The sequence below is a fragment of the Lygodium microphyllum genome, chromosome 10 (assembly GCF_053477565.2).
Source record: "Lygodium microphyllum isolate KBCC chromosome 10, Lygodium_microphyllum_v1.1.10, whole genome shotgun sequence".
Classification (NCBI taxonomy): Eukaryota; Viridiplantae; Streptophyta; class Polypodiopsida; order Schizaeales; family Lygodiaceae; genus Lygodium; species Lygodium microphyllum.
This window is the reverse complement of record NC_141144.1, coordinates 106,839,333-106,911,421: the sequence shown is the minus strand read 5'-3', so window position 1 is coordinate 106,911,421 and position 72,089 is coordinate 106,839,333.

Here is a 72,089-nt window from a genome sequence, read left to right as displayed (position 1 = left end):
GATCCAATATCTATCATTGGTAGAGTTTGCCCGTTAATGCTTCCTCTACTAGCAAAGCATTCAAATGACACCTTTTCAAGCATTGTATGGGCATGATTTTTGTACTCCATTGAACTTTTCAAATCCTACCTTAAGGGTAGAAGCTTCCAAGAAAATGCTTGAGGAAATGGATGAGCAAGTCAAGGCCATCAGACAAGACATTAGATCTACCAAGGATAGGTAGAAAGCCTATGCAGATCTAAATAGACAAGAGCGACTCTTCAAAGAAGGAGATATGGTTTTTATTTGGGTACAACCCAAGAATAGTTCCTTATCATTGGGAGAATTTAAGAAACTAAGTCCAAGATATTGCGGACCCTACATGATCCTCAAGTGCCTAGGGCCCAATGCCTACAAACTCCAACTTCCTGAGAACGTAAAGGTTCACAATGTATTTCATGTTAGCCTACTAAAGAAATATATATCCAATCCTAGCCATGTACTCAATGATCAACAAGTTGTAATGCTAAGCCAATGAGTCCTTGAGATTTGATCAGATAGAATCCTAGACATTTGGGAAAAAAGATTGCATAGTAGAAATCTCAGAGAGTACCTCACCCAGTGGAAGGACTATCCAGAAGAAAATGCCACATGGATTGACGAGGATATGCTCTCAACCAACAATACCCCCAATTCCTTTCGAGATGAGGACATCTTGATTCCTTTAGGGGGGGAAGGATGTAATAACCCATAAGACACCCCTCTAAAATCATAAAAATTAATCAAAAAAAATTTTACTCCCCCCTGTCGATGCTATCAGCTGGTGAAGGGAGTGGGACATGAAGTATGAGTCGACGGGGAGCTGGAGGCGATGGCAGCGAGGATGATGATAATGATAAAAAAGTCCATCAAGCTGAGGACAATGACAATAAGGACAATGGGGAGGAGGGGCACATGTGTGCCACCTCCAAACCCCCCCCCCCCAAGTATCTCTCTTTTCTCCCCTAGAAGTCCTAATTGCATGGCGGGGGGGCCATTTTGGCCACCTAGGTGGAGGCAAATGGACAGGGCTTGTGTCACTCCCCCAATAATACCCTTCTCCCCCCTATAAAAACCCCCTCCTTAAGCAAGGGAGCGTGTTAATTTTCTCTCCCCTGCTCTGCTAGCGGCCTGTAAAGGAGAGAGAGAGAGGGAGGGAGAGAAAGAAAGAGAGAGAGAGAGAGGAAGAGAAAATCTCAGAACGAGAGAGAGAGAGAGAGAGAGAGAGAGAGAGAGAGAGAGAGAGAGAGAGAGAGAGAGAGAGAGAGAGAGAGAGAGAGAGAGAGGGGAAGGCTCAAGAAGTCCCTTCCCTCCTCCTCTTGGGAAGGGGTCACAAACACCTTCCTTCCCTCGCTATTTCCACAAGAAGTGCATGTACACAAGTGGCATCTAGGAAACTCCTGCAAAAGAGAGTACATTGAGAAAAGAGAAGGCCGCATTCCAAGCTCCGAAATGGCTCCAAAGTGCAAACTCTCCTAAGTAGCTAGAAAGGCCACAACCGCGGAGGGAGGATCGGGCAAAGACACAACCACTAATATGAATAGGCTATCGAGTATAAATACCAACTTGTCACTCGTAAATCAGGTACCACTACCACATCTTAGCCTATGAGTGGAACAGTAGAACGTAATTACCATGGAAGAGAATCATGTTTTTGCATCATATAGTGTAATATTTCCACACAATAAAAGTTAGTTGGTTAGTTCAAAAGTTAGTTAGTTAATTAATAAGTTAGTAAGATTACTAACTAAAGACTAACTAAGGTAAAAACTAACTAACATTAATTATTAATAATTTTTATTTAATTTAAAATATTTTATTTAGAAAAATCAAGAGTCGTAAATTCGATATTTTTTTCGAATTGGCAAGGACCGTCGCCATCCTTCACATAAATTACAACGTGAACGAAACTTATGAGTTATATTAATCACTAGGATAATGTGTATAGTTTGGATGGTCTAAAAATATTAGACCTTTGGACAAGACTAGAATATTTTAGATATTTTTGGGATTATCTTAATTCAAAAAAAAAAAAGAGATATGGAGATTTCTAGAACTAGATATCATTTAAAAGAAAAAAAACAAGTGATGTGTTAGTTTGAAGATTTTATAAAAAGAAAAATAAAGAAAAGTGACTGGCGAAATCGCGCGCGCCGCGATCGCAGTTTACAGGCAGTAGACAGCACTTCGAACAGAGAAAAGAAGAAGGAGTAAACTGAGAGCTTTCTAAGCAAGTGTCTTGGAGTTTTACCCCCCTTTCGGAGCCAATGGAACCATCAGATTTATGATCTGAGCATCAGATCACTGATCTTTCCAAGATCCCCCTCCACAAAGAGCTCCACTTCTCAACCACAAGCCCTCTTCCCCAATTCACTATAAATATGAGGCATGGGAGAGGCATAAGGGACATAAGGAGACCCCGAGAGGCTGCAAGAGAGAAGAAGAGAGAAGGAAGAATACTCCTTCAAGAGGCTGTGAGAAGCTAGAGAGAGAGAGAGAGAGAGAGAGAGAGAGAGAGAAGAGAGAGAGAGAGAGAGAGAAAGAGAAAGAGGAAGAGAGTTAGCTCAAATCCCTTGTCTCGATCTTTAACTAAGCCATATTCTCTACCCTCTCTCATCTAAAATCTATCCCACCTTCCGTATCTCTCAAACTCCTCGTGGACGATGGCTCCAAAGTGACAAAGTGGAAAAACCATGGAAATCAACGCAATCGATCAAGCAACGGGTATTGCCAATGATACGGGAGTGCCTGAGGTTGCGGGAATTGCCACCACAATTGGAACATCGAGTGTGGCTAATGCAAGCGCGAGTAAAGATGAAGTTCCGAATGTCGTCATGCCGCCAAACCAGGTTATTCATTACTAGATTATCAATTTTACAATATAAGATAAATTACATAGGATATTAGCTTTCATATTCTTCGCTTACACATTAAACTGATAACTCATCCAGAAAGACATATTAGTTCAAGCATAAAACGATTAATCACTATGATTTCTAATTAGAATAGTTGGGATACTAAGGCATTGAATCATGATAGAATTAATTGCCAAGGTTATTGTACATATGTCTTTATGCGTATTCAATATAGTTATGATCAAATGCGACAAGGTTAAGAACTGATTAGTGAAGGTTATAGAAACTGGTTATCTATTTAGGAATCCTAAAGATCATCTCGTTGAGTTTATTGACACAATATATTTCCTTAAGGGATTTTGCTTATGTTAGATAAGTGAATCCAAATGGAAAACTCATGCCCTGCTTAACATGTTTTAAGAGGTGTACTCAACACTTCTTTATGGGGAGAAGAATCCTCATTAGAATCAAAGGTTACCTTAGGATAAGGTCTACCTTGGCTATGTGAAACTGTGATTTACATGTTGGGATGATTGTCATTGCACTATTTGATACATATTTGAAAGGACTGTTTGTGTTTGCTAGAATCTAGATTTTTGATTGAAATTATTGCCAACAGAATAAAAGGAAGGATCGCGCTAGGCTACCCCCAAGCTAGCGGCGAGACCCTACTCCAAGGGGGTCATGATTATCGCTACGAGAGGCTTGGACCGGCTCCGTAGGCGAAAGGTCTGTCAGTAGGGATAGTCTCGGGCAGTAGGAATTGTAGGTGCCAGAGGGGGCTCTGGCTATAAATCCTGCATTGTTCCAAGAATCTGACGAGCCCCTTCGTGACCCAGGATAGGATCCTGGAACCCTAAATACTAGTTATGAGGGTGAAATCTTGGTGGACAGAATGTCCTTATGGAATTCTGTGTATCTTCCGCTGGGACGGAATGATGGAAATTGTAATAAGACTTCCAATATAATAAAGAAGTTTGCTTTACTATTCGAATTGTATGCGTGTTAGTGAGATAAATTATGTGAAGGAACGTGTGACTAAACGGACTAATTAAGGAAGCTGATTGTATATATTCCAATAAATGTGTTGTAGGTAATTAAAAAACTAAAGATGACCCATCATCAAAGGAAAGCGGGTGGGCGTAACCCCCGACGGGTCCGTCCAATGGTAGGGTGGTCCCGGTTAGCTGGGAGCTTTTCTACATCGGATATAGAAATAGGAAGACGATAAATTGACCAAGTAGTCATTAGGTAGAACCCACTTGCATTGTTTTAGGGGGCCGGAATGGGATTTTGCCTTATGGGCAAGAGGGTTGACGTACCGCACTCCCCTCCGTCTCCCATTCTCTTTGAACCAAGTGCAATGACAAGTCCGCTTCAGATCGAGTAATCCTCTAAAAAGTGAAACTCGAAATTACTGACGCTAGCTGGCTGCTAGGAGACCCATCCGATTTTAGGAACCGAAGTCTTCAAGTCGATCCTAGTGTGTTCGGCCAGAACTCTCCCGTTGCAAAGTAGACTCGGTAGGGCCTAAGTGACAATCCCGTGATGTTCCAAGGGAGCACCGGGCGACATCATTTATGGAAAAACCTACTGATGGACTACTAAAAGGTGTGCCGTGGATTGGGACTAGCGGACACCTCACAGTTGGTATCAGAGCGCACGTTAGTATAGATTACGACGTAAGCTTAAGAAAAATATTATTTTTTCTAAGCATAGCCTAGGACATGTTTTCTTCTCTTTATTAATGTATATTTTTTGAATTATGGCAGAGTAATGAATCTTGGAAGCCATTCTTGATCTTTCAAGTAATGTTTATATCAGCTATGCATTCATCCAGTTTTTCTTGGAGAATTCAGATGATGCGAGTACTAGATCAGTTGTACAACCCGTCGCCTCTACATCGTGAAAGACGGTGGATGATTAGTGGAGGATATTGCTATATTGATGCAAGCCGTCTAGCTTATCTTCAAAAATAATCTGAAAAGGGTAAAATGGATGGAAGATCTTAAAGTTGTTAAGATCTATCTATTTCATGAGGCCACTGTAAACTCAACCCTGTATACTAGAGGCAAGAAGATCAAACTAAACCAATATATCTATGGGGAAGTTACGAAGATCCTTCCGGCTGACAGAATAAAAGTCATAGGTCGCTCTAGCCGCCACAACTACAAAAAAGAGGGATTTCCTGAACTCCCTCAAAAATATAGATTCCTAGATATTTACTCTCCGAATCCAAGTTACTTCATAAAGGATGTATCAGAGTGTCATACTTAGATTGTAGTAGGGAATCCTTTCCTAAGAGAAAATAAGATGAGCCTGCGAGCCATCTGAATAATGTATTTCCTTCCATCTGATTACCTTGTACATCCATTGTAATAAAAGATTGATTGATACTTTATCAATCAAAGAAATAATGTAATCCTATTTTATTATTTTTGTCTTGAAACCTCTAAAATTGCAATTTAATTTTATGGGAAGAAAGTTGATTTGAGAGTTGTTTCAATAAACTAAGCGAGAGATATTTTGAGTACTGAACTCTATTATTGACGCTACATAGAGTTGTAAAATTTAACTTACGAATTGCTAAAAATTTCCCAGAATCTCGCACCCACAACAATTCCCAACGAAGCTCAAGAGAAAAGGAATCTTTTGAAGCAAGTCAAACCTCCGGAGTTTAATGGGAAAGGCGAAAATGTGGAAGCTGATGCAGAAATTTGGATCGAATCGATGGAAGATTATTTTACTGCTGCTGGAACTATCCCAGCCAACCAAGCCATGATAGCTAAGCTAAAATTAATTGGCGAATCTCGACTTTGGTGGAAGCAGTGGTGCCGAGATCAAGGTGTCCCTGAAAATACCATTACTTGGGACTTGCTGAAAGAAGCTGTAAGAGGAAGGTATTTACCTCCAGCTTATCGCACCCAAAAGATGAACGAGTTCTTCAATTTGAAGCAAATGGGACTGACTTTGGAAGCATACTACTCCAAGTTTGTTTCTCTTCTTAAATATGCACCCCCCATGGATACTGTTCAACGTATCCAAGTCTTGCAATGGGCTAAATTTTCCTCTGAACACTCATTTAGAATCAATGCGCCCCATAGACCTCCAGGATGCTTTGATTCGAGCTGCTCCTATTGTGCGAGAAGTACAATCAAAGCCTAATAACAATAAGTTCTAGAGCTACAATAACCAGAACAAAGGAGGATTCAAAGGTCAAGCAAAAAGAACCCAAGGACAAAAGAAGAAGGCAAAATCCAATGCAGTTGGAAATTTTATTCCTACCCAAGGAAACAGGGATGGTCTTAGGTGCTTCCACTGTAATGAGACAGGACATTTCAGGAGAGATTGTTCAAAGCTTGGTAGAAACCATCACCAAGGCCAATTTTGAGGTCAAGGCAGAGCTGCCCAAGGTCGTGGTTATGTAGCTATGGCAAGAGGAAGAACGTCAAATATTACCCTAAAAGAGACTAATAAGGAGGAAGACCCTACTATGGAAGAAGATATTGAAAGAGCAACTGTTCATGCTGCATTCCACAGGAAAGGACCAAATCGTCAATATTCAGTAATACAGACACCGGCTAGTCACCAAGGTAAATCATTTAAAGTTTTGATTGACTGTGGAAGTACACACTCATTTATTTCACCCAAGTGTGCTAAGAAGATAGGTATAGATACTGTAAATGCATCAAAGCTGCTTGTGGAATTAGCAAATGGAAAGGAAGTACTTTCTACACAGCAAACTGCCAAGGTAGAGTTTAACCTAGGGGAAAACCTTTCAAGTATGAGGTTCAGGGTAATGAACCTAGGAGCCTATGAATGTTTACTAGGAATGGATTGGCTGATTCCCAATGATGCTCATATCCATTGTGGAAAAGGTCAAGTCACATTTCAGGATTTGAACGGTGAAATAGCAACTACACAAGGTGAAACAGGGAAACCTAAAGTTCAATTGGCAAAAGCTTCTCGAATTGTGAAAGGCTTGAAGAAAGGATTACCTGTTTACTTGATCAAGCTTAACAAGACAAATCAAGATGATCATGCAGAAGAAGAACCATCCTGGTTAAAAGAGTATGCTGACATATTTCCTGAAGAGCTAAGTGAGTTACCTCCGGAAAGAGAAGTTGATCATGAGATTAAACTTGTTCCAGGAGCCGCTCCAGTGGCAAAAAGACCTTACAAAATGTCTATTCCTGAAGCCATCGAACTAAAAGAGCAACTCAAGCAACTGCTAGAACAAGGGTATATCCGGCCAAGTAGTTCACCATGGGGAGCCCCAGTATTATTCCAAAAGAAGAAAGATGGAACTCTCTGTCTTTGTATCGACTACCGAGGGCTAAACCAAGTGACAGTAAAGAATAAGTACCCAATCCCAAGGATTGATGAGCTTCTTGATCGTCTACAAGGAGCAAAGATCTTTTCTAAGATTGATCTTCGGTGAGGATATTACCAGATTAGAGTCAAGAATGAAGATATTCCAAAGACCGCCTTCAACACAAGATACGGCCATTTCGAATTCATTGTGATGTCATTTGGATTGACAAATGCTCCAGCTACCTTCAACAGGTTAATGCAGGACATTTTTAGACCCCATCTTGATGACTTTATCCTTGTATTCTTTGATGATGTCCTAACTTATTCTAAGGAGGAAGAGGATCATGAACCACATCTTCTCATTGTCCTAGAGACAATGAGAACACACAAGTTGTATGCCAAGAAGAAGAAGTGTGCATTCTTCAAAAGAAAGATTGAATACTTGGGATTCATAGTGTCTATTGAGGGCATATCAGTAGATCCTGCCAAGGTCAAGGATGTTCAAGATTGGCCACCCCCAACCACTATCAAGGAAGTGAGAAGTTTCCTTGGCCTAACAGGATGGTATAGGGTATTCATCAGAAACTATGCTCAAATTGCAGCACCTCTTACAAATTTACTTAAGAAGCAAGTTGCCATTAATTGGACGCCAATCGAACAGTCTAGCTTTGAGCAACTAAAGCATAGTTTGGTAACTGCTCCTATCTTAAGACTACCTGACTTAAGCAAGGAATTTGAAGTTGTCACAGATGCCAGCTCTCTTGCATTGGGATGTGTACTAATGCAGGAAGGACATCCTATAGCTTACTCTTCAAGAAAATTGAAAATCCATGAGCAGAAATATGCTACTCATGACCGGGAGTTATTAGCTGTGATTCATGCTCTCAAATTATGGAGACATTACTTGCTTGGAAATAAGTTTTCTTTAGTCACAGATCATAAAAGTCTTAAGTGGATTTTTACTCAGCCTGATCTTAATATGAGGCAACGACGTTGGATCGAGGTTCTACAAGAATATGACTTTGAAATTAAGTTCAGACCCGGTAAAGAAAATGTAGTAGCAGATGCCCTTAGCCGTAAAGCCTTCCTTAATGCTCTTATCACTGAAGAACCATCTAGGTCAGAAACTCTGGCTACAATGGTATCGAAGCCGACTAATCCTACCATCGAGTCGACCAAGGATGAAGCAAATAAGGACCCAGACTATCAACAATTGTTTTGGAAAGTTCAGAATAAGGAACAAGATCCCAAATTCAAAACTAAGTATCAGGAATTCTCTATAGATGAAGATAAAGGACTTGTTTATTTCAGAATGAGACTATGCATTCCTTCAAGTCAAACTCTCAAGAGAAGGATACTTTGGGAAGCACATGATTCTCCTTTTTCAGGACACCCAGGATATGCAAAAACTCTTAATGCTGTCAGGAAAAGTTATTACTAGCAAAAACTCAAGGGTGATGTACTTAAGTATGTCACTGAATGTCTAAATTGCCAAAGGGTAAAATCTGAACGTGTCAAGTTACCAGGAAAACTCCAGCCACTTGACATTCCCCAGATGAAATGGGAATTTATTAGCATGGACTTTGTAGTTGGGTTACCTTCTATACAAGGAGGATATAACTCAATAATGGTAATAGTAGACATGCTAACAAAGGTCGCTCATCTTCTCCCAACAAAAACCAATTACAAGGCTTCAGATATTGCTAGAATTTTTGTAAAAGAGATTTTTAGGTTACATGGGTTACCTAAAAGGATCATCAGTGATCGTGATTCTCTTTTCACATCACACTTCTGGAAGAGTTTATTTGAAGCCATTGGAACCCAACTTTGTTTCAGTACTGCTTATCATCCACAAACTGATGGGCAGACAGAACGAGTTAATCAAGTAATTGAGGATATTCTGCGTGTATATTGCAGCAAGGAACCTAAAAAGTGGATTCAGTATCTATCCTTAGTGGAATTTGCCTATAATGCCTCCTATCATCGAAGTATTCAGATGACTCCATTTCAGGCACTATATGGTCAAGATTGTCGTATGCCACTTAATTTTTCCAATCCTACTCTAAGGGTAGAAGCCTCGAGAAAAATGTTAGAAGAAATGGATGATCAAATCAAGATCATCAGTCAGGATATTCAAGCTGCCAAGGATCGACAAAAGGCGTATGCTGATCTAAAAAGGCAAGAACGAATCTTCAAAGAGGGAGACATGGTCTTCATCCGTGTCCATCCAAAGAAGAGTTCTTTGTCTTTAGGTGAGTTTAAGAAGCTAAGTCCAAGATATTGTGGACCCTATATGATTCTCAAGTGCCTAGGACCAAGCGCTTACAAGATACAACTCCCTGAGAATATAAAAATCCACAATGTATTTCATGTTAGCTTATTGAAAGCATACGTAGCTAACCCTAACCATATCCTTGATGATGAACAAGTTGTAATACCTAGCCAAGGAGTCCTTGAGCTACAACCTGACAGAGTAATTGATGTAAGGGAGAGAAAATTGAGGAGTAGAACCCTTAGAGAATACCTTGTCCAATGGAAGGATTACCCTGAAGAAGATGCTTCATGGGTAGATGAGGATGCTCTTCATCAACAATACCCACAGTTTCTCTCGAGATGAGGACATCTCGATTTCTCTAAGGGGAGAAGGATGTAATATTTCCACACAATAAAAGTTAGTTGGTTAGTTCAAAAGTTAGTTAGTTAATTAATAAGTTAGTAAGATTACTAACTAAAGACTAACTAAGGTAAAAACTAACTAACATTAATTATTAATAATTTTTATTTAATTTAAAATATTTTATTTAGAAAAATCAAGAGTCGTAAATTTGATATTTTTTTCGAATTGGCAAGGACCGTGGCCATCCTTCACGTAAATTACAACGTGAACGAAACTTATGAGTTATATTAATCATTAGGATAATGTGTATAGTTTGGATGGTCTAAAAATATTAGACTTTTGGACAAGACTAGAATATTTTAGATATTTTTGGGATTATCTTAATTTTTTTATAAAAAAAAGAGATATGGAGATTTCTAGAACTAGATGTCATTTAAAAGAAAAAAAAACAAGTGATGTGTTAGTTTGAAGATTTTATAAAAAGAAAAATAAAGAAAAGTGACTGGCGAAATCGCGCGCGCCGCGATCGCAGTTTACAGGCAGTAGACAGCACTTCGAACAGAGAAAAGAAGAAGGAGTGAAGTGAGAGCTTTCTAAGCAAGTGTCTTGGGGTTTTACCCCCCTTTCGGAGCCAATGGAACCATCAGATTTATGATCTGAGCATCAGATCACTGATCTTTCCAAGATCCCCCTCCACAAAGAGCTCCACTTCTCAACCACAAGCCCTCTTCCCCAATTCACTATAAATATGAGGCATGGGAGAGGCATAAGGGACATAAGGAGACCCCGAGAAGCTGCGAGAGAGAAGAAGAGAGAAGGAAGAATACTCCTTCAAGAGGCTGTGAGAAGCTAGAGAGAGAGAGAGAGAGAGAGAGAGAGAAAGAGAGAGAGAGAAAGAGAGAAAGAGAAAGAGGAAGAGAGTTAGCTCAAATCCCTTGTCTCGATCTTTAACTAAGCCATATTCTCTACCCTCTCTCATCTAAAATCTATCCCACCTTCCGTATCTCTCAAACTCCTCGTGGACGATGGCTCCAAAGTGACGAAGTGGAAAAACCATGGAAATCAACGCAATCGATCAAGCAACGGGTATTGCCAATCATACGGGAGTGCCCGAGGTTGCGGGAATTGCCACCACAGTTGGAACATCGGGTGTGGCTAATGCAAGCGCGAGTAAAGATGAAGTTCCGAATGTCGTCATGCCGCCAAACCAGGTTATTCATTACTAGATTATCAATTTTACAATATAAGATAAATTACATAGGATATTAGCTTTCATATTCTTCGCTTACACATTAAACTGATAACTCATCCAGAAAGACATATTAGTTCAGGCATAAAACGATTAATCACTATGATTTCTAATTAGAATAGTTGGGATACTAAGGCATTGAATCATGATAGAATTAATTGCCAAGGCTATTGTACATATGTCTTTATGCGTATTCAATATAGTTATGATCAAATGCGACAAGGTTAAGAACTGATTAGTGAAGGTTATAGAAACTGGTTATCTATTTAGGAATCCTAAAGATCATCTCGTTGAGTTTATTGACACAATATATTTCCTTAAGGGATTTTGCTTATGTTAGATAAGTGAATCCAAATGGAAAACTCATGCCCTGCTTAACATGTTTTAAGAGGTGTACTCAACACTTCTTTATGGGGAGAAGAACCCTCATTAGAATGAAAGGTTACCTTAGGATAAGGTCTACCTTGGCTATGTGAAACTGTGATTTACATGTTGGGATGATTGTCATTGCACTATTTGATACATATTTGAAAGGACTGTTTGTGTTTGCTAGAATCTAGATTTTTGATTGAAATTATTGCCAACAGAATAAAAGGAAGGATCGCGCTAGGCTACCCCCAAGCTAGCGGCGAGACCCTACTCCAAGGGGGTCATGATTATCGCTACGAGAGGCTTGGACCGGCTCCGTAGGCGAAAGGTCTGTCAGTAGGGATAGTCTCGGGCAGTAGGAATTGTAGGTGCCAGAGGGGGCTCTGGCTGTAAATCCTGCATTGTTCCAAGAATCTGACGAGCCCCTTCGTGACCCAGGATAGGATCCTGGAACCCTAAATACTAGTTATGAGGGTGAAATCTTGGTGGACAGAATGTCCTTATGGAATTCTGTGTATCTTCCGCTGGGACGGAATGATGGAAATTGTAATAAGACTTCCAATATAATAAAGAAGTTTGCTTTACTATTCGAATTGTATGCGTGTTAGTGAGATAAATTATGTGAAGGAACGTGTGACTAAATGGACTAATTAAGGAAGCTGATTGTATATGTTCCAATAAATGTGTTGTAGGTAATTAAAAAACTAAAGATGACCCATCATAAGAGGAAAGCGGGTGGGCGTAACCCCCGACGGGTCCGTCCAATGGTAGGGTGGTCCCGGTTAGCTGGGAGCTTTTCTACATCGGATATAGAAATAGGAAGACGATAAATTGACCAAGTAGTCATTAGGTAGAACCCACTTGCATTGTTTTAGGGGGCCAGAATGGGATTTTTCCTTATGGGCAAGAGGGTTGACGTACCGCACTCCCCTCCGTCTCCCATTCTCTTTGAACCAAGTGCAATGGCAAGTCCGCTTCAGATCGAGTAATCCTCTAAAAAGTGAAACTCGAAATTACTGACACTAGCTGGCTGCTAGGAGACCCATCCGATTTTAGGAACCCAAGTCTTCAGGTCGATCCTAGTGGGTTCGGCCAGAACTCTCCCGTTGCGAAGTAGACTCGGTAGGGCCTAAGTGACAATCCCGTGATGTTCCAAGGGAGCACTGGGCGGCATCATTTATGGAAAAACCTACTAATGGACTACTAAAAGGTGTGTCGTGGATTGGGACTAGCGGACACCTCACATATAGTTTGTGTAATTTGAAGAGTAGATACATAGATTTGAATCTAATTCATGAAAATCACGATAACTACAAGTCAAATAACATTTATGGGTGTCTACAATGCTAAGTTGATTAGTAAGTACAAATTTTTCAAATGCATCCTAGAATACTTATTCATATATGTGTGAGCTCTTGCAAAGGATTGCATAAACCATTAAAGAAAGTTATCTTGCACTCACATAAAGCTTAACAAATTCCTGTACCTCGCACTTAAAACATGAGTCACGATTTATGATTTTCATAAATTCATTGAAATGAACTTTCAAGAATAAAGCTCTGCATTATATCATCAACTCAAGGAAGACTTGCATCTAGATTTGCATGGCATCATGGATAGTTTCGATTGCACTACATGATAGAGATTCATCTTAAAGGATAGATTTAAGATGCGCATGTAAGTTGTTAAACTTAGTTGCAAGAAGTAGTTCGGTAAATGAAACCCTATATGATAAGTAAGGCTAGGGTTTAATTGTAAATAAGTCAAATTAATGCTACAATCATAGATTGACTTAGAATCAAGTAAATGCACTCATAGGTCTCTATCCTAGCAACTAGTCATATTAAGTCCAATAACACCCTTAGAGGTACCATTTTAAGCCATGATACAACTCAATGTCAACATAAGAAAACTCGAATCGCATATCCACAAGAGAGAACAACCATTCACCATGTGACATTCGATGCCCCTGACTACTCAAGGATTGCAAAGGACTTATTTTACTCTTGGTTTGCAGGAGGAATTAACAAAAGTTTCCGTTATGAAATCTTAAGGAGTGAGACCCTAAGGTAAACTTGGAAACCCCGATAAAGTTCTAAGGGGAAAAATGGTTACCGATTGACCAATTTGAATCCTAGATTGAATCATCTAAGATCTATGATCTCAAGACAAGAACCCCAGTCTAAAGGTTAGCAAATTAAGGCAACTACTATCTAGGAACTATTGGATATAAACCGAATGGTGTGATTGCTAACTCCTATCACATAAGAATGAGGGATGGAACGAGGGTGTTCCTACCTCCCTTAGAAGGCCATTGCAGTTGACACCAAGGCAAGAAAAACCCAAAAAGGGTGAATGCTAAGCGTTCAAAAATAGGGACTCCACCTTATCAAGTGTTCTAGGCTCTTGCCACATTATTGTTTGTGCTTGTAATTCTAGGAGTACCATCTGTGAAAGGATTTTTTGAACCAAGCTCTCATAAGTTATTGGTATAATGAATCAGGTTAAATTCATGGAGGGCATGCCAAACCACCCCCAACTAGCCGCCAACCCTACCCAAGGGGGTCTTAATAAGCGTGACGAGAACATGGATCGGCCCTGCCACGAGAGGTCTCTTTGTGGATTAGTTTAAATTTAGGAGGATGCTTGGATGCTAGGGGGGCTCTGGCTGTAAATTCCCTGCCTCCGGATCCTACTCAAATAATCTACGTGACTCAAGATGGATTCTCGAGGCCTTGTTACTATTGCAAGGGTGGAAACTTGGAGGAAATAAGATGCATCCTCATGGATTGTGAGAATCTTCCTTTTTGGACAAGACTTTATCTCAATTAAGATGCTAATATAAGATTTACTTCCAAGGAACCCGTCTGAACTATTTTCGTGTCAGTGCTATAAGTTATGCAAAATGAACTATGTTCCCTAAAAATTTTAATTAAGGAAGTTGATTTTAAATGTCACACATAAGTGTGATAGGACCTAATTAAATAACTGAAGAATGCATATTAAGGGAAGCAGGTGGGCGGAACCCTAGACAAGTATGTCCTACGACAAGGTGGTCCCAAAAAATTTGAAGGCTTCTCACAAGGTTTTACAAGCATTTGACCTTGAGAAATTGTTAGAATAGAACCCCGATTCATGCCATTTTAGGGTACCAGAATGGGGCTATACCCTACGGGAAGAGAGGTTCAGTGACACATCCCTCTTGTTTCCCATTCTCTTTGAACCAAGTGCAGCATGGGTCAGCTTCAGCTTGGGTATCCATGCGTAAAGTAGGATGTCCATGACCCGATGCTAGAATGCTGTCAGGAGACCTTGGCCATTAGGAATCCAAATTCATGTCGATCCCAGTGGGTTTAGCTGAAAACATTCCGTTATGAGGTGGACTCAAGAAACCCCAGGCGACAAATCTTGTAACATTCCATGGGAGTGCAGAGCGGCGTCGTTTAGATGGACCGCTAAAAACGTGCCTAGATGGCGGGCACGTTACAAAATAAGAGACTAGCTCTTTGATAGTCTTACTCAGGTCAAGCTTGAAACTTTACATTTTTGGTAGAGTTTGTTACATCCACTATGGGAAGTGGATCCAGTAAAGGAATTCGAGATCCACTATGGAAAAGCATGATCCATGATGGAAATTTTTTTGCAAAACATTTTGTTTGTAGCAATGAAAAGTATCTTCTTCTTCATGCTTCTTTGGCATTCTTCACTTTTCTCAATCTTCTTAGTCTTCTGTTTCAGTCTTTGATCTTTGTTGGGTCTTGGTCTTGTGCTCTTCATCTTTGACTTGTTCTTCATTATCTTATGCTCTAGTCTTCTTTATGAGGTTGTTTTTGTCTTCTTTCTCAGTGAGTTTGAGATGAGCACGTGTCTTTTGCTCCAATCTTCTTGACACAGTCTTTTTGCTCAACACTTTTGCGATGCATATACACATGTAAATTGCTTTGACGTCTCTTAAAGCTAAATCTATAATAGCAAGTGCAACATCAGCTGTCAAATCATACTTTTGACCATGTTTGTGCTCTACATGCTCAACTTCAACCAAGCTAGGTAGAAAAACCTTCATAGTCTTCTCCAATTGAAACCTTTTATCCACTCTTCTTAAAGAATATCCATAAATTAATGATGCTACATATACTTGCCCCATTCTCAATTTTCCCCCCTTATCAAACCCTAATAATAACCTCCCTCCCTTATCAAACCCCCCCTCCTTAAGCAAAGGGCACCACCTCTTTTCCCCCCTTACTACCGACCTGAGAGAGAGACAGAGAGAGAGAGAGAGAAACAGGAAGGGAGAGAAGGAGAGGCGAGAAGAGAGAGAAGAAGAAGAAGAAAAAGAAGAAGAAGAAGAGGGAGGGAGAGAGAGAGAGGTAGAGAGACTCCTTGAAGGATCTCCTTCTCTTTCCCCTCATAATAGGGTGGCCACATGCACCTATCTATATCTCGTACCGCTTACGAGATTACCCTCCACTCGCAAGCTCAATTCTCTCCCCAGTTGGCCCACTAATTGAGCCAAGGTGCATAAGTCTTGTGCGACTTGCGTCTAAGGGAAAATGAAGACCAGAATGGTCCCCCAAAGGGGAAATATTGTGCGCGGATGGCAACCCCACGACGAGCAACGAAGCCTCGGGTGAGGGCATCACTGTCAATCCAACTACAATACTAGTTGTAAGTAATGTATTCCCAATTTGATAGATGCTTGCTTAATTTCCCGCATGCGATACATTAGGTTACAAAATTTACCACATGAGAATAGTTAGTTGAAAAATGTAAACTTTGTCCTAGACTATTCCAAGGATTGAATTCCCAAATGCTTGTTTCAAGAAAGGTTAATTGCATTTAGATGCTATGGGATAAATTCATAAACAACATATAAGGCTTCAAGCATTGTCAAATTCCCATCCTCGCAATAGTAGGTGTGTTTTCATCACTTCAAAGGTAGTATAAGTTGCAACTTGCATGCCTGAAGGATTGCATGGCGAGAAACTTAGTCTAGAAGAGAATCATTTTCAAAACTCTAGACCTTTGCCCAAGCTTTTGTTGATAAAACGAACTGATAACTCATGTTGATATATCAGAATCTTGATGATGTGCATAGTATTATAAGCAATGGCTATAAGGATTAAGACTAAGATGCCTTGAGGTTCGTCCGATAGCAACTATGTTTATCAATTCTATTCAAGGTTGGCCTAGATGCAACAACAACTCTAGGGGAAGCGAAGAGCTCAAGGATTAGGAAACCCTAAGTCAGGAAAGATTGATGCTTTTGTTCTTGTTGAAGAAGACTGGGTTATCCATCAATGTAAGTGATTAATAGAACTTATGTCTTGTACAATGTCTAAAACCTTAAACATATGCCTTAGCCAAAAGAAGGGTGTGCTAAGTAAAATTCACACAGAACCGCTCCTGATCCCAAGGGGGAGAGCAAATACATGATAGGAAGGTTATTGCGACTATTCTTGCAATGTTTGGAAAAGGATACTATTGTTTTTGTTGATTGATAAAAAAAGTCCTAAATGCTTTTGCATTAAACTAGGCTGATTGACTTGATTGTGCTTGATTCTTAATTGGATCAATTAAGGAAGGATATCTTACACGGGTAGATCATCTTCAAGGTCACGTCACGTTTTAACCCAAGAGGGCACTGCTTGATTCACAGGCTGAAGATCGAGTGGTGAAAAGGTCGACCACGGAAGTTGTGTCTCACTCTTAGGTCGCTTGGGGTCAATGGAGCTTTGGACACCCCTTGCCTAGTCTGGAATAGAGTTGTAGATGTCTAGGGCATTGGAAGATCCTATTCTAGATAATGGATGGAAATTATGGTGCTGTGTAATTTGAACTAGGTACTTTTGTTGGACACAAGGGATACATATTTTCTCATGTATGGAAGACAAAGATTAATGTGAAGATAAGTTAAGGAAAAATTCCAGAACCCCAGAACATTCCATGGGAGTGCCCGACAGCAACAAACCCTAGGCAACAAACCCCAGATTATTCCATGGGAGTGCCCGACAGCAATGCATAGATTCATTTCTTGATGGACTGTTAAAAGTTATAGTTGGTATCGGAGCAAAATTTTGAGATGATAGATGATTGGTTTATGTATGGTTCATAGACATATCTTAAATAGAATACCCTAAGTGGTATGGCTTGATTGTCAGGAACCTTTTGCACCCACTAATATTGACATGCAAGAAAATAAATTCCTTCTCAACCAAATTAAGGCACCCAAGTTTGATGGAAAAGGGATAGACTTCACAGACGAGGCAGAGCTATGGATTAAGTCAATGGATGACTATTTCTCTACTATGGAAACTGCCTCTACCAATCAAGCAATGATAGCCAAACTTAAGCTAGTTGGCTAGGCTCTGATATGGTGGAAGCAATGGTGCAAAGATCAAGGTATTTTGGAAACTGCTATCACTTGGGCTCAACTGAAAGATGCTATACATGGACGATACCTTCTGCCAACCTACTAGACTTTGAATATGAATGAATTCTTCAAGCTAAAGCAGTTGGAATTAACCTGGCCTACTACTCAAATTTTGTAACCCTACTAAAATAAGCACCACCTATGGATATTGCGCAGCAAGTATCCAAGGTTTGCCATGGCCTGAACACTCCTATAAACCACCATCTTGAAGTAATGTGTCCCCAATGGACTTGCAAGATGCATTACTTTGAGCAAACTCAGTCATCCAATAACTTAATTCGGGCAATTGTGGCAAAGATGATTCTGGAGATCAAGGCAAGAGATGCCACATGTGTGGAGAGATAGGGCACATCCGTAGGAGATGTCCTTACCATCAATGCTTCCACTGCAATAAGCTAGAACATGTCCAAGAAAACTGCCCTAAGTTAAGTCCAAAAGATATTGAGCCTCCATGAAAACAAAGCTACACAAGTGCAGTCTATGGATATATAGAGGAATCAGATGAAGGCGAAGACTTAGAACCCACTACACCTTTTCAAGATCATTAGCAATCCTAGAAATTCTATTGACATGTAATACAACTTATATTGGAAATATATCCTACTCTTGTACCTATGATTAATGGCAATAATATGAGTTGCACTACTTGAATCCTTAAGAGTAGCACAACAGGCATATGGTGGGTCCTAACCCATAGGCCTTAAGCCCCATTAATGCTTATCCTCCTCAGTTATTCTGAGATTTCGAGTTCTCTAAGGGGAAGAGGATGTAAAATCCCTAAGCTTCCGCATAGAACCTTCCCCTTAATAATTAACATTAGTTCAATTTTTTAAAATCTTTTCCCCCCGTCATTTCCAACACGTGGCAGGGAGGAAAGAAAAGAAAATAGAAGATGATGTGGCATGGAGGAGCTGACGACGTGGTGGGGAAAGGAAGGAGGCGACAGTGGGATGGCGGTGATGACAAGGAGATGATGAAGAGGCATATGACGATGGAGACGATGACGTCCCCCCCCCCAATGCCGACTGCATGGTAGTAGGGCATTCCTGCCTGGCGAGGTGGAGGTGGGGAGAATCCCAATAATAACCTCCCCCCCTTAGAAAACCCCCCCTCCTTAAGCGAAAGGTACCACCTATATTTCTCACCCTTGTTGCTAGCCTCTGTGTGTGTGTGTGTGTGTCTGTGTGTGAAGGAGAGGTGAGAAGAGAGAGAGAGAGAGAGAGAGAGAAAGAGGAAGGGAGAAAAGGAGAGGTGAGAAGAGAGAGAAGAAGAAAAAGAAGAAGAAGAAGAGAGGCAAGAAGGGAAAGAGACGAAGAAGAAGAAGAAGAAGAAGAAGAAGAAGAAGAAGAAGAAGAAGAAGAAGAAGAAGAAGAAGAAGAAGAAGAGGGAGAGGGAGAGATAGAGGGAGAGAGAAAGAGGGAGAGAGAGGGGGAGAGAGACTCCTTGAAGGATCTCCTTCTCTTTCCCCTCCTAAAAGGGTGGCCACACGCACCTATCTATTCCCTATAACTCTCATGAGATTATCCTCCACTCGCAAGCTCATTTCTCTCCCCAATTGGCCCCACTAATCAAGCCAAGGTGCGGAAGTCTTGTGCGACTCGCATCTAAGGGAGAGAGGACTGAGAATGGCCCCCAAGCAGAAAATATCACGCGTGGATGGCAACCCCACGATGTGCAATGAAGCCTCGGACAAAGGCATCACTACCAATCCAACTGCAATACCGGTCATAAGTAATGTATTCCTGATTTGATAGATCCTTGCTTAATTTCCCGCAAGCAATATGTTAGGTTCCAAACTTTACTATGTGACCATAGTTCATTGAAAAATGTGAACTCTCGACTATTTAAAGGATTGAGTTCCCAAATGCTTGCTTTAAGAGAAGTTAATTGCATTTAGATACTATGGAATAAATTCATAAACAACATATAAGGCTTCAAGCATTCTCAATTTCCCGTCCTCACAATAGTAGGTGTGTTTTCATCACTTCAAAGGTATATGTTGCAACTTGCATGCCTAAAGGATTGCATGGCGAGCAACTTAGGCTAGAAGAGAATCATTTTCGAAACTCTATGCCTTTGTGCAAGCTTATGCTGATAACATGAACTGATAACTCATGTTGATAGATCAGAATCTTGACGATGTGCGTAGTAGTATAAACAATGGTCATAAGGATTAAGATTAAGATGCCTTGAGGTTTGTCCAATAGCGACTATGTTTATCAATCATATTTGGGGTTGGGCTAGATGCAACAACAACTCTAGGGGAAGCGAAGAGCTCAAGGATTAGCAAACCCTAAGTTAGGAAAGGCCAACGCTTTTGTACTTGTTGAAGAAGACTGGGTTATCCATCAATGTAAGTGATTAATAGAACTTATGTCTTGTACAGTGTTTGAAACGTCAAACATATGCTATAGCTAAAAGAAGGGTGTGCTAAGTAAAATTTACATAGAACTGCTCTTGATCCCAAGGGAGAGAGAAAATACGTGATAGGAAGGTTATCGCGGCTATTCCTATAATGTTTGGAAAAGGATACCATTTTTTTTGTTGATTGATCAAAAAACGCCCTAAATGCTTTTGCATTAAACTAATTATTGGGACGTGATTTGGATAATTATTCCAAGTGCTTGTGTTTGGTGGTAAATGCATGGTAGGGGGTTAGTGATGACAAGTTGCCATGGAAAATAAGGGAATGTTTTCTTGGAAGATGATATTAGGCTGATTTCCTTGATTGTGCTTGATTCTTAATTGGGTCAATTAAGGAAGGATATTTTGCATGGGTGGATCATCTCCAAGATCACGCCACGTTTCAACCCAAGATGGCACTGCTAGATTCACGAGCCAAAGGTCAATGGAGATTTGTAAGGCAGCTGTCCAAGCACGCTTTTAGCGGTCTATCAAGAAAAAATTCTAAGTGTTATTGCCTAACACTCCCATGGAATGTTCCAGGTTTGTCGCCTAGGGTTTTCTGAATCCGCCTCGCAACGGAACATTCACGGTCGGACCCACTTGGATTGACCTAAAATCTAGGCTTCTAGTGGCCAAGGTCTCCTAGCAACATTCTAGCATCGGGTCCTGGACATCCTACTTTACGTAGAGATACCCAAGCCGAAGTTGACCCATACCACACTTGATTCAAGGAGAATGGGAAACGGGAGGGATACGCTGCTCGATCTCTCTACCTGTAGGGCATAGTTCCATTTTGGTCCCCTTAATCAGTATGAATTAGGGTTCTATCCTAACAATTTCTAAGGTCAAAGATTATGAAACCTTATGAGAAGCCTCCCAATTCTCTGGGACCACCCTGCCGTAGGATAGACCCGTCGGGGGTTCCGTCCACCCGCTTTCCTCAATAGCTTTAGTTTTCTAATTAGGTCCTATCACATTTATGTGTGACACTTAAAGTCAACTTTATTAATTAAGCCTTTTAGGAAACAAGGTTCGTTTGCATAACTTATAGCACAAACATGAAAACTGAGCAAGCAATCTATTGACAAACAAGTTCAAACAAGTTCCTTAACTTATCTTCAAGTTAATCTTTGTCTCCCGCCCATATAGGAGAAATTATGTATCCCTTTTGTCCAACAGAAGTAACTTGTCCAAATCACATGACACCACAAATTCAATCCTTTATCTAGAATAGGATCTCCCAACATGCCCACGCGTTGGGGGCCACTAAGGTCTTCAACTCCATTCTAGACATAGCAAGGGGTGTACAGAGCTCCATCTAATCTGCAAGCTATCTAGGAGTGAAACACCATTCCCATGGTTGGCCTTTTCACCACTCAACCTTCGGCCCATGAATCGAGCAGTGTCCTCTTTGGGTTAATCCTCCATGGTGCGATCATGGAGGTGATCCACCCATGCAATATATCCTTCCTTAATTAAATCCTTAAAGAATCCAGCACAACAAGGCATTCAACCCTAATATCATTTTCTAGGAAAACATTCATTTATCCCCATGGCAACTTGTCATCACATACCCTTGCCATGCATTTAGCATAAATCACAAGCTCTTGGAACAATCATCCAAACAACAACTAACAACCAGTTGAAAGTTAAAGCATTTAGGATGTTGTTCGATCAACCAACAAAAAATCAATTGTATTCTTTCCCAAACAATGCAAGAATAGTCGCGATAACATTTCCATCGCATATCCACTCTCCCCTTGCGATCAAAGAGCGATACTATGTAAAATTTACTTAACTCTTGTATGCACAATTTTTAATGTCATGATTATACTATGTAAAATTTACTTAACTCTTGTATGCACAATTTTTAATATCATGATTATGCTGTAACGTGTCCGCCTGTCCACTTGTAGGACACGTCTTAGCAGCCCATTAGGAAGAGAGTCCACAAAGTGCCGCCTGGGCACTCCCACGTGATGTCATGGGGTTCGCAATCTAGGTCTTCCCAAGTCTCACGAAGTGGAAGCATTCCGGCCGTTCCCACTTAGGATCGGGGTTTCTATTAACCCTAAGTCAAGATGCTGGAAAAAGGAAGGAAAAAGCAAAAAAAAACATGGAAAAAGAGCAAAGACACGCAGACGACCTCCAAAGCTAAGCCGGGGCAAAAAGCGCAATTTTAAATGAAATGCACCTCAAAAAAACTTGTAAAACTCTTGTAAAAGAGTGCCAGGCTCCCTCCAATGCCAATTGTAAAATATTAGATGGGTGTAGGCTAGAGGCATAAGGCTAGAAGAGGGAAATGGAATAAGGACCTTGCCACAATGGCTGGTCATGTAAAAAAGGGATGGGCGTCCATGGGGTTTTTAGGGTTTGTATATATAAAGTTCAAAAAGTGAATGGAAGCTCATTCTTTGGTGTGTGGCTAACAAGAGCTCTCTTCTTCTTCTCTTCTCCTCATCTTCTTTCTTGTGTGTGCTCTTGAGACAGGGAGTGTGAAAGTGTGAGGGAGTGAGTGTGTGAGAGTGAGGGATCAAGAGGGTGAAGCTCTTCACCATCTCCTCTTCTCTTCTTCTCTTCTCTTCTCTTTTCTTGCGAGCATGGATATGGAGGATGGAGCTTGGAGATAGAGGAGGCTTGAGGATACTTGAGCTCGCATCTAGGATCGTGGAGCTATCGGGGTGTGCGAGAGAGGAGGCAACTCGTATCGGCATCAAGGCAAGCTCACTACACTCATAGGATTGATGGCACGTCGGCTAGGTGAGAGATAGCCATTAGAGCTCGCTTGAAACACTTGAAGAAATAAGCGGTCCGTGGGTCTTGGTGGTTGAGCGTGAGCTCCCACTACATTTTGGTTCCATTGCCGAGACCAATGGATTCAAGCTTGAGCACTTGCGCGCCTCATATCGAGCATCGAAGTAAGGGATTCATCCCCGAAACGGAGCTTGAGATAGGTAGGAAGTTTGGGTGTTTTTTATCTTCAAAACAAGTAAGTATTTTGGGATATTTTGTTTGTTTGATGATTGGAAAACATGGAGAAATTATTTTAGTTTTTTGCTTTTGATTCTTGTTGCATTTAGCATAGGTTAGGATTAGGAAATCGCACCGGAGAAGGGTAGAGTTTACTATTGCAAAACAGGGCAAAACAGGGAAAAAATTGTACAAAAAATGGTAAAAAGCTTGCTTGTGATGCCTAAGTGAAGGATGGATTTTAGGCCCCGGAACATGCCTAAAAATAGGAGAAAAATATGGAAATGCGGGGGAAAATGCTCAACCACGAAGGCGGCAGCTCGAGCGAGCACGATTTTAAGCGTCAAGTACTTGACGGGCGCCCGTACGACACTCCGAGAATTTTCATAATTTTTTCGTGCGCCCATGCCAGTCAGTGAAGCTGCAGGCCTGTTCGGAATGTTGAGACGAGCTCACAGAAATTTTCAGAACGCAGTTCGGAGTTCGCACACGAGAGTTGGCCCGAAACCGGCCGGGGTGCCCAAGAGGGGGCCCAAAATTGAAATTTCAAAAGGTGCAAGTGGGGGGGGGTGACCTTTGGCACCCCCCCACAAAAAACAATCGTGGATATGGAGGGGGGGCGGCGGCTGAAAACAGCCGCCGAAAAAAACGCGACCCCCCCCCCCCCCCAATCGATTTGCTGGCTTGCAAAGAAGCCATACTAATGAACCTCCAGGCCTGATCAAGACGATGTGCCGATCAATTCGCCGGTCTCCGCTCCCGCAATGGTGGACTGGTTGGAGAGAGAGAAAATCAGTCTTTCTCTCTCCTCTTAGCCCCGTTCGTGCTTGAAGGGATAGGATGGAGATGGACGGCCGGATGGATGCCGATTCTTGACGGGATGAAAGAGCAATGCAAAATCATTGTAGATTGCTGATTCCAAGCAGAATTCATGGCTGGAAATCAATCGTGGGACGTGCCAAATTTAATGGAAAAACCCGCAAGACACGGTAATAATTGTTTTTACAAAGAAAATGGTCTTTTGATGCAAATTTGGTTGATAAAAATGTGTTCATATGGATTGAGTTTTGAGTATGTCGTGCTTTGAGTTGGTTTCTAGCTGTTCATCATTTAAAAATCTGGAAAACATGTGTGGGATAGCAGAAAATAGGGAACCGAGACACGAAAAACCATAAAAATGAAGGAAAACAAGGGTTTTGGGCATATAAATGGGGAAAACCGTCGATACACATCAACTAATCTTTCAATTTTGTTGCAAATGAACTAAGGGCCACAGCCCACAAACTGGTTTTCATTTTCAGCCATTTAAAAAAAATACAAGAAAATGAAGAAAATGGGGAAAAATGATAAAAACACCATGAAAAATAGGGGAAAAATACATTTGGGGCTACGAAAAATATAGAAAAATGGGATTTATGTTTGTTGATGTATAACAAGGCTGGGGTATGAAGTTATGCTTCAGTTCAGCCTTGTTTATATGTTTTAGTGCGTGTTTCCTTCCTTTCTCCACATAAAATGACAAGGAAACCCTAAAAGAAATGAATGCAATGATGCACTATCAACGGGGAAGGGTAGAGTTGTGGAAAAAATGGTTAAATGACGCTGAGCATGAGGAATAATTTGCTGATTTTATATGCATCGCATCTAGGACGGAATAATAATGATAAGAATTAAAACTTAGTAGCACGAAGATCACTTCGGTGCTAGGTGTTGCAGCGAAGCACAAAGCGGTTAGAAAGAAAAGCATGAAAGAGATGTTTTGCACTTGCACGCTGCTGGTTTTTAAAATGTTTGAGCACTAGGCATCCACCTCTTTGCATGATCATTTAGAGGAAATTAAAAGTATCAGAGTTAGCTCCTGGATATGCATAGCAATTGTTTTCAGTAGGCCTGTGACCCACCGTTGAGAGTGTGAGGTTCCTATGCTGTAGGCTAGTCGTGGGATCATAAATGGGAAGTCAAGTAAGGACAACGGTACATTCCTGGATACGTTTATTTGGTACCTTGAGTGACGTTTGTGCGAAATGTCTAAATGTTGAGCGGCGCATGGAGGGGCCAATCCCCAAGGTGTAGGAGAGTCGCAGAGGGTTGACGGCATTCAGCCGTAGGAGGAACCCCATGTGTGTGTGATTCGAGTCTTTTGGCTATGTGAAAGGGACTCCCTCTGAGGAGCAATATTGGGTTAGGATCAGTTGGACTACAACGTATTACAAACGCAATGTTTAGGAAGGCAGAGATTTCGATAGACGCTCCTGGCCGGGAGGCCGAGGGATTGTCTTGTGCGTAGTGACGAGGTCCGGCTAGTGCATGAGCCAGTGCCGGCCCGTTTTTAGGTCCATCAGTGGTGCGTCTGCCGGGAGCTGCTTAAAAGTGGCGGTTCTCGAATCCTGGTTGTTTAAGGACCAACTAGCAGTTTATGCCAGAGGATACTGAGCTTGACCCGTTATTTATTGATAAGCATCGTCTAGCAGAAATCCAAAAGCAAGAAAGAGACGAAAGAGCTAGGCGACGTGCTGAAATTTTTAGGAGATATTCCCCTAAGCGTAGCGGTGCTGAACCCTTACGAGGGAGTGGATCTAGTGGTCTTAGGACCACAAGCAGTAAGTTAGGAGAAGGTGGAAGCTCTAGTGCTCCCCTTCCTTCCATAAGCCAGTCCACGTCAATTGCGGGAGGTGTAACCCCACCGTTCCCTATTCCTAGTGCAAATCCAATCCTCGTCATGGCGCAGCCTATTGCAATTCCAGCAGGAACGACGGATTTGCCGGCTCTAGGTTACCCGCTACCCATTTTTAATGGGCTAGTTGAGGAAGATGCGGAACTCCACATTAGGGAGTTTCAAAAGTTGATGTTTAACTGTCGCATTCAAGAAGAAGGGCATTTAATGATGTTCTTCAACATGACTCTCAAAGGAAGAGCTGCTATATGGTATCATGGTTTAGAAGCCGGAACCATATTGAACATTGATGCATTTTATGGAGCTTTTCGAAGGGAGTTTGCCCCTGAAAGGGGTGGGCAATATTGGTTGCGTGTACTCAACGTGACCCGCCAAGATCCACACGAGGATATTCGTGCTTATGCGAAGAAGATAAAAGAGGTCTTCCGTAAGTTGGACACCTCTATTCCTATCCCCGCAGCTGCCCAATTGCAATATTTCCTACATGGGTTGGACTTCAATATCCAATTGCAGTTGAGTAGTGTCCCCTTGGGGGATATAGATACTGCCATTACACGAGCACAAGAGGTGGAATCCCGACTACAAGCAGCTTATGCTTCTCGAGGCAATTCGAATATGGGTTTAGTATTGGGAAACAATATGGCCATAGCCAATGGCAGTAGTGGCCAAGGGATAGCGATGGCTAACCCTAATGGGAGAGGGAACATGATGCAGAATGTGCCTTTATTACCAGCTCCCCCTAGCATGTCGATGCCTACGGGCAGTCAAATGGCTCCAAATAGTGGAGGCCAGGCGGTCAATTCTAATCCCATGCCTGTGGTTCAACAACCAGTGCCTAATCGAATTGTTAGGCCGATGGAGCGACATGGTAATGACCAAGGCTATGAGTCGAGTTCTTCCAATGTTCTTGGCGAGGTTAAGGACATGATGAAGCATTATACCGACATGATTACGGAGTAGTATCGACAAATAGCTGTTGATGTCAACTTCCTTAAAAAACAACAAAATTTGATAGGAAGTAGATACCCGGAGGAGGGTGCACCGTCGAGGTTTAGTTGCAAATGGTGTGGCGGCCAGCACTATCCAAGAAATTGCCCAAATGTTAAGTGCGACATTTGTGGAAAATCTGGCCATTTAGCAGCTACTTGCTGGAGTAAGATTAGTTCCCTCCAGCGAGGAAGTCGGCAACCAGGGCCTGTCAGTCATCATGCCCAAGGAAATGACTCCCAACCAGAAAACGGGCCTAAATAAATACTTCAACGACCAAAGACTACAGTGGAAGAGCTACCAAGTGGTAGTGGGGTTAGTTTGATTGAGGCTGTACGCGTTAATGATGCTGAAACCTCTAATCTACGAGCTGTCCTTACAAGAGGTAAAAAGGGTAGAGAAGCCGACATGGATAAGCCTGTCGACGGAAACCCTAAACAAGGCGACAAAGGAACGCAAGTTTTGGATCCTGCCCTAGAAGGGGGACCTTTGAAGCCCGTAGAGAGTAAAACCGATAAGGAAGCACCAAAGAAGAAGGTGAAAGTTAAGAAAGAGGCAATAAAGCCAGTTCAGCGACCTAAAGAGCGGATGATTTGGCATGAAAAGCGAGCTCTATCGAACTATCATGAATTCGATTTGGCGAGCTCTCTTTGCGAAGTCAAGCCGGATGTGAACCTTTTGCAGCTTATTAAGCTTTCCCCAGGAGTACGCAAGGAATTTAGAAAGATCCTACGTACCGGGTATATCGTAGAACCTTTGGGTATTGCGCGAGTTGGTGATGACTGGTTCGAGCATGCTGAGAAGCATTGCCCAAGGGTTGCAGCCTATGTCGATGGGATATTAGTAGATTATGCTATTGTCGACACGGGATCATCTGTTAACATTATGAGTTCTGAACTGATGGAAAGGTTAGGTCTTGCGATTCAGAAAGATACTTCCACAATTCTCAGAATGACAGATGATAGTTTGAGACAGCCGGAAGGCTGCATTACTAAGGTCCATGTCACTGTTGCAAATGTAGAATGCATGTTGGACTTTAGGGTGATTCGTTTTGCAGGGCGGCCAAGTTACCAAGTATTACTTGGACGACCTTGGATCTTGCAAGCGGATTGCCAAGTGGATATACCCGCCGGTCGATTGTTATTCGGCAGAGGTGCCCAGCGTGTGGTGGTTGATGCTTATCCTGAGTCCCCGCAGAGTGAGAGGGCTCCTCTATCTTCTACAGAATTGGAGACATTAGAAGATTCATCTGTTAGTGAGGCATCATCGAGTGATGAGTCCAAAGAGGGATCCACCACGGAGGACATCTATCAGATCACTTTGAACGAGCCGATAGAGGCCCAAGATCGTATAAGAGATGCAGATGTTATCGAGCTAGACCTTGGTACGCTTGATGATTCGCGGCCAATCAAATTAGGCTCTATGCTCAACTCAGCAGAAAGGGAGGACTATGTGGCCTTGATCCAGGAATTCCGTGATATCTTTGCCTGGAGTTATGATGAGTTGAGAGGCATCCCTCCCAGTCTTGCTGTTCATACAATTCCGTTGAAAGAGGGCAGTCGTCCTGTACGGCAGAAAGTAAGGCGTATGCCTTTCGAATTGAGGGACGGGCTGTTTGAAGAGTTAGAGAAGCTTCGAAAAGCGGGTTTGATTTTTCCTGTGCAACACACGGAATGGTGTTCGCCAGTTGTGATCAGAAAGAAGAAGAATAATCAAATCCGTTTATGTGTGGACTTTAGGGAGCTGAATAAGCAGACAGTTAAGGACTACTACCCGTTGCCATTTATTGACCAGATTTTGGATCAATTAGCGGGTAGGGAGATATATTCGTTTATGGATTGCTTTGCAGGATACAACCAAATGGCAATTGCAGAAGAGGATAAGTTGAAAACAACTTTCATCACTGTATTTGGTACTTTTGCGTACCACGTGATGGCCTTTGGTTTATGCAATGCGCCTGGTTCGTGGCAACGAACAGCGGATAAGACATTCGGTGACATATCCCCTGAAGAGTTGAGGGTGTTTATTGATGACTTAGGGGCCGCCACCGTGAGAGAAAGGCAGTTGATCATTTTGAGAAAATGCTTTGAGCGCTGTAGACAATTTTGCATCGCCCTAAACCCATGGAAGTGTGCTTTTGGGGTACCTTATGGGCTATTGCTGGGCCATGTGGTCAGTTCGGTAGGAATTGCGACAGACCCCGAGAAGGTGAAAGTTATAGTCGCCATGGGTCCACCACGCACTCCGAAAGAAGTTCATAGCTTTCTGTCTTCGGTTGGTTACTACCGTAGATTCATTAACGCCTTAGCAGAAAGAACGTTGCCACTTACAAATTTATTGTCCTTTAGCTGTTCGTTTGTATGGGGTGACCCTTGTAAGGTAGCATTCGAGGATGTGAAACAAGAGCTAGCAAGAGCGCCCGTTTTAAAAGCACCTAAAAGAGGTGAGGTGTTCTATATATTCTCAGCAGCCACCATGTATAGTATCAGCTGCTGTTTAGCCCAAATTTGGGAAGAGAAGTGGTACCACCCGATTGCTTTTGCTAGTCGGAAGCTGGGGGTATCCGAAATCAATTACACCTACATGGAGAAGCTATGTCTAGTGATGGTCTTTGGGACCAAGAAGTTCAGGCATTACATTCTCTATGAGAAAGTCGTGCTTTATACGAAGGCGGAGGGACTTCGACTATTGATGAATAAGTTACAGCCGCCTGATCGTTTAGCGAAGTGGTTGATCACTTTGCAAGAATTTGATTATGAAATCAAGAGTAAGCCACCAAGGTTGCAAGGCATCGTGGAATGTCTTGTGGACTTTGGGGAGCCGAAAGAATCTGTGGCTGAAGGTAGTGACATGGAGTCATTATTTAAAATAGATACGGCATCTATTCCCTCCTGGTATGCTGCAATAACGCATTATTTATCAACGGGAGAGGAAGGATCCGAGTTATCTAAGGCTGAGAAAAGGAAAATTAAGCAGCAAGCATTAAAGTTTGCCTTGATCGCAGGTACATTATATCGGCAAGGGGTTGATGACATCTATCGCCGATGTGTGATGCCTGACGAGGTGCCATTCATTTTGGAAGAGTGCCATGATTCTGCTTGCGGTGGCCATTTTGCTGGACGACTCACAGCACAAAAGGCTTTAAGAGCAGGTTATTGGTGGCCTGCCATCTTCCAGGATGCGTTTGCGTATGTTAAGCGATGCGATATTTGCCAACGACATGATAGTCGAGAGAATAGGAAACGACCACTCAACCCTATTATGGTGATACTTCCATTTGAGAAGTGGGGAATAGATTTTGTGGGTCCTATTACTCCGTCGTCGACTACGCAAAAGCGATACATCATTGTAGCAACTGACTACTTCACAAAGTGGTCAGAAGCACGTGCAACAAGGAAAGATGATGCTAAAGAAACTGCTAGTTTCCTTTTAGAGCAGATAATATGCCGGTTTGGTCCGCCGAAAGAATTAGTGTCGGACCGCGGAACTCATTTCCTGAATAAGGTGATTAAAGGTTTGACAGAGTTGTGGAACATTAAGCATAACAAGACAACCCCCTATAATCCGCAAGCCAATGGGCAAGTCGAAAGTACCAATAAGCAGCTTGTGGGCATCCTGTCCAAAATTGTGTCGGAAAAGAAACGGGATTGGGATAAAAAGTTATACGTGGCAGTATGGGCTTATAATACGACTTTCAAACGAGCCACTGGCCATACCCCGTTCAAGTTAGTATATGGGGAGGAGTGTGTCTTGCCTCTAGAAATTGAGCTGCCGACTATTCGGTTTGCCATCAATCATTCTTTGAGCGATGAAGACGCTCTTTTTGAGCGCTTGACGACATTGGCCCATTTAGATGAGCTTAAGTTGCAGAGCTTATTGCACCAAGAAGTGGCGAAGCGCCGAATGAAGAAGCTACACGACCTCAACGCCAAGAAATACACCTTCAAGAAAGGACAGCTTGTTCTGTATTATGACGCACGACGTGAATTATTCCCAGGCAAGCTAGAACCCAAATGGGATGGGCCCTATAGGATCGTTAGAATAGGAAAGAATAAATCTACAGTGTTGTTAGCTGACCTTGAGGGGATAGAATTTAAAAATAAGGTTAATCTTAATAAGATTAAACCTTATTACTTCTGATTTTTCTAATGCTATGACTGCCTTACAGGTCTAGGCAAGATTGATCAAACATCTGCAAGGAAATCGTGATAGAGGTTGATGGGTCGTCTGATCCCTTATTTAGAACACCCATATTTGGAACAAAGATATCATCAGGGAAAGATCATTTGGTGGAGCAAAGGATACAAGGTGATTGAGCAGGAAGGCGGGACATTCATTTGGGAAATCAAGGTCTTCTGCCATCACTGCCTACAAATTTTGACGAGCATCCCTGTCAAATTCAATGATGATGGAGGGATGGAGCCTACAGGCCACCCGTTGAATATGCTGAATTTCGATTACCATAATTACGAGTAGAGTTCAGGATGGCAGGATATGTAAACCCTTTATGGACGTACACCTTGTACTTTGATGGGGCGTCCAGGGGTGCCTGCAAAAAAGGAAGTGTAGGAGTTGTCATCCGCGACCCCCGACGACGCATTGTCATGAAGTTAGCTGCTTATCTCGGGGTGAATTTTACCAATAATATGGCCGAATACAAAGCCATGATCATGGGTTTGAATATTGCAAAAAAGGGTGGTATCCGCCAGTTGTTGGTGAAAGGGGACTCTCAGTTGGTTTTAAATCAACTCAATGGGACGTACATGGTGCGGAACCCGATCCTTTGTATGTACCATCACACTGCTATAGCCCTGCTAGACGAATTCGATAGAGTGTCTTTTCAGCTGATTCCACGGAATTGGAATCAGTTTGCCGATTCATTGGCTAATCTTGCGTATGAAGAGGACCTCTTCTTTAATTGTGGCCCTTGTCCCGATATATCTATTGATGGTGAGACAGGACCTGGTCGTTTGTGGGGTATGCTTTCTGAACATGCCCTCTTTGGTAGACGATGGTTGATTTGGGTGATGCAGAGGGTAAGCGAGACTCAACTACCTTTATTATCTCGGACCCATAGACTGATTCGACGACATGTGATGCGAACACCTCTTGCGATATACGCAGGAGGGATAGGTCATAATTTAATGCACCTCGGTTAGGGCTACAAGCCCTGTTTCCCTGGGAATAGTATGCTTTGATGTCTATCATGGTTGTTTCCAGGTGGATGTTCTGCATAGTATTGTTTGATTTCATTAGGCCAAGAGGGCCGATTTAGTTTTGTAGTAAAGTCATGTCTGATTTCATTAGGCCAAGAGGGCCATTTCCCTGTCTAGTGCGGGTGCGTTTAATTGGGTTTTTGTTTAGTGTTGTGCTGGACAGGTTTTTCGTGGTTCGTGGAATTTGGTGGAGCCTGGAGGAGCCTTTGCTGCGATGGAAGCTTCTTGTGGCCACTCCAGGTGATATTTCTCCTTTACGAGTACCTTTCTTTCCTGTTATATGTGTATTTGTACTTGTCGAGGGGATCTATTTTTTTTGGGGACCGGCAACCAAGGCATGAAGTCCCAGGTTTAGGCTAAGTATGTTTGAGGGAGGTCGGAGTAGTCATTGCCTCCTGTAAAGACATTGTTAGACATTGAAAGACCTGTTTTAGAAGGAAGCCCTAGTGGCTCTGTTCTGCTAGCCTGCTAGGCAGCCGTTCTAGGAGTTCCTGTTAGTAGTGAGGCAGTTAGAGAAGCCTGCTAGAAGATAATAATAATGATGCCAAGAAATCCTGAATATCCTAAAAGATGAATATAAATGCAAAGGTGTGTAAAAAGGGGTTCTAACCCCTATCAATGAAAAGAAATGAAATGAAAATATATAAGCAGTTGATCATCGCCTTGCGAAGGCCTGGTAGGTTCCTGGGGACGAGTCAGACCCGGGGCCGATACCTTGTCTTCCTCGGGGTGGCTTCTTGCTGGAAAAATAATATCAAAACAAGGAAGGTTGGAGCGAAAATAAAAGTGAGCGTTAGAAAAGGATTAAGTGTCGCCTTGCGAGGGCTTGGTAGGTTCTTGGGTGCCGAGACAGGTCCTGAGACCGATGCCCTGTTCTCCTTGGGTCACTACGCTCAGCTCCCTCCTTTTTACATGCCCAAGTATGTTCATCCAATCAAAACCCTCAAAGACTAGATATACTGAAAGAAAATATCCTTTGCTTAGGCTATAGGAGTCCTCGCCTTGTAGGAGCTCCTAGTTGCGTTGTCTTTAGTTGGTCAGTAGTTCAGACTACCATTTAGGGCAACCTCTTTGACAGTTCTTTTTAGTTTGGCTGTGTTGGAGCAGCTGGTTAGTGATTCACTTCGGATCTTCTGTTAAATGATGCTAGGCCTACTCCTTGTGGATGTCATGCCTTGGTTCTGTCTAGGGGTAGGGGGAGCATTGTGCTGAGTTTTATGATGATAATTGTTTTGTGTCAGTTTGATGCTTCTTTGGTTGTTTATGCGCAGATATGTTCGTGGGTTCGACGGACTGAGTCGTCCTATCCCGTGGTCGCCAATGAAGGATGGATTTTAGGCCCCGGAACATGCCTAAAAATAGGAGAAAAATATGGAAATGCGGGGGAAAATGCTCAACCACGAAGGCGGCAGCTCGAGCGAGCACGATTTTAAGCGTCAAGTACTTGACGGGCGCCCGTACGACACTCCGAGAATTTTCATAATTTTTTCGTGCGCCCATGCCAGTCAGTGAAGCTGCAGGCCTGTCCGGAATGTTGAGACGAGCTCACAGAAATTTTCAGAACGCAGTTCGAAGTTCGCACGCGAGAGTTGGCCCCAAACCGGCCGGGGTGCCCAAGAGGGGGCCCAAAATTGAAATTTCAAAAGGTGCAAGTGGGGGGGGGGGGTGACCTTTGGCACCCCCCCACAAAAAAAAAACGTGGATATGGAGGGGGGGCGGCGGCTGAAAACAGCCGCCGAAAAAAACGCGACCCCCCCCCCCCCCAATCGATTTGCTGGCTTGCAAAGAAGCCATACTAATGAACCTCCAGGCCTGATCAAGACGATGTGCCGATCAATTCGCCGGTCTCCGCTCCCGCAATGGTGGACTGGTTGGAGAGAGAGAAAATCAGTCTTTCTCTCTCCTCCCTCTCTCTCCTCTTAGCCCCGTTCGTGCTTGAAGGGATAGGATGGAGATGGACGGCCGGATGGATGCCGATTCTTGACGGGATGAAAGAGCAATGCAAAATCATTGTAGATTGCTGATTCCAAGCAGAATTCATGGCTGGAAATCAATCGTGGGACGTGCCAAATTTAATGGAAAAACCCGCAAGACACGGTAATAATTGTTTTTACAAAGAAAATGGTCTTTTGATGCAAATTTGGTTGATAAAAATGTGTTCATATGGATTGAGTTTTGAGTATGTCGTGCTTTGAGTTGGTTTCTAGCTGTTCATCATTTAAAAATCTGGAAAACATGTGTGGGATAGCAGAAAATAGGGAACCGAGACACGAAAAACCATAAAAATGAAGGAAAACAAGGGTTTTGGGCATATAAATGGGGAAAACCGTCGATACACATCAACTAATCTTTCAATTTTGTTGCAAATGAACTAAGGGCCACAGCCCACAAACTGGTTTTCATTTTCAGCCATTTAAAAAAAATACAAGAAAATGAAGAAAATGGGGAAAAATGATAAAAACACCATGAAAAATAGGGGAAAAATACATTTGGGGCTACGAAAAATATAGAAAAATGGGATTTATGTTTGTTGATGTATAACAAGGCTGGGGCATGAAGTTATGCTTCAGTTCAGCCTTGTTTATATGTTTTAGTGCGTGTTTCCTTCCTTTCTCCACATAAAATGACAAGGAAACCCTAAAAGAAATGAATGCAATGATGCACTATCAACGGGGAAGGGTAGAGTTGTGGAAAAAATGGTTAAATGACGCTGAGCATGAGGAATAATTTGCTGATTTTATATGCATCGCATCTAGGACGGAATAATAATGATAAGAATTAAAACTTAGTAGCACGAAGATCACTTCGGTGCTAGGTGTTGCAGCGAAGCACAAAGCGGTTAGAAAGAAAAGCATGAAAGAGATGTTTTGCACTTGCACGCTGCTGGTTTTTAAAATGTTTGAGCACTAGGCATCCACCTCTTTGCATGATCATTTAGAGGAAATTAAAAGTATCAGAGTTAGCTCCTGGATATGCATAGCAATTGTTTTCAGTAGGCCTGTGACCCACCGTTGAGAGTGTGAGGTTCCTATGCTGTAGGCTAGTCGTGGGATCATAAATGGGAAGTCAAGTAAGGACAACGGTACATTCCTGGATACGTTTATTTGGTACCTTGAGTGACGTTTGTGCGAAATGTCTAAATGTTGAGCGGCGCATCGAGGGGCCAATCCCCAAGGTGTAGGAGAGTCGCAGAGGGTTGACGGCATTCAGCCGTAGGAGGAACCCCATGTGTGTGTGATTCGAGCCTTTTGGCTATGTGAAAGGGACTCCCTCTGAGGAGCAATATTGGGTTAGGATCAGTTGGACTACAACGTATTACAAACGCAATGTTTAGGAAGGCAGAGATTTTGATAGACGCTCCTGGCCGCGAGGCCGAGGGATTGTCTTGTGCGTAGTGACGAGGTTCGGCTAGTGCATGTGCCAGTGCCGGCCCGTTTTTAGGTCCATCACTAAGATCAGCAAGTGAGTGATTGGGGGCATCAACACCATATCCCGGAAGGGGTATAAGAGCCAAGAGGCCAAGGGAGAGCTCATTTGTGACCACTTTAGTGAGAGAGAGAGAGAGAGAGAGAGAGAGAGAGCCATCACACGATTCGATCCGATCGCACCATCGACGAGGCTACCACTCTATTCAGGTATATGAATCCCTTCCCCTATCCCCCTAGATAGGATCTATAGGTTTATGCTTGCTATGATTGATTAAAATTCAAGAATCGAGCAAAATCAACATCTCGCTGTTGTCGTCGCGCCGCGTTTGGCCCATCCGAGCGGTCGCTTCTGGGTCGAGTCCCAGAATCGGCCCTCGGTCCTCTTTCGTTCGGCCCACTCGGCCCGAAACCCTAATCGGCCTAACTCGGCCCGTCCGAGCCATAGAATTCGGCCCTCGGCCACGCGTCATATTTGGCCCTCTGTCCAAGTGCCTCAGCCCATTCGAGTGACCTCGTCCAAATTGACCATTCGGCTCGTCCGAGCCAACCTGTCCTAGCGACTTCGTCCGAGTCTGCGCCTCGACCCATCCTATTCTACCCTGTCCGAGTCACAAAATCGGCCCTCAGTCCATGTACCTTGGCCCGTTCGAGTGACCCACTCGGACCCTACAATTCGGCCCAGCTAGTCTGAATTGTAGGGTCTGAGTGGGTCACTCGAACGGGCCAAGGTACATGGGCTGAGGGCCAATTTCTTGACTCGGACAGGGTAGAATCGGGTGGGTCCGGAGGCAAACTATCGAAAGTCCTTGTGACGCTCAGAACTTGATTCTGGCACACGGAATAGACAAAATCATAAGGAGCAGCTGCGTAGCAGCTTGAAGTAGGCAGCACCGAGACCCAAAGACCTAGACGCAAAGCGTTGAGCAGTTAAAACCTGATTGGCCAAAACCAAACGAGGCAACATATTAGAAAAACCCTGAACCCTATCAAGGCGGCCAAAAAATTGACCAACAAGCCTATCAGACCCAAAACAAAGTGAGAGTGTGTAAGACGCTTCAAGATTGTTTGCTGCACTCACCTTGAATTTTCGCACTTGAATGCACTTAAGGAAATTGAAAACCTGATTGAGCACAAGTACACGAGAAGCGACGCGCACATTGAGTGACCATAAATTGAGGATTGTATTCAATAACTAAAGGAACTCACTCAGATAAACCACTCAAGGAACCCACCAGTAGATAGGAGAGGACCCAAGACATAGACAAACCATCAACGCACGAAGTAGGACCAAGCAGGTGGTATCAACGACATGGATTTGACAAATCTACTCAACTTAATCGACAGCTTGGTGGAGCACGACAACACAACTATGGCAGAAGGAGGATCAAACCATAGGTCTAATGAGAAACTCGACTTGAACATCTTCCCGGAGGCTATTCAGCACAGCTGGTCAACAGCTACAATGCACACGCCCGGTACGAGCACTGCGGCAGGACGGCAGACACTATCATTGCAGACCTAGAGGAAGAGAGAAAACTAGTCCACAAGGCTTTGCAAAGCATAGTCGAATACAATAGGGACCAGCAGGCTAGGAGCCAAAGGCAAAACATGGAGTTGTGTGAGGTACACCGAGTGGTGAACTTAGTAGGTAGAAACCGAACAGATCATGAGAGAGCCCTAGAAGGAGACTTGACGTTGAGCGAGCTTCTCATGAAGCAACTGCTAGATAACATGGCAGTAGAGCAAAGTGCCGTGGCACTAGCGACATCGCTGCTCGCAGGATTAGAAGCGAACCAAGGCTTAAAGAGCCAGTCTAAAATCCCTATTGTTGCCAAGCAACTCGGCAAATACCAACCCCAATCCATACAGCTTTGTAGAGCAGTTCGAGCAAGTCTGCGAAGCCAACGGCCTCAAGGACCTAGCTCAACGCTCTCAAGCATTTGGGCTTTGCTTAGGTGACAAGGGAAGGACTTGGTATACAAGCCTAGATGCCACAGAACGAGCCAACTTCACTGGCCTCAAGGATCTCTTCATTAAGAGATTTGCTGAGCCTGAAAACTCTGATAATCTGCTAGTACGCTTGATGAACGTCAAGCAGAAAGAGAAGGAGGACATTCGCAACTATGTAACCCACATGAGGAGTCTCTTCAAGAGAATCCCTATGGGTGAGCAACCAACTGAAAGAGCAGTTTCAACTATATTCATCAGCGAAATTTGAGACGAGGAGTTATATAAGGCTTTGGCAGGCAATTTGAGCTTGCAGCGAGACGCACTAGCTAGAGTGTTTGAGAAAGCCATCAGAGTCGATGATCAGCTGAAAGAGCGGAGCTCTAAGAGCTCGAACCTAGAAGACACCAGCTCGCGAAGCTCAGAGAGAGTGTCAGCCTCTAGTGATTGCCCATCATCCCAAGATAAGGGGAAGGCCACCGAGACTTGGCTGATGTAAAGATGGAGTTAGCCAAGTTGCAAGACATGTTGAGACGACCAATGCGCCCACATGTCCAATGCGTGTACTGTGGTGGAAACCACTTGCCAGCCGTGTGTCAAGACCCTAGGTCAAGACCTTGTGCTAACTACGATAGGTTCAGTCATGACATCGCGCATTGTAGATTACCAAGAAGACTTCCGTACTCGCAACCCTACGGCAAGCCTTACCTAGCGAACAGGCCGCAGCCATTCTTCGGAAGGGGAGCCCCATTGGCCCTTCCTGCGCCTAACGAGATTAAGCCAGCTGTTCCTAGGATGGACATAAACCTTACTGGCATACCCAGACCACCTGGTCCTTACATGACCCATCCACCAAGCGATGCTCCAATCCACTATGTGGAAGAACCAAATGAGGAAGAAACTTATATATGCCCTTACGTCTTGCATGACGATGAGGGCAATGCTGTCCTCATGGATTATCGCCCCATGCTAGTGATGGCGTTAGGAAGAGGATGAGGTAGAGGCCTAGGAGGGCAGAGGCAGGATCCAAACACCTGTTGGACTTGTGGTCACCCAGGTCATGTCTCATCACGTTGCCCTGAAAGGGAGCAGCAAAACAGAGACAAGGCTAACCAAAGGTATGCTGAGTGCAGAATCACTCATCTCTTTGTCAATTGCCCAAAGCAAAAGCCATCTTCTAGCTCAGCCAATACCATCTGTCCCATTGGGGCTGTTTGGTGTCGAGAACCTCAAAGGGGAGGCTACACCTATCCCATTGTGGGTCATGACCCGTGCCCAGACAAAGCAGGCCGGCATATCATTGCCAGGACCTAGCAACCTTGACGCAGCTTCGATAGGGAAGAAAAGTCGCAGGCGGAAGAAGAAGAGGTCGGAGGCTGAAATCGCACTAAAAACGAAGAGTGCTACAACTCTGCCTGCTGGAAAGAAGGTCTCTAACGCAGAGGCAGAGACTTCAGCCCCTAAGACAGTCGAAAAGGGAAGTGCTAAGGTAGGGGAATACCCACATCTAAAGCGACAGTTAGAGGCCATAGAAAAAGTGAAGGAATGGGTAAAGGAGGCTCAAGAGCATCTAAAAGATGCTGAGCCCATCATAGAGGACAAGATCGATGATCTCTCTAGCATAAGCACGCCAATCTCACCTCCTCAACCAAGGTCGGGAGAAGCAACTGCACCACAAGCAGTGCCGCTAAGGCCAAGCCTTGATGCTACAGGGCCGCAGATCAGTACGGCCATTGGCCAAGACAATCTAGGTTAGGATAAAGACGAGCACCCAACGATCTCCTAACCACGTTGGTGACTACCCCTATAACACTTAGCCTGGGAGATCTGCTTAGGTAGCATCCCACCTTATGGCAAGATCTTAAGCAGTGGGTTGAAGGGTCACGAGAGCAAGTCACAGCAGACCCTCATGACCGTGATGCAGAGATGCAAATACCAAGTTTGACGCTGCACTCTATGCCTAAATCCTTACACGTCAATGCCTTCTGGGAAGGTTCTGAGATGCATGCGGTCTTACCGGTTCTAGCCCTATGCGATACAATGAGAAAGGGAATCGTGGACACGGGAGCTGGGGTTAGTGTGCTTAGCCAGGCGGTGCTTCAGACTTGGGGAAACCCGCATGTCAAAACTGCTAGGTTTAATGTCACATTAGCAAACGGTATGAGAGTCAAGCCATTCGGGGTGCTTAAGAATTGGCCAGTGAAGGTTGCAGGTGTCCAATTCTTTGTGGACTTTATAGTCATGAAGGGAGTGGACTACGATATCCTATTAGGCCAACCCTGGATGCACAATGCTAGAGTCATCGAAGATTGGGGTAACGGCTTGATCTTCCTTGGCAACAGAACGGATGCTGTGAGAATAGAGATGGACACTTGGAAAACCTCACCAGTCGACTTAGATGCCATCTCTACTATGCTCAAGGGTAATACCCAGGTCAAGAAGTCCTATGGGCCCTTGACCAAGTATATCCCATGCCCAGAGGACGAGCGGGATTGGATGGACATCCTTGTTACAATCGACTTGCTGTTCTCGGATCATGAGGCATATGAGCAAGCCATCAAAACAATCGGCAAGTCTAACGACACACCCTCCATACCACTCTGCATGATGGCAGGAACCCTTCATGGGAAACCTAAGCCTGTCAACTTCCAAGTCCCAACCAACAAAATGGAACTCCAGGAGACACTAGAATACTTAACGGACAAGCTAGCTGGCAATTCAGCTGCAAACTTCAAACCACTCCAGGATCTCTTAGATGAATCCAAGTGGCAATGGACCAGAGTGCATGACTTAAACCTCATGTATAACTGGGTCCTAGTTCCTAACCGATGACAAGAGATATACCAAGCCCTAGGAGACAACGAGCAGTCTAACGAAGAGGATTCTAACAACGAATACGAAGACTGCCAATCCTTCAGTGATGAAAGTGAGGGTGAGGTAGATACCGTGGAATACGACATTGAAGGATAAGAAATAGAGCAAATACGAGTAGACTCCAAGCCGCAGAAAAAGAGTAACTTCAGGATAGAGCGAGGAGTCATGCGCATGGAATGTGATCGTGCCTGGTTGGAACACGTAGGAGCCATAGACCTTGAGCAAGCAAGCCTAGCCTAGCCAGGAACGACATCAGTGCTGCTTAGGACAGAGTCGCTGTCCGAACTGCGCCCATCAGGGGAAACCACCTCTTCTAGCGAGGACGGGGAGTTCGAATCTGAGTCAGAGGTTAGTTCGGATAGTGATCCAGATATCCCTAGGCCGCCCATGGTCGACACACTAAGGGGGACCTACCCGTCTACCTGAGTTGCAGACGATTAAGGCAGAAAAAGGAAAAACAACCCAGGGATACACGAATGGAAGAACAGTGAAAACCGTAGGACCTCCCTAAACGATTTACGAAATTCAAAAAAGGGGATAGAATAGTAGTTTTGTTAGGTGCCAAGCGTCAAGGGCAAACGAGTGAACCAATCGAGGGACCAGCCAAGGTCAAGGAGGTGAACCTAGCCCAGGAAAAGGAAACACCCCGACCAGTCTTCATTGTCGATGACTTGACTGAGGAAGAAGAAATGAGTCTTGTCGCCCTCTTGTGAGAGTACATAGATGTGCTCACCTAGTCCTTAGAAGAGCTTAAGGGGGTAGATCTGAGTGTCATGACTCACAACATACCCATGACGCCAGACGCAACGCCGGTCAAGCAGTGACCGTACCCTATGAATCCAAAACACGCTCATGCTATGAAAGAGGAGATTGATAACCTGATGAGAGCGGGATTTATTTACAAAATTGAACACACAGACTGGGTATCACCCATAGTCATCGTGATGAAGAAGAATGGAAAAATCTGAGTGTGAGTCAATTTCAAGAAGGTGAATGCTGCTACTAAGAGGGACAACTATCCATTGCCATACACCGAGCACATGCTTGAGAGAGTGGCAGGCAAGGAAGCCTACAGTTTTCTGGACGGCTTCTCAAGGTACAACTAGGTGCAAGTGCATCCTGCGGATAGGCACAAGACTACCTTCGCCACTGAGTGGGGCGTCTTTGCTTACATAGTCATGCCCTTCGGGTTGACTAATGCCCCTGCCACCTTCCAATGCCTCATGTGCACCATCTTTAAATACATGCTTTGCAAGGAATTGGAAGTCTTTGTCGAAGACCTCTGTGTCCACTCGACCTAGGTCGAACACTTAGACAAACTCCGTGCAGTCTTTGAGCGGTGTCACTTATATCGTCTCTCCTTGAACCCCTTAAAGTGCCAGTTTTAAGTAAAGCATGGATGCATCTTAAGGCATGTGGTGTCGAAGAACGGCATTGCCACTGACTTCTCAAAAGTCAGGGTTATTGTTGACCTTCCACCCCCAATCAACTACAAGGGAGTTCAATGCTTCCTAGGCCATACGGGGTACTATCGGCGGTTTGTACTGAACTATGCATTGATCACCAGACCTTTGTACAAGCTGTTGATCGTCTTCGAATGGACCGAGGCATGCCAAGGAGCATATAAAGAGTTGAAAAAGGCTCTAACCACAGCACAATTCTACGAGCCCCAGATTGGACCATTACTTTCCACGTGCATATCGATGCTTCTAAGTTTGCTGTGAGGGCAGTGTTGTGCCAATTTGGTGAACACAACTTAGACTATCCAGTGAGCTTTGCTAGCAGACAACTCACTAAGACGGAAATGAACTACTCGATGATAGAAAGAGAAGGATTAGCCATGGTGTTTGCTGTGAAGAAATTCTGGCACTGTCTATCGGCCACACCTTTTACCTTTTTTGTGGACCATCAAGCCCTGCTCTATCTAGTAAACAAGCCTTGCGCTACAGAATGCATAGCTCGATGGCTCCTTCTACTCTTGGAATTCAAATTCTCCGTGGTTGTACGAAAAGGAAAACAACACTACATGGCTGACCATATGTCACGCATTCCCACGGGAGAAGCCACTAGACAAGGCATTGTTGACGAATTATCCGACACCCATCTATTTAACCTGTCCAGCGAGAGAGATTTATTCAAGGCTGATCTAACGCCATATTGGGCGGATGACATAGTCCAAGTGCTTGAACACAGACTGCCTAATCGACCGATAGAAAAAGCCCGAGTTAGGCGATTAATCCTTAAGATCCAGCCCTATCAGTTGATCGTAGGCCAACTCTATAGGCTGGGGCAAGACGGATTGCTGTGCAGATGTGTCAAGAATTGCGTGGTGGGGGACTTGCTCAAGATGCTACGCCGAACACACACAGAATGCACAAGGAGAAGCTCACTCAAGAGACAAGAAGAGAGATGGAGGCCAAAACGTTTTCTTGCTGATTTCTTCTTCTTCTTCTACACTCTTTACAATGTACACAAAAGTATAAATAAGATACAACATAAAGGAAAGTGGCCTACTAAGTCAAACAATGCATAACCGACTACACTAGTCGACTGGCGCTATAACTATGCCAGTTGTAAATAGGTGTAACAATCTGAATATAATAAGTAATGAGTCAGTGGCCATGTGTGAGTCATAATAACCACCGACGTGCTAAGTGTAGACGTGTGGACCCATCTAACCAGGCGGTCCATCATCAATGTCCGCATGTGTTGAGCTTGTCATCTCAACAAGATGTGTATGCAAACATGAGATGCACGATGTGCTCTCAGAGGCACATAGCGGCATTGTTGGAGGGCACTTTAGCAAAGATATGACAGCACAAAAGGTGTTGCAATCTCAACTATGGTGGCCCACACTTTTCCGCGATGCAGCGCGACTCGTCAAGCATTGTGACGAGTGCTAACAGACAAAAGTCCTGATTCGCAAGGATCAGATGGATTTGACCCCAGTTATTGCATGATAACCCTTCAAAAAATGGGGAATTGACTTCATAGGACCCATCAGTCCTGCGGCATAGTATTCACAGGCCAAGTACATCATTGTGGCCACCACAGACTACCTCACAAAATGGACAGAGGCAAGAGCGACATGAAAAAACGACGCTAGGACGACTGCTAAGTTCTTATGGGAGCAAGTGATCTTGCGATTCGGCTGCCCCATCGAACTGTTCAGTGACCAAGGCACGACTTCATCAACGAAGTGATAGCGCATCTCTTGTCCACCTTTCTCATCATCCATCGCAAATCCTCGCCATAATACCCTCAGGAAAACGGTCAAGCAGAATCCACGAATAAGATTCTTGTCAATGTCCCAACCAAGGTGGTCTCAGCCTCATGCAGCAACTAGGACAACAAGCTGATGGCAACTTTGTGGGCTTACCGCACAACTTATAAAACGACTATCGGTCAAACCCCCTTCAAACTGACCTATGGAACTGAAGCAGTTCTACCATTAGAATTCTTCGTTCCTAGCCTAAGAATAGCACTTCAAGAATGATGGGAAGGGAAGGAGGCATGGACGCAATGCTTGGTTGAACTCGAACGCCTCTCAGAGACTCGCCTTCTAGCCACCCATGAGCTTATATGTGAGAAGGCCCGACGCAAGAGTTGGTTTGACAAGCATGTCAAGCAGCACGACTTTGAACAGGGAAACTTAGTGATCCTCTACTCAGTTAAGGGGCATAAGCAGAAAATGAAATTTAGAGGTCTTGGACCTTTCAAAGTTTGTGTGATTAGCCGCACAGGCAATGTCGAGCTCGAGACCTTAGACGGTAAGGGCATAGGCTTCTTCAATGGCAGTCGTGTCAAGAAGTAATACCCTCCCACCCATCCTTTGCACGAGCCCTCGATGTTAGAACCTCCTATCAAGATACGAGTGGCCACAATCACTAAGATTGATGATAAGGATGAGGAAGCCGTAGAGCCCGCATACCTCCATATCACGGTCACTGCAAAACAAACATGCGCTTTCAACGCTTTAATCGACGAGGGAGCAGACTTCAATGTCTTAGCTCATGTTCATTGGACTCAACTTGGCAGACCACCACTTCAACCCACTAATGCAAAATTAAGCCCATATGGGGCCCATTCCTACGCACTTCTCGGCAAGTGCAGAGCAGCCGTTTCTATCAAGTCTGAGACTATCCGAATGATTTTTTTCATGTTGCCAAATGCTAAAAACGTAGGCACGGAGTCGCTGCTGGGGTAAACTTTCAAAAATCAGACTCACTGCAATGTTAATTATGAGTCGCAGCACATCCACCTCGCAATAGGCAACGTTTGCATTGTCACAGCTTTCAATAAGGGCTACGGACCTCATCACTGTCCACAACGCCACCGGTAGAAATATCCATACCAAGTCCAAGGAGGGGGGTAGTGTGCGGCCGCCACCTCCCAGATTTCACGAATCACAGCCCACAACAGCAAAACCTAAGGCCCAACAACCTAGATTTCAATGGCAGCCTAAGCAATCGTAACCACCGCCTACTGGGAGTCGATGCTCCTATCCTCATAAAACCAAAAACTCTAAACCTAGGAGGCCAAGACACAGTCACAGAAGATAGTTCTATTGGCTCCAAAAGGGGGATAACACCCCAAGACACTTGCTTAGAAAGCTCTCAATTCACTCCTTCTTCTTTTCTCTATTCGAAGTGTTGTTTTCTGTCTGTTAACTGCGATCGCGGCACGGGCAATTTTGAAAATCCCTCTCTTTATTTTTTTCTTTTTATAAAATCTCCAAAACTAACTAAAATATGTCAAGATTGTGGGAGAGAAGGAAGGAGTCTCACTTGTAGCTTTCTCACTTACACAATGGGGGAATACACACAAAGGTGGAAGCTGAAAAACAGTTTTTCTCTTCTTAGTTGTGTAAGCCAAAAAGAACTCTAGTACAGAGAAATAGAAGAACCCTATATATGGGTCTCAAACAAAACTCAACTAACTAAGGTGGCATACTAGTTGAGCCATGAACTAGAGTAGATAAGGATAGCTATCATCTAGCTATTATTCATGGGCGATGTACCAACCGCATCTGCAGCTAACAAGTCGGTGACATAAATGCACAACGGTCACCCTGGCATATCACAAGTGGAGCTTGATATCTCAGCACTCCCCCTCAAGCTCAATCCCAATTCCTGCACACCAAGCAGGTCTCTGAACTTGCGTAGCGTCTTTGCACCCAATGCCTTCGTAAATATGTCAGCTACCTGATCCTTTGTGCTGACATAAACTAGATCAATAAGACCTAGTAAAACCCTCTCCCGCACATAGTGATAATACACCTCAATGTGCTTTGTTCTAGCATGATAGACTGGGTTATTTTCCAAGCGTATACTACTCATGTTGTCACAATAAATGACAACTCGCCCATCTGTAGGTTGATGTATATCATAAAGTAGCTTATGCAACCAAGCTGCCTCACATGCAGCCATTGATGCACCTTGTACTCAGCCTCTGTGCTCGACAAGGCAACTGTAGGCTGTTTCTTGCTGCTCCAAGTGACTGCAACACTCCCAAAAGAGAACACATATCCATGAAGGACCTAAAAACGGGCCGGCACTGGATCGTGCACTAGCCGGACCTCTATCACACGCGCTCAACAACCCCCGGCCTCGCGGCTAGGAGCGTTGATGACACATACATTGCCTTCCTAAATATCTTGCATTTGTATTACGTTGTTTGTAGTCCACTCTTCTCTCACCCACTACTCCTCAGAGGGAGTCCCTTACACATTGCCTAATGGCACGAAGCATAGACATAAGGGGTCCTCCAATGGCTGAATGCCGCCACTCCTCTGCGACTCTCCTACACCTTGGGGATTGGCCTCTCGATGCGTCGCTCAACATATAAACATTTCGCACAAGATCCACTCAAGGTACCATTTAATCGTATACAAGAATGTACCATTGTCCTTACTTCTCCTTTCCCTAGACCCCACGACTAGCCTATGGCTTAGGGTGTCATGTCTCTCACTCAACGTGGGTCAAGATCCTAATGAAAACAATTGCTGTGCATCCAGAATTTCTGATACCTTTAAATATTTCCATGATTTATGCATATTATGGATGCCAAGTGCTCAAACAGTTATGAAATCAATATTGTGCACATGTGAAAGACATCCTTTCAATGATTTTCAACTACCGTTCTTATGTGGCGTTGCACAAACCTAGCACCAAGGAAACCCTCGTGCTACTAGGCCCTTATTTTATAATTATTCACCGACCTATATGGCATGCAAACAAAAACAGCAATCATTTCATCATTTTACTCCACATTTAGACACATTCTAACCACTCTACCCTCCCATCGATCAAATGTTGCATTGTGGTATGGATTTATAAGGCATTTTGCAATCATTTTATGTGTAAAAAGCAGAAAAAGATGCACTGGAACAAGAAGGTGGGTTTGAACTGAGGCAAATCCTCATACTTCAGTCCCCACAAACATTCACAAACATTGTTCTTAATTTTCATTAATTTTTCGCACCCAAAATGCATTTTTCCCCTATTTTTTGTGGTTTTTCTCTATTTTCCTTGCATTTTCCCTTATTTTTTGCATTATTTAATTACTAAAAATTCAAAATAGGTTATGGGCTGTGGCCCTTAGTTCCTTCTTGCAGCAAAAATGAAAATTTAGTTGGTGTTCCTATTCATTTTTCCATTTTTATGCCCAAAACCATCATTTTCCCTTGATTTTCCATATTTTAGGTGTTTTAGTGTATTATTTTGAGCCACAAGATGCATGTTTTTCTGATTTTCTAATTATGATCAACAAGTAATCATGGAAAACAGCAACATAAACAATTTTTAGCCCACATGAACAACATTTTATCAATCAAAAGCCATGAAATCTCAAATTTCCTTTGAAAAAATTGAATTACCGCTTTTATTTGCGTGTTTCGGGTTTCATGTCCATGGCTGTAAATCTGAAAATCAGCAGCACTTCATGCTCAGCATGATCACAAACCACCATTTCCAGCCCGTGAAGCAATCCGAACCATGCTGGACAAGCCTCCACCATTCTTTCTTCTTCCTTCTTCTTCCCACATGAATTCTCCCTTAGAAGAGAGAGAGGGAGGAGAGAGAAAGACTAGATTTCTATCTCAGCATTCAGGCCATCAATTGAGGAGTAGAGGGTGGCGATAAGATCGGCATACAGAGGGGAATGAGGGGCAATCATCATTTGCAGGGGTTGTTTGCAGCCCCACATCTCCATCTTCATCATCAAGGGCGCATTTCTCGCGCGCATGCTGGCGTGATCTCCTCCTCTCTCTCTCCACGATTCTTCCCCAACATTTCATGTGGCATTTCATTCTTGGGCTCCCAAGGGTCACTTACTCATTTGGGCCAAATTTTGTCCACCTCTTCGCATCTTGACCGTTTCCTTGGCCATTTCCCCGTCCGGACTCGGAATTGAGCTCTGAAAAATCCTGGGCATCCGGCTTAGCATCCCGCATTGGCCAATAGCTCCTGTCAACCTGCACGACTGTCTGAAAAATTATGAAAAATCAACAAGTGTCGCTTGGGCACCTTTAAAGCACTTTGACGCTTAAAATCATCCTAGATCGAGCCGCCACCTTTGACGATGAATATTTTTCCCTTGGTATTCATAATTTTTAGCTATTTTTAAGCACTTTCCGGCACCAAAATTCCTCTCTCATTGGCAACCACAGGATAGGGCGACTCAGCTCGTCGAATCCACAAACATATCTGCACATAAACAACCAAAGGAGCATCAAACTGATACAAAACAAATAGATAATGAAACTCAGCACAATGCTCCCCCTACCCCTAGACAGAACCAAGGCATGACATCCACAAGGAGTAGGCCTAGCATCATCTAATAGAAGATCCGAAGCGAGTCACTGACCAACCGCTCCAACACAGCCAAACTAAAAAACCTATCAAAGAAGTTGCCCTAAATGGTAGTCTGAACTACTTATCAACTAAAGACAACACAACTAGGAGCTCCTACAAGGTGAGGACTCCTATAGCCTGATCAAGGAGTATTTTCTTCTAATATATTTCTTCTTTTAGGGTTTTTATTTTATCCATCATACTTGGGCATGTAAAAAGGAGGGAGCTGAGCGTAGTGACCCAAGGAGAACAGGGCATCGGTCTTAGGACCTGTCTCGGCACCCAAGAACTTACCAAGCCCTCGCAAGGCGACACTTAATCCTTTTCTAACGCTCACTTTTATTTTCGCTCCAACCTTCCTTGTTTTGTCATTTGTTTTTGTTTTCAGCAAGAAGCCACCCCTAGGAAGACAAGGTATCGGCCCCGGGTCTGACTCATCCCCAGGAACCTACCAGGCCTTCGCAAGGCAATGATCAACTGCTTATACATTTTCATTTCATTTCTTTTTTTGGGATAGGGATTAGAACCCCTTTTTACACACCTTCGTATTTATATTCATCTTTTAGGATGTTCAGGGTTTCTTGGCATCATCATTATTATCTTCTAGCAGGCTTCTCTAACTGCCTCACTACTAACAAGAACTCCTAGAACGGCTACCTAGCAGGCTAGCAGAACAGGGCCACTAGGACTTCCTTCTAAAACAGGTCTTTCGATGCCTGACAATGTCTTTACAGGAGGCAATGACTACTCCGATCTCCCTCAAATATACTTAGCCTAAACCTGGGACTTCATGCCTTGGTTGCCGGTCCCCAACAAAAATGTATCCCCTTGACAAGTACAAATACACATATAACAGGAAAGAAAGGTACTCGTAAAGGAGAGATATCACCTGGATTGGCCATAAGAAGCTTCCATCGCAGCAAAGGCTCCTCCAGGCTCCACCAAATTCCACGAATCACGAAACCTGTCCAGCACAACACTTAAAACAAAAACCCGATTAAACGCACCCGCACTAGACAGGGAAATGGCCCTCTTGGCCTAATGAAATCAACCACTTCACTACAAAACTGAATCGGCCCTCTTGGCCTAATGAAATCAAACAATACTACGCATAACATCCTCCTGGAAACAACTATGATAGACATCAAAGCATACCATTCCCAGGGAACAGGGCTCGTAGCCCTAAACTAGGTGCATTAAATTATGACCCATCCCTCCTGCATATATCGCAAGAGGTGTTCGCATCACATGTCGTCTAATCAGTCTGTGGGTCCAAGATAATAAAGGCAGATGAGTCTTGCTTACCCTCTGCATCACCCAGATCAACCATCGTCTGCCAAAAAGGACATGTTCAGAAACCATACCTCACAAACGGCCAGGTCCTGTCTCACCATCAATACATATATCGGGACAAGGGCCACAATTAAAGAAGAGGTCTTCTTCATATGCAAAATTAGCCAATGAATCGGCAAAACCGATTCCAATTCCGTGGAATCAGCTGAAACGACACTCAATCAAATTCGTCTAGCAGGGCTATGGCAGTATGATGGTACATGCAAAGGATGGGGTTTCGTACCATGTACGTCCCATTGAGTTGATTTAAAACCAACTGAGAGTCCCCTTTCACCAACAACTGGCGGATACCACCCTTCTTTGCAATGTTCAAACCCATAATCAGGGCTTTGTATTCTGCCATATTATTGGTAAAACTCTCCCCGAGATAAGCAGCTAACTTCATGACAATGCGTCGTCGGGGGTCTCGGATGACAACACCTACACTTCCTTTTTTGCATGCACCCCTGGACGCCCCATCAAAGTACAAGGTATATGTCCATAAAGGGTTTACATATCCCGCCATCCTGAACTCTACTCGTAATTATGGTAATCAAAATTCAGCATATTCAACGGGTGGACCATAGACTCCATCCCTCCATCATCATTGAATTCAACAGGGATGCTCGTCAAAATTTGTAGGCAGTGATGGCAGAAGACCTTGATCTCCCAAATAAATGTCACGCCTTCTTGCTCAATCACCTTATATCCTTTGCTCCACCAAATGAGCTTTCCCTGATGATACCTCTGTTCTAAATATGGGTGTTCTAAATAAGGGATCAGACGATCCATCAACCTCTACCACGATTTCCTTGCAGATATTTGATCGATCTCTCCTAGACCTGCAAGGCAGTCATAGTATTAGTGCAATCAGAAATAATAAGGTTTAATCTTATTAATATTAACCCTATTTTTAAATTCTATCCCCTCAAGGTCAGCTAACAAGACTGTGGACTTATTCTTTCCTATTCTAACGATCCTATAGGGCCCATCCCATTTGGGCTCTAGCTTGCCTGGAAATAATTCACGTCATGCGTCATAATACAGAACAAGCTATCCTTTCTTGAAGGTGTATTTCTTGGCTTTGAGGTCGTGTAGTTGCTTCATTCGGCGCTTCGCCACTAATTCTTGGTGCAATAAGCTCTGCAGCTTAAGCTCATCTAAATGTGCCAGTGTCGTCAAGCGCTCAAAAAGTGCGTCTTCATCACTCAAAGAATGATTGATGGCAAACCGAATAGTTGGAACCTCAATCTCTAAAGGCAAGACACACTCCTCCCCATATACTAACTTGAACGGGGTATGGCCAGTGGCTCGTTTGAAGGTCGTATTGTAGGCCCACACTGCCACGTATAACTTTTTATCCCAATCCCGTTTCTTTTCCGATACAATTTTGGACAGGATGCCCACAAGCTACTTGTTGGTGCTTTCAACTTGTCCATTGGCTTGCGGGTTATATGGGGTTGTCTTGTTATGCTTGATTTGCCAAGTCTCTGCCAAGCTTTTGATCACCTTATTCAGGAAATGGGTTCCGCGGTCCAACACTAATTCTTTCGGCGAACCAAAACGGCATATTATCTGCTCTAACAAGAAACTAGCAGTTTCTTTAGCATCATCTTTCCTTGTTGCACGTGCTTCTGACCACTTTGTGAAGTAGTCAGTTGCTACAATGATGTACCTCTTTTGCGTAGTCGATGACTGAGTAATAGGACCCACAAAGTCTATTCCCCACTTCTCAAATGGAAGTATCGCCATAATAGGGGTAAGTGGTCGTTTCCTATTCTCTCGACTATCATGTCGTTGACAAATATCGCATCTTTTAACATACGCAAACGCATCCTGGAAGATGGCAGGCCACCAATAACCTGTTCTTAAAGCCTTTTGTGCTGTAAGCCGTCCTGCAAAATGGCCGCCACAAGCAGAATCATGGCACTCTTCCAAAATGAATGGCACCTCGTCAGGCATCACACATCGGCGATAGATGTCATCAACCCCTTGCCGATATAATGTACCTGCGATCAAGGAAAACTTTAACGCTTGCTGCTTAATTTTCCTTCTCTCAGCTTTAGATAATTCAGATCCCGCCTCTCCCGTCGATAAATAATGCATTATTGCAGCGTACCAGGAGGGAATAGATGTCGTATCTATTTTTAATTAACAACTCCATGTCACTACCTTTAGCCACAGACTCTTTCGGCTCCCCAAAGTCCATAAGACATTCCACGATGCCTTGCAACCTTGGTGGCTTACTCCTGATTTCATAATCAAATTCCTGCAAAGTGATCAACCACTTTGCTAGATGATCAGGCGGCTGTAGCTTATTCATCAATAATCAAAGTCCCTCCGCCTTCGTATAAAGCACGACTTTCTCATAGAGAATGTAATGCCTGAATTTCTTGGTCCCAAAGACCATCGCTAGACACAACTTCTCCATGTAAGTATAATTGATTTCGGATACCCCCAGCTTCCGGCTAGCAAAAGCAACCGGGTGGTACCACTTCTCTTCCCAAATTTGGGCTAAACAGCTGATACTATACATGGTGGCTGCCGAAAATATATAGAAAACCTCACCTCTTTTAGGTGCTTTTAAAACGGGCGCTCTTGCTAACTCTTGTTTCACATCCTCGAATGATACCTTACAAGGGTCACCCCATACAAACGAACAGCTAAAGGATAATAAATTTGTAAGCGGCAACGTTCTTTCTGCCAAGGCGTTTATGAATCTACAGTAATAACCAACCGAAGACAGAAAGCTATGAACTTCTTTCGGAGTGCGTGGTGGACCCATGGCAACTATAACTTTGACCTTCTCGGGGTTTGTCGCAATTCCTACCGAACTGACCACATGACCCAGCAATAGCCCATAAGGTACTCCAAAAACACACTTCCGTGGTTTAGAGCGATGCAAAACTGTCTACAATGCTCAAAGCATTTTCTTAAAATGATCAGCTGCCTTCCTCTCACGGTGGTGGCCCCTAACTCATCAATAAACACCTTCAACTCTTCAGGGGATATGTCACCGAATGTCTTATCTGCTGTTCATTGCCACGAACCAGGCGCATTGCATAAACCAAAGGCCATCACATGGTACGCAAAAGTACCAAATACAGTAATAAAAGTTATTTTCAACTTGTCCTCTTCTGCAATTGCCATTTGGTTGTATGCTGCAAAGCAATCCATAAACGAATATATCTCCCTACCCGCTAATTGATCCAAAATCTGGTCAATAAATGGCAACGGGTAGTAGTCCTTAACTGTCTTCTTATTCAGCTCTCTAAAGTCTACACACAATCGGATTTGGTTATTCTTCTTCTTTCTTATCACAACCGGCGAACACCATTCTGTGTGTTGCACAGGAAAAATCAAACCCGCTTTCCGAAGCTTCTGTAACTCTTCAAACAGCTCGTCCCTTAGTTCGAAAGGCATACGCCTTACTTTCTGTCGTATAGGACGACTGCCCTCTTTCAACGGAATTGTATGAACAGCAAGACTAGGAGGAATGCCTCTCAGCTCATCATAACTCCAGGCAAAGATATCACGGAATTCCTGAATCAAGGCCACATAGTCCTCCCTTTTTGCTGTGCTGAGCATAGAACCTAATTTGATTGGCCGTGAATCATCAAGCGTACCAAGGTCTAGCTCGATAACATCTGCATCTCTTATACGATCTTGGCCCTCTATCGGCTCTTTCAAAGTGATCTGATAGATGTCCTCCGTGGTGGATCCCTCTTTGGACTCATCACTCGATGATGTCTCACTAGCAGATAAATCCTCTAATGTCTCCAATTTTGTAGAAGATAGAGGAGCTCTCTCACTCCGCGGGGACTCAGGATAAGCATCAACCACCACACGCTGGGCACCTCTGCCGAATATTAGTCGACCGGCGGGTATATCTACTTGGCAGTCCGCTTGCAAGATCCAAGGTCGCCCGAGTAATACTTGGTAACTTGGACGCCTTGCAAAAGGAATCACCCTAAAGTCCAACAGGCATTCTACATTTGCAACAGTGACATGGACCTTAGTAATGCAGCCTTCCGGCTGTCTCAAACTATTATCTGCCATTCTGAGAATTGTGGAGGTATCTTTCTGGATCGCAAGACCCAACCTTTCCATCAGTTCAGAACTCATAATGTTAACAAATGATCCTGTGTCGACAATGGCATAATCTATTAATATCCCATCGACATAGGCCACAACCCTTGGGCAATGCTTCTCAGCATGCTCGAACCAGTCATCACCAACTCGCGCAATACCCAAAGGTTCAACGATGTACCCGATACGTAGGATCTTTCTAAATTCCTTGCGTATTCCTGGGGAAAGCTTAATAAGCTGCAGAAGATTCACATCCGGCTTGACTTCACAAAGAGAGCTCGCCAAATCGAATTCATGATAGTTCGATAGAGCTCGCTTTTCATGCCAAACCATCCACTCTTAAGGTCGCTGAACCGGCTTTATTGCCTCTTTCTTAACTTTCACCTTTATCATCAACGGCGCATTTCTTGCGCGCATGCTGGCGTGATCTCCTCCTCTCTCTCTCCACGATTCTTCCCCAACATTTCATGTGGCATTTCATTCTTGGGCTCCCAAGGGTCACTTACTCATTTGGGCCAAATTTTGTCCACCCCTTCGCATCTTGACCGTTTCCTTGGCCATTTCCCCGTCCAGACTCCGAATTGAGCTCTGAAAAATCCTGGGCATCCGGCTTAGCATCCCACATTGGCCAGTAGCTCGTGTCAACCCGCATCCGGCTTAGCATCCCACCTTTAAAGCACTTTGACGCTTAAAATCGTCCTAGATCGAGCCACTGCCTTTGACGGTGAATATTTTTCCCTTGGTATTCATAATTTTTAGCTATTTTTAAGCACTTTCCGGCACCAAAATTCCGCTCTCATTGGCGACCACGGGATAGGGCGACTCAGCCCGTCGAATCCACAAACATATTTGCACATAAACAACCAAAGGAGCATCAAACTGATACAAAACAAATAGATAATGAAACTCAGCACAATGCTCCCCCTACCCTTGGACAGAACCAAGGCATGACATCCACAAGGAGTAGGCCTAGCATCATCTAATAGAAGATCCGAAGCGAGTCACTGACCAACCGCTCCAACACAGCCAAACTAAAAAACCTATCAAAGAGGTTGCCCTAAATGGTAGTCTGAACTACTTATCAACTAAAGACAACACAACTAGGAGCTCCTACAAAGCGAGGACTCCTATAGCCTGATCAAGGAGTATTTTCAACTAATACATTTCTTCTTTTAGGGTTTTTATTTTATCCATCATACTTGGGCATGTAAAAAGGAGGGAGCTGAGCGTAGTGACCCAAGGGGAACAGGGCATCGGTCTTAGGACCTGTCTCGGCACCCAAGAACTTACCAAGCCCTCGCAAGGCGACACTTAATCCTTTTCTAACGCTCACTTTTATTTTCGCTCCAACCTTCCTTGTTTTGTCATTTGTTTTTGTTTTCAGCAAGAAGCCACCCCTAGGAAGACAAGGTATCGGCCCCGGGTCTGACTCGTCCCCAGGAACCTACCAGGCCTTCGCAAGGCAATGATCAACTGCTTATACATTTTCATTTCTTTTCTTTTCTTGGGATAGGGGTTAGAACCCCTTTTTACACACCTTCGTATTTATATTCATCTTTTAGGATGTTCAGGGTTTCTTGGCATCATCATTATTATCTTCTAGCAGGCTTCTCTAACTGCCTCACTACTAACAAGAACTCCTAGAACGGCTACCTAGCAGGCTAGCAGAACAGGGCCACTAGGACTTCCTTCTAAAACAGGTCTTTCGATGCCTGACAATGTCTTTACAGGAGGCAATGACTACTCCGACCTCCCTCAAACATACTTAGCCTAAACCTGGGACTTCATGCCTTGGTTGCCGGTCCCCAACAAAAATGTATCCCCTTGACAAGTACAAATACACATATAACAGGAAAGAAAGATACTCGTAAAGGAGAGATATCACCTGGATTGGCCACAAGAAGCTTCCATCACAGCAAAGGCTCCTACAGGCTCCACCAAATTCCACGAATCACGAAACCTGTCCAGCACAACACTTAAAACAAAAACCCGATTAAACGCACTTGCACTAGACAGGGAAATGGCCCTCTTGGCCTAATGAAATCAACCACTTCACTACAAAACTGAATCGGCCCTCTTGGCCTAATGAAATCAAACAATACTACGCATAACATCCTCCTGGAAACAACTATGATAGACATCAAAGCATACCATTCCCAGGGAACAGGGCTCGTAGCCCTAAACTAGGTGCATTAAATTATGACCCATCCCTCCTGCGTATATCGCAAGAGGTGTTCGCATCACATGTCGTCTAATCAGCCTGTGGGTCCAAGATAATAAAGGCAGATGAGTCTTGCTTACCCTCTGCATCACCCAGATCAACCATCGTCTGCCAAAAAGGACATGTTCAGAAACCATACCCCACAAACGACCAGGTCGTGTCTCACCATCAATAGATATATCGCGACAAGGGCCACAATTAAAGAAGAGGTCTTCTTCATACGCAAAATTAGCCAATGAATCGGCAAAACCGATTCCAATTCCGTGGAATTAGCTGAAATGACACTCAATCAAATTCGTCTAGCAGGGCTATGGCAGTATGATGGTACATGCAAAGGATGGGGTTTCGTACCATGTACGTCCCATTGAGTTGATTTAAAACCAACTGAGAGTCCCCTTTCACCAACAACTGGCGGATACCACCCTTCTTTGCAATGTTCAAACCCATAATCAGGGCTTTGTATTCTGCCATATTATTAGTAAAACTCTCCCCGAGATAAGCAGCTAACTTCATGACAATGCGTCGTCGGGGGTCTCGGATGACAACACCTACACTTCCTTTTTTGCATGCACCCCTGGACGCCCCAACAAAGTACAAGGTGTACGTCCATAAAGGGTTTACATATCCCGCCATCCTGAACTCTACTCGTAATTATGGTAATCGAAATTAAGCATATTCAACGGGTGGACCATAGGCTCCATCCCTCCATCATCATTGAATTCAACAGGGATGCTCGTCAAAATTTGTAGGCAGTGATGGCAGAAGACCTTGATCTCCCAAATAAATGTCCCGCCTTCTTCCTCAATCACCTTATATCCTTTGCTCCACCAAATGAGCTTTCCCTGATGATACCTCTGTTCTAAATATGGGTGTTCTAAATAAGGGATCAGACGGACCCATCAACCTCTACCACGATTTCCTTGCAGATATTTCATCGATCTCTCCTAGACTTGCAAGGAAGTCATAGTATTAGTGCAATCAGAAATAATAAGGTTTAATCTTATTAAGATTAACCTTATTTTTAAATTCTATCCCCTCAAGGTCAGCTAACAAGACTGTGGACTTATTCTTTCCTATTCTAACGATCCTATAGGGCCCATCCCATTTGGGCTCTAGCTTGCCTGGAAATAATTCACGTCGTGCATCATAATACAGAACAAGCTGTCCTTTCTTGAAGGTGTATTTCTTGGCTTTGAGGTCGTGTAGCTGCTTCATTCGGCGCTTCGCCACTAATTCTTGGTGCAATAAGCTCTGCAGCTTAAGCTCATCTAAATGTGCCAGTGTCGTCAAGCGCTCAAAAAGTGCATCTTCATCACTCAAAGAATGATTGATGGCAAACCGAATAGTCGGAAGCTCAATCTCTAAAGGCAAGACACACTCCTCCCCATATACTAACTTGAACAGAGTATGGCCAGTGGCTTGTTTGAAGGTCGTATTGTAGGCCCACACTGCCACGTATAACTTTTTATCCCAATCCTGTTTCTTTTCCAATACAATTTTGGACAGGATGCCCACAAGCTACTTGTTGGTGCTTTCAACTTGCCCATTGGCTTGTAGGTTATATGCGGTTGTCTTGTTATGCTTGATTTGCCAAGTCTCTGTCAAGCTTTTGATCACCTTATTCAGGAAATGGGTTCCGCGGTCCGACACTAATTCTTTCGGCGAACCAAAATGGCATATTATCTGCTCTAACAGAAAACTAGCAGTTTCTTTAGCATCATCTTTCCTTGTTGCACGTGCTTCTGACCACTTTGTGAACTAGTCAATTGCTACAATGATGTACCTCTTTTGTGTAGTCGACGACTGAGTAATAGGACCCACAAAGTCTATTCCCCACTTCTCAAATGGAAGTATCGCCATAATAGGGGTAAGTGGTCGTTTCCTATTCTCTCGACTATCATGTCGTTGACAAATATCGCATCTTTTAACATACGCAAACGCATCCTGGAAGATGGCAGGCCACCAATAACTTGTTCTTAAAGCCTTTTGTGCTGTAAGCCGTCCTGCAAAATGGCCGCCACAAGCAGAATCATGGCACTCTTCCAAAATGAATGGCACCTCGTCAGGCATCACACATCGGCAATAGATGTCATCAACCCCTTGCAGATATAATGTACCTGCGATCAAGGCAAACTTTAACGCTTGCTGCTTAATTTTCCTTCTCTCAGCTTTAGATAATTCGGATCCCGCCTCTCCCGTCGATAAATAATGCATTATTGCAGCGTACCAGGAGGGAACAGATGCCGTATCTATTTTTAATTAACAACTCCATGTCACTACCTTCAGCCACAGACTCTTTCGGCTCCCCAAAGTCCACAAGACATTCCACGATGCCTTGCAACCTTGGTGGCTTACTCCTGATTTCATAATCAAATTCCTGCAAAGTGATCAACCACTTTGCTAGATGATCAGGCGACTGTGGTTTATTCATCAATAATCAAAGTCCCTCCGCCTTCGTATAAAGCACGACTTTCTCATAGAGAATGTAATGCCTGAATTTATTGGTCCCAAAGACCATCGCTAGACACAACTTCTCCATGTAAGTATAATTGATTTCGGATACCCCCAGCTTCCGGCTAGCAAAAGCAACCGGGTGGTACCACTTCTCTTCCCAAATTTGGGCTAAACAGCTGATACTATACATGGTGGCTGCCAAAAATATATAGAAAACCTCACATCTTTTAGGTGCTTTTAAAACGGGTGCTCTTGCTAACTCTTGTTTCACATCCTCGAATGCTACCTTACAAGGGTCACCCCATGCAAACGAACAGCTAAAGGACAATAAATTTGTAAGCGGCAACGTTCTTTCTGCCAAGGCGTTTATGAATCTACGGTAATAATGAACCGAAGACAGAAAGCTATGAACTTCTTTCAGAGTGCGTGGTGGACCCATGGCAACTGTAACTTTGACCTTCTCGGGGTTTGTCGCAATTCCTACCGAACTGACCACATGACCCAGCAATAGCCCATAAGGTACTCCAAAAACACACTTCCGTGGGTTTAGAGCGATGCAAAACTGTCTACAGCGCTCAAAGCATTTTCTTAAAATGATCAGCTGCCTTCCTCTCACGGTGGCGGCCCCTAACTCATCAATAAACACCTTCAACTCTTCAGGGGATATGTCACCGAACGTCTTATCTGTTGTTCGTTGCCACGAACCAGGCGCATTGCATAAACCAAAGGCCATCACATGGTACGCAAAAGTACCAAATACAGTAATAAAAGTTATTTTCAACTTGTCCTCTTCTGCAATTGCCATTTGGTTGTATGCTGCAAAGCAATCCATAAACGAATATATCTCCCTACCTGCTAATTGATCCAAAATCTGGTCAATAAATGGCAACCGGTAGTAGTCCTTAACTGTCTGCTTATTCAGCTCTCTAAAGTCTACACACAATCAGATTTGGTTATTCTTCTTCTTTCTTATCACAACCGGCGAACTCCATTCTGTGTGTTGCACAGGAAAAATCAAACCCGCTTTCCGAAGCTTCTGTAACTCTTCAAACAGCTCGTCCCTTAGTTCGAAAGGCATACGCCTTACTTTCTGTCGTACAGGACGACTGCCCTCTTTCAACGGAATTGTATGAACAGCAAGACTAGGAGGAATGCCTCTCAGCTCATCATAACTCCAGGCAAAGATATCACGGAATTCCTAAATCAAGGCCACATAGTCCTCCCTTTCTGCTGTGCTGAGCATAGAACCTAATTTGATTGGCCGTGAATCATCAGGCGTACCAAGGTCTGGCTCGATAACATCTGCATCTCTTATACGATCTTGGCCCTCTATCGGCTCGTTCAAAGTGATCTGATAGATGTCCTCCGTGGTGGATCCCTCTTTGGACTCATCACGCGATGATGTCTCACTAGCAGATAAATCCTCTAATGTCTCCAATTTTGTAGAAGATAGAGGAGCTCTCTCACTCTGCGGGGACTCAGGATAAGCATCAACCACCACACGCTAGGCACCTCTGCCGAATATTAGTCGACTGGCGGGTATATCTACTTGGCAGTCCGCTTGCAAGATCCAAGGTCGCCCGAGTAATACTTGGTAACTTGGACGCCTTGCAAAAGGAATCACCCTAAAGTCCAATAGGCATTCTACATTTGCAACAGTGACATGGACCTTAGTAATGCAGCCTTCCGGCTGTCTCAAACTATCATCTGCCATTCTGAGAATTGTGGAGGTATCTTTCGGGATCGCAAGACCCAACCTTTCCATCAGTTCAGAACTCATAATGTTAACAAATGATCCTGTGTCGACAATGGCATAATCTACTAATATCCCATCGACATAGGCCGCAACCCTTGGGCAATGCTTCTCAGCATGCTCGAACCAGTCATCACCAACTCGCGCAATACCCAAAGGTTCAACGATGTATCCGGTACATAGGATCTTTCTAAATTCCTTGCGTACTCCTAGGGAAAGCTTAATAAGCTGTAGAAGATTCACATCCGGCTTGACTTCACAAAGAGAGCTCACCAAATCGAATTCATGATAGTTCGATAGAGCTCGCTTTTCACGCCAAAGCATCCGCTCTTTAGGTCGCTGAACCAGCTTTATTGCCTCTTTCTTAACTTTCACCTTCTTCTTTGGTGGTTCCTTATCGGCTTTACTCTCTACGGGCTTCAAAGGTCCCCCTTCCATGGCAGGATCCAAAACTTGCGTTCCTTTGCCGCCTTGTTCAGGGTTTCCATCGATAGGCTTATCCTTGTCGGCTTCTCTACCCTTTTGACCTCTTGTAAGAACAGCTCGCAGATTAGAGGGTTTAGCATCATTAACGCGTACAGCCTCAATCAAACTAACCCAACTACCACTAGGTAGCTCCTCCACTGTAGTCTTTGGTCGTTGAAGTATTTGTTTAGGCCCATCTTCTCGCTTGGAATCATTTCTTTGCGCATGATGATTAACAGGCCCTGGTTGCCGACTTCCTCACTGGAGGGAACTGATCTTACTCCAGCAAGTAGCTGCTAAATGGCCGGATTTTCCACAAATGTCGCACTTAACATTTGAGCAATTTCTTGGATAGTGCTGCCCACCACACCATTTGCAACTAAACCTCGAAGGTGCACCCTCCTCTGGGTATCTACTTCCTATCAAATTTTGTTGTTTTTTAAGGAAGTTGACATCAACGGCTATTTGCCGATATTGCTCCGTGATCATGTCAGTATAATGCTTCATCATGTCCTTAACCTCGCCAAGAACATTGGAAGCGCTCGACTCATAGCCTCGGTCATTACCATGTCGTTCCATCGGCCTAACAATTCGATTAGGCAATGGTTGTTGAGCCACAGGCATGGTATTAGAATTGACCACCTGGCCTCCACCATTTGGAGCCATTTGACTGCCCGTAGGCATCGACATGCTAGGGGGAGCCGGTAATAAAGGGGCATTCTGCATCATGTTCCCTCTCCCATTAGGGCTAGCCATCGCTATCCCTTGGCCACTACTACCATTGGCCATTGCCACATTGTTTCCCAATACTAAACCCATATTCGAATTGCCTCGAGAAGCATAGGCTACTTGTAGTCGGGATTCCACCTCTTGTGCTCGTGTAATGGCAGTATCTATATCCCCGAAGGGGACACTACTCAACTGCAATTGGATATTTAAGTCCAAACCATGTAGGAAATATTGCAATTGGGCAGCTGCGGGGATAGGAATAGAGGTGTCCAACTTACGGAAAACCTCTTTTATTTTCTTCGCATAAGCACGAATATCCTCGTGTGGTTCTTGGCAGATCACGTTGAGTACACGCAACCAATATTGCCCACCCCTTTCAGGGGCAAACTCCCTTCGAAAAGCTCCATAAAATGCATCAATATTCAATATGGTTCCGTCTTCTAAACCATGATACCATATAACGGCTCTTCCTTTGAGAGTCATATTGAAGAACATCATTAAATGTCCTTCTTCTTGGATGCGACAGTTAAACATCAGCTTTTGAAACTCCCTAATATGGAGTTCCGCATCTTCCTCAACTAACCCATTAAAAATGGGTAGCAGGTAACCTGAAGCCGGCAAATCCGTTGTTCCTGCTGGAATTGCAATAGGCTGCGCCATGACGAGGATTGGATTTGCACTAGGAATAAGGGAAGGTGGGGTTACACCTCCCGCACTTGATGTAGACTGGCTTATGGAAGAAAGGGGAGCACTAGAGCTTCCACCTTCTCCTAACTCACTACTTGTGGCACTAAGACCACTAGATCCACTCCCTCTTAAGGGTTCAGCACCGCTACGCTTAGGGGAATATCTCCTAAAGATTTCAGCACATCGCCTAGCTCTTTCGTCTCTCTCTTGCTTTTGGATTTCTGCTAGACGATGCTTATCGTTAAATAACGGATCAATCTCAATATCCTTTGGCATAAACTGCTAGTTGGTCCCTAGACAACCAGGATTCGAGGACCTCCACTTTTAAGCGGCTCCCGGCATACGCACCACTGATGGACCTAAAAATGGGCCGGCACTGGCTCGTGCACTAGCCGGACCTCTATCACACGCACTCAACAACCCCCCGGCCTCGCGGCCAGGAGCATTGATGACACATACATTGACTTCCTAAATATCTTGCATTTGTATTACGTCGTTTGTAGTCCACTCTTCTCTCACCCACTACTCGTCAAAGGGAGTCCCTTACACATTGCCTAATGGCACGAAGCACAGAATAGGGGGTCCTCCAATGGCTGAATGCCGCCACCCCTCTGCGACTCTCCTACACCTTGGGGATTGGCCCCTCGATGCGTCGCTCAACATATAAACATTTCGCACAAGATCCACTCAAGGTACCATTTAATCGTATACAAGAATGTACCATTGTCCTTACTTCTCCTTTCGCTAGACCCCACGACTAGCCTATGGCTTAGGGTGTCCTGTCTCTCACTCAACGTGGGTCAAGATCCTAATGAAAACAATTGCTGTACATCCAGGATTTCTGATACCTTTAAATATTTCCATGATTTATGCATATTGTGGATGCCAAGTGCTCAAACAGTTATAAAATCAATATTGTGCACATGTGGAAAACATCCTTTCAATGATTTTCAACTACCGTTCTTATGCGGCATTGCACAAACCTAGCACCAAGGAAACCCTCGTGCTATTAGGCCCGTATTTTATAATTATTAACCGAACTATATGGCATGCAAACAAAAACAGCAATCATTTCATCATTTTACTCCACATTTAGATACATTCTAACGACTCTACCCTCCCATTGATCAAATGTTGCATTGTGGTATGGATTTATAGGGCATTTTGCCATCATTTTATGTGTAAAAAGCGGAAAAAGATGCACTGGAACAAGAAGGTGGGGTTGAACTGAGGTAAAACGTCATACTTCAGTCCCCACAAACATTCACAAACATTGTTCTTAATTTTCATTAATTTCCCGCACCCAAAATGAATTTTTCCCCTATTTTTTGTGGTTTTTCTTTCTTTTCCTTGCATTTTTCCTTATTTTTTGCGTTATTTAATTACTAAAAATTCAAAATAGGTTATGGGCTATGGCCCTTAGTTCCTTCTTGCAGCAAAAATGAAAATTTAGTTGGTGTTCCTATTCATTTTTCCATTTTTATGCCCAAAACCATCATTTTCCCTTGATTTTTCATATTTTACGTGTTTTAGTGTATTATTTTGAGCCACAAGATGCATGTTTTTTTTATTTTCTGATTATGATCAACAAGTACTCATGGAAAACAGTAACATAAACAATTTTTAGCCCACATGAACAACATTTTATCAATCAAAAGCCATGAAATCTCAAATTTCCTTTGAAAAAATTGAATTACCGCTTTTATTTGCGTGTTTCGGGTTTCATGTCTATGGCTGTAAATCTGAAAATCAACAGCACTTCATGCTCAGCACGATCACAAATCACCTTTCCAGCCCGTGGAGCAATCCGATCCATGCTGGAGAAGCCTCCACCATTCTTTCTTCTTCCTTCTTCTTCCCACATGAATTGTCCCTTAGAAGAGAGAGAGGGAGGAGAGAGAAATACTAGATTTCTATCTCAGCATTCAGGCCATCAATTGAGGAGTGGAGGGCGGCGATAAGATCAGCATACAGAGGGGAATGAGGGGCAATCATCATTTGCAGGGGTTGTTTGCTGCCCCACATCTCCATCTTCATCATCAAGGGCGCATTTTTCGCGTGCATGCTGGCGTGATCTCCTCCTCTCTCTCTCCACGATTCTTCCCCAACATTTCATGTGGCATTTCATTCTTGGGCTCCCAAGGGTCACTTACTCATTTGGGCCAAATTTTGTCCACCCCTTCGCATCTTGACCGTTTCCTTGGCCATTTCCTCGTCCGGACTCGAAATTGAGCTCTGAAAAATCTTGGGCATCCAGCTTAGCATCCCGCATTGGCCAGTAGCTCGTGTCAACCCACACAACTGTCTGAGAAATTATGAAAAATCAACAAGTGTCGCTCGGGCACCTTTAAAGCACTTTGACGCTTAAAATCGTCCTAGATCGAGCCGTCGCCTTTGACGGTGAACATTTTTCCCTTGGTATTCATAATTTTTAGCTATTTTTAAGCACTTTCCAGCACCAAAATTCCGCTCTTATTGGCGACCACGGGATAGGGCGACTCAGCCCCTCGAATCCACGAACATATCTGCACATAAACAACCAAAGGAGCATCAAACTGATACAAAACAAATAGATAATGAAACCCAGCACAATGCTCCCCCTACCCCTGGACAGAACCAAGGCATGACATCCACAAGGAGTAGGTCTAGCATCATCTAATAGAAGATCCGAAGCGAGTCATTGACCAACTGCTCCAACACAGCCAAACTAAAAAACCTATCAAAGAGGTTGCCCTAAATGGTAGTCTGAACTACTTACCAACTAAAGACAACACAACTAGGAGCTCCTACAAGGCGAGGACTCCTATAGCCTGATCAAGGAGTATTTTCAACTAATACATTTCTTCTTTTAGGGTTTTTATTTTATCCATCATACTTGGGCATGTAAAAAGGAGGGAGCTGAGCGTAGTGACCCAAGGAGAACAGGGCATCGGTCCTAGGACCTGTCTCGGCACCCAAGAACTTACCAAGCCCTCGCAAGGCGACACTTAATCCTTTTCTAACGCTCACTTTTATTTTCGCTCCAACCTTCCTTGTTTTGTCATTTGTTTTTGTTTTCAGCAAGAAGCCACCCCTAGAAAGACAAGGTATCGGCCCCGGGTCTGACTCGTCCCCAGGAACCTACCAGGCCTTCGCAAGGCAATGATCAACTGCTTATACATTTTCATTTCTTTTCTTTTCTTGGGATAGGGGTTAGAACCCCTTTTTACACACCTTCGTATTTATATTCATCTTTTAGGATGTTCAGGGTTTCTTGGCATCATCATTATTATCTTCTAGCAGGCTTCTCTAACTGCCTCACTACTAACAAGAACTCCTAGAACGGCTGCCTAGTAGGCTAGCAGAATAGGGCCACTAGGACTTCCTTCTAAAACAGGTCTTTCGATGCCTGACAATGTCTTTACAGGAGGCAATGACTACTCCGACCTCCCTCAAACATACTTAGCCTAAACCTGGGACTTCATGCCTTGGTTGCCGGTCCCCAACAAAAATGTATCCCCTTGACAAGTACAAATACACATATAACAGGAAAGAAAGGTACTCGTAAAGGAGAGATATCACTTGGATTGGCCACAAGAAGCTTCCATCGCAGCAAAGGCTCCTACAGGCTCCACCAAATTCCACGAATCACGAAACCTGTCCAGCACAACACTTAAAACAAAAACCCGATTAAACGCACCTGCACTAGACAGGGAAATGGCCCTCTTGGCCTAATGAAATCAACCACTTCACTACAAAACTGAATCGGCCCTCTTGGCCTAATGAAATCAAACAATACTACGCACAACATCCTCCTGGAAACAACTATGATAGACATCAAAGCATACCATTCCCAGGGAACAGGGCTCGTAGCCCTAAACTAGGTGCATTAAATTATGACCCATCCCTCCTGCATATATCGCAAGAGGTGTTCGCATCACATGTCGTCTAATCAGTCTGTGGGTCCAAAATAATAAAGGCAGATGAGTCTTGCTTACCCTCTGCATCACCCAGATCAACCATCGTCTGCCAAAAAGGACATGTTCAGAAACCATACCCCACAAACGACCAGGTCTTGTCTCACCATCAATAGATATATCGCGACAAGGGCCACAATTAAAGAAGAGGTCTTCTTCATACGCAAAATTAGCCAATGAATCGGCAAAACCGATTCCAATTCCGTGGAATCAGCTGAAACGACACTCAATCAAATTCGTCTAGCAGGGCTATGGCAGTATGATGGTACATGCAAAGGATGGGGTTTCGTACCATGTACGTCCCATTGAGTTGATTTAAAACCAACTGAGAGTCCCCTTTCACCAACAACTGGTGAATACCACCCTTCTTTGCAATGTTCAAACCCATAATCAGGGCTTTGTATTCTGTCATATTATTGGTAAAACTCTCCCCGAGATAAGCAGCTAACTTCATGACAATGCGTCGTCGGGGGTCTCGGATGACAACACCTACACTTCCTTTTTTTGCATGCACCCCTGGACGCCCCATCAAAGTACAAGGTGTATGTCCATAAAGGGTTTACATATCCCGCCATCCTGAACTCTACTCGTAATTATGGTAATCGAAATTCAGCATATTCAACGGGTGGACCATAGGCTCCATCCCTCCATCATCATTGAATTCAACAGGGATGCTCGTCAAAATTTGTAGGCAGTGATGGCAGAAGACCTTGATCTCCCAAATAAATGTCCCGCCTTCTTCCTCAATCACCTTATATCCTTTGCTCCACCAAATGAGCTTTCCCTGATGATACCTCTGTTCTAAATATGGGTGTTCTAAATAAGGGATCAGACGGACCCATCAACCTCTACCACGATTTCCTTGCAGATATTTCATCGATCTCTCCTAGACTTGCAAGGCAGTCATAGTATTAGTGCAATCAGAAATAATAAGGTTTAATCTTATTAAGATTAACCTTATTTTTAAATTCTATCCCCTCAAGGTCAACTAACAAGACTGTGGACTTATTCTTTCCTATTCTAACGATCCTATAGGGCCCATCCCATTTGGGCTCTAGCTTGCCTGGAAATAATTCACGTCATGCGTCATAATACAGAACAAGCTGTCCTTTCTTGAAGGTGTATTTCTTGGCTTTGAGGTCGTGTAGTTGCTTCATTCGGTGCTTCGCCACTAATTCTTGGTGCAATAAGCTCTGCAGCTTAAGCTCATCTAAATGTGCCAGTGTCGTCAAGCGCTCAAAAAGTGCGTCTTCATCACTCAAAGAATGATTGATGGCAAACCGAATAGTCGGAAGCTCAATCTCTAAAGGCAAGACACACTCCTCCCCATATACTAACTTGAACGGGGTATGGCCAGTGGCTCTTTTGAAGGTCGTATTGTAGGCCCACACTGCCACGTATAACTTTTTATCCCAATCCCGTTTCTTTTCCGATACAATTTTGGACAGGATGCCCACAAGCTACTTGTTGGTGCTTTCAACTTGCCCATTGGCTTGTGGGTTATATGGGGTTGACTTGTTATGCTTGATTTGCCAAGTCTCTGTCAAGCTTTTGATCACCTTATTCAGGAAATGGGTTCTGCGGTCCGACACTAATTCTTTCGGCGAACCAAAATGGCATATTATCTACTCTAACAGAAAACTAGCAGTTTCTTTAGCATCATATTTCCTTGTTGCACGTGCTTCTGACCACTTTGTGAAGTAGTCAGTTGCTACAATGATGTACCTCTTTTGCGTAGTCGACGACTGAGTAATAGGACCCACAAAGTCTATTCCCCACTTCTCAAATGGAAGTATCGCCATAATAGGGGTAAGTGGTCGTTTCCTATTCTCTCGACTATCATGTCCTTGACAAATATCGCATCTTTTAACATACGCAAACGCATCCTGGAAGATGGCAGGCCACCAATAACCTGTTCTTAAAGCCTTTTGTGTTGTAAGCCATCCTGCAAAATGGCCGCCACAAGCAGAATCATGGCACTCTTCCAAAATGAATGGCACCTCGTCAGGCATCACACATCGGCGATAGATGTCATCAACCCCTTGCCGATATAATGTACCTGCGATCAAGGAAAACTTTAACGCTTGCTGCTTAATTTTCCTTCTCTCAGCTTTAGATAATTCGGATCCCGCCTCTCCCGTCGATAAATAATGCGTTATTGCAGCGTACCAGGAGGGAATAGATGCCGTATCTATTTTTAATTAACAACTCCATGTCACTACCTTCAGCCACAGACTCTTTCGGCTCCCCAAAGTCCACAAGACATTCCACGATACCTTGCAACCTTGGTGGCTTACTCCTGATTTCATAATCAAATTCCTGCAAAGTGATCAACCACTTTGCTAGATGATCAGGCGACTGTAGCTTATTCATCAATAATCAAAGTCCCTCCGCCTTCGTATAAAGCACGACTTTCTCACAGAGAATGTAATGCCTGAATTTCTTGGTCCCAAAGACCATTGCTAGACACAACTTCTCCATGTAAGTATAATTGATTTCGGATACCCCCAGCTTCCGGCTAGCAAAAGCAACCGGGTGGTACCACTTCTCTTCCCAAATTTGGGCTAAACAGCTGATACTATACATGGTGGCTGCCGAAAATATATAGAAAACCTCACCTCTTTTAGGTGCTTTTAAAACGGGCGCTCTTGCTAACTCTTGTTTCACATCCTCGAATGCTACCTTACAAGGGTCACCCCATGCAAAGGAACAGCTAAAGGACAATAAATTTGTAAGCGGCAACGTTCTTTCTACCAAGGTGTTTATGAATCTACGCTAATAACCAACCGAAGACAGAAAGCTTTGAACTTCTTTCGGAGTGCGTGGTGGATCCATGGCAACTATAACTTTGACCTTCTCGGGGTCTGTCGCAATTCCTACCGAACTGACCACATGACCCAGCAATAGCCCATAAGGTACTCCAAAAACACACTTCCGTGGGTTTAGAGCGATGCAAAACTGTCTACAGCGCTCAAAGCATTTTCTTAAAATGATCAGCTGCCTTCCTCTCACGGTGGCGGCCCCTAACTCATCAATAAACACATTCAACTCTTCAGGGGATATGTCACCGAAGGTCTTATCTGCTGTTCGTAGCCACAAACGAGGCGCATTGCATAAACCAAAGGCCATCACATGGTACGCAAAAGTACCAAATACAGTAATAAAAGTTATTTTCAACTTGTCCTCTTCTGCAATTGCCATTTGGTTGTATCCTGCAAAGCAATCCATAAACGAATATATCTCCCTACCTGCTAATTGATCCAAAATCTGGTCAATAAATGGCAACGGGTAGTAGTCCTTAACTGTCTGCTTATTCAGCTCTCTAAAGTCTACACACAATCGGATTTGGTTATTCTTCTTCTTTCTTATCACAACCGGCGAACACCATTCTGTGTGTTGCACAGGAAAAATCAAACCCGCTTTCCAAAGCTTCTGTAACTCTTCAAATAGCTCGTCCCTTAGTTCGAAAGGCATACGCCTTACTTTCTGTCGTACAGGACGACTGCCCTCTTTCGAAGGAATTGTATGAACAGCAAGACTAGGAGGAATGCCTCTCAGCTCATCATAACTCCAGGCAAAGATATCACGAAATTCCTGAATCAAGGCCACATAGTCCTCCCTTTCTGCTGTGCTGAGCATAGAACCTAATTTGATAGGCCATGAATCATCAGGCGTACCAAGGTCTAGCTCGATAACATCTGCATCTCTTATACAATCTTGGCCCTCTATCGGCTCATTCAAAGTGATCTGATAGATGTCCTCCGTGGTGGATCTCTCTTTGGACTCATCACTCGATGATGTCTCACTAGCAGATAAATCCTCTAATGTCTCCAATTTTGTAGAAGATAGAGGAGCTCTCTCACTCTACGGGGACTCAGGATAAGCATCAACCACCACATGCTGGGCACCTCTACCGAATATTAGTCGACCGGCGGGTATATCTACTTGGCAGTCCGCTTGCAAGATCCAAGGTCGCCCGAGTAATAATTGGTAACTTGGACACCTTGCAAAATGAATCACCCTAAAGTCCAACAGGTATTCTACATTTGTAACAGTGACATGGACCTTAGTAATGCAGCCTTCCGGCTGTCTCAAACTATCATCTGCCATTCTGAGAATTGTGGAGGTATCTTTCTGGATCGCAAGACCCAACCTTTCCATCAGTTCAGAACTCATAATGTTAACAAATGATCCTGTGTCGACAATGGCATAATCTACTAATATCCCATCGACATAGGCCGCAACCCTTGGGCAATGCTTCTCAGCATGCTCGAACCAGTCATCACCAACTCGCGCAATATCCAAAGGTTCAACAATGTACCCGATACGTAGGATCTTTCTAAATTCCTTGCGTATTCCTAGGGAAAGCTTAATAAGCTGCAGAAGATTCACATCCGGCTTGACTTCACAAAGAGAGCTCGCCAAATCGAATTCATGATAGTTCGATAGAGCTCGCTTTTCACGCCAAACCATCCGCTCTTTAGGTTGCTGAACCGGCTTTATTGCCTCTTTCTTAACGTTCACCTTCTTCTTTGGTGGTTCCTTATCGGCTTTACTCTCTACGGGCTTCAAAGGTCCCCCTTCCATGGCAGGATCCAAAACTTGCATTCCTTTGCCACCTTGTTTAGGGTTTCCATCGATAGGCTTATCCTTGTCGGCTTCTCTACCCTTTTGACCTCTTGTAAGAATAGCTCGCAGATTAGAGGATTTAGCATCATTAACGCGTACAGCCTCAATCAAACTAACCCAACTACCACTAGGTAGCTCCTCACTGTAGTCTTTGGTCGTTGAAGTATTTGTTTAGGCCCACCTTCTCGCTGGGAATCATTTCCTTGCGCATGATGATTAAAAGGCCCTGGTTGCCGACTTCCTCGCTGGAGGGAACTGATCTTACTCCAGCAAGTAGCTGCTAAATGGCTGGATTTTCCACAAATGTCGCACTTAACATTTGGGCAATTTCTTGGATAGTGCTGCCCACCACACCATTTGCAACTAAACCTCGAAGGTGCACCCTCCTCTGGGTATCTACTTCCTATCAAATTTTGTTGTTTTTTAAGGAAGTTGACATCAACGGCTATTTGCCGATATTGCTCCGTGATCATGTCGGTATAATGCTTCATCATGTCCTTAACCTCGCCAAGAACATTGGAAGCGCTCGACTCATAGCCTCGGTCATTACCATGTCGTTCCATCTGCCTAACAATTCGATTAGGCACTAGTTGTTGGGCCAAAGGCATGGTATTAGAATTGACCACCTGGCCTCCACCATTTGGAGCCATTTGACTGCCCGTAGGCATCGACATGCTAGGGGGAGCCGGTAATAAAGGGACATTCTGCATCATGTTCTCTCTCCCATTAGGGTTAGCCATCATTATCCCTTGGCCACTACTGCCATTGGCCATTGCCACATCGTTTCCCAATACTAAACCCATATTCGAATTACCTCGAGAAGCATAGGCTGCTTGTAGTCGGGATTCCACCTCTTGTGCTCGTGTAATGGCAGTATCTATATCCCCCAAGGGGACACTACTCAACTGCAATTGGATATTAAAGTCCAAACCATGTAGGAAATATTGCAATTGGGCAGCTGCGGGGATAGGAATAGAGGTGTCCAACTTACGGAAAACCTCTTTTATTTTCTTCGCATAAGCACGAATATCCTCGTGTGGTTCTTGGCGGATCACGTTGAGTACACGCAACCAATATTTCCCACCCCTTTCAGGGGCAAACTCCCTTCAAAAAGCTCCATAAAATGCATCAATATTCAATATGGTTTCGGCTTCTAAACCATGATACCATATAGCGGCTCTTCCTTTGAGAGTCATATTGAAGAACATCATTAAATGTCCTTCTTCTTGGATGCGACAGTTAAACATCAGCTTTTGAAACTCCCTAATATGGAGTTCCGCATCTTCTTCAACTAACCCATTAAAAATGGGTAGCGGGTAACCTAAAGCCGGCAAATCCGTCGTTCCTGCTGGAATTGCAATAGGCTGCGCCATGATGAGGATTGGATTTGCACTAGGAATAAGGGAAGGTGGGGTTACACCTCCCGCACTTGATGTAGGCTAGCTTATGGAAGAAAGGGGAGCACTAGAGCTTCCACCTTCTCCTAACTTATTGGTTGTGGCACTAAGACCACTAGATCCACTCCCTCTTAAGGGTTCAGCACTGCTACGCTTAGGAGAATATCTCC